General features: G+C 34.1%; 6 protein-coding genes and 2 non-coding genes across 8 annotated transcripts; 5 read left to right on the top strand and 3 right to left on the bottom strand.

Annotated features, from left to right (window-relative positions):
* The first annotated feature begins 19,379 nt into the window (after window positions 1-19,379).
* On the top strand, window positions 19,380-21,390 carry LOC136202242 (BURP domain protein RD22-like). The gene is made up of 3 exons (XM_065992746.1): window positions 19,380-19,418; window positions 19,511-19,619; window positions 20,549-21,390. Exons 1-3 carry the CDS (start codon window positions 19,380-19,382, stop codon window positions 21,388-21,390), a joined length of 990 nt encoding a protein of 329 aa, XP_065848818.1.
* Window positions 21,391-21,824: 434 nt separating this feature from the next.
* On the bottom strand, window positions 21,825-26,383 carry LOC136203061 (kinesin-like protein KIN-13B). The gene is made up of 12 exons (XM_065994106.1): window positions 26,000-26,383; window positions 25,724-25,903; window positions 25,186-25,359; window positions 24,949-25,056; window positions 24,549-24,626; window positions 24,390-24,475; window positions 24,143-24,298; window positions 23,757-24,059; window positions 23,325-23,543; window positions 22,751-23,243; window positions 22,599-22,664; window positions 21,825-22,518 (listed from the first exon to the last, which is right to left on the bottom strand). The coding sequence occupies exons 1-12, from the start codon at window positions 26,108-26,110 to the stop codon at window positions 22,339-22,341; spliced, it is 2,154 nt and encodes a 717-aa protein (XP_065850178.1). The 5' UTR covers window positions 26,111-26,383; the 3' UTR covers window positions 21,825-22,338.
* Window positions 26,384-35,256: 8,873 nt separating this feature from the next.
* LOC136203469 (protein CLP1 homolog) lies at window positions 35,257-42,213 on the top strand. Its single transcript, XM_065994628.1, has 12 exons — window positions 35,257-35,473; window positions 36,242-36,393; window positions 37,289-37,710; window positions 37,831-37,899; window positions 38,002-38,082; window positions 39,362-39,603; window positions 39,740-39,878; window positions 39,989-40,045; window positions 40,283-40,417; window positions 40,616-40,851; window positions 41,704-41,748; window positions 41,946-42,213. Exons 3-12 carry the CDS (start codon window positions 37,498-37,500, stop codon window positions 42,031-42,033), a joined length of 1,305 nt encoding a protein of 434 aa, XP_065850700.1. The 5' UTR covers window positions 35,257-35,473; window positions 36,242-36,393; window positions 37,289-37,497; the 3' UTR covers window positions 42,034-42,213.
* A 1,055-nt stretch (window positions 42,214-43,268) lies between these two features.
* TRNAL-AAG (transfer RNA leucine (anticodon AAG)) lies at window positions 43,269-43,349 on the top strand. The gene has a single exon. It is a non-coding gene; the product is annotated as a tRNA-Leu (tRNA).
* A 141-nt stretch (window positions 43,350-43,490) lies between these two features.
* On the top strand, window positions 43,491-46,220 carry LOC136203881 (probable ubiquitin-conjugating enzyme E2 37). Its single transcript, XM_065995099.1, has 7 exons — window positions 43,491-43,626; window positions 43,696-43,765; window positions 43,858-43,963; window positions 44,617-44,715; window positions 45,062-45,199; window positions 45,346-45,657; window positions 45,807-46,220. The coding sequence occupies exons 1-7, from the start codon at window positions 43,491-43,493 to the stop codon at window positions 46,218-46,220; spliced, it is 1,275 nt and encodes a 424-aa protein (XP_065851171.1).
* A 1,075-nt stretch (window positions 46,221-47,295) lies between these two features.
* Window positions 47,296-50,009, bottom strand: LOC136203880 (probable ubiquitin-conjugating enzyme E2 37). Its single transcript, XM_065995097.1, has 6 exons — window positions 49,874-50,009; window positions 49,735-49,804; window positions 49,559-49,664; window positions 48,825-48,923; window positions 48,333-48,470; window positions 47,296-48,183 (listed from the first exon to the last, which is right to left on the bottom strand). The coding sequence occupies exons 1-6, from the start codon at window positions 50,007-50,009 to the stop codon at window positions 47,296-47,298; spliced, it is 1,437 nt and encodes a 478-aa protein (XP_065851169.1).
* Window positions 50,010-50,153: 144 nt separating this feature from the next.
* TRNAL-AAG (transfer RNA leucine (anticodon AAG)) lies at window positions 50,154-50,234 on the bottom strand. The gene has a single exon. It is a non-coding gene; the product is annotated as a tRNA-Leu (tRNA).
* Window positions 50,235-54,385: 4,151 nt separating this feature from the next.
* On the top strand, window positions 54,386-57,035 carry LOC136202822 (uncharacterized). The gene is made up of 2 exons (XM_065993736.1): window positions 54,386-54,800; window positions 56,574-57,035. Exons 1-2 carry the CDS (start codon window positions 54,531-54,533, stop codon window positions 56,763-56,765), a joined length of 462 nt encoding a protein of 153 aa, XP_065849808.1. The 5' UTR covers window positions 54,386-54,530; the 3' UTR covers window positions 56,766-57,035.
* Window positions 57,036-71,573: the final 14,538 nt, after the last annotated feature.

Raw genomic sequence — 71,573 nt, 5'->3', positions numbered from 1 at the left:
TTTTAAATTTTTATAATTAAAAATATATAGTTTTTTAGGTGTGATTATCTAGGTTGGTTTTGGAATTTGATATTTAAACTTGAATCTAGCTCAGCTCGAACCTGCCTAAATTAATAGTAAAGAAAATTAGGCATTTTTTTAGCGAAAGTCTTTTGAGTCTAGTCCAGTCCAATCCATTAACATATCTAATTTGAAACGGATCGTTATATCTGGATAGGAGGTACATAGATCCCATGACCTCCTTCCTAACATTTTGAAATTCTAAATCTTTCTTGGATTTTTGTTAACTTCTTGATTTTTTTAATTTAATACATTAAGTTATTAATTAAATATAATTAAATATATTAAACATATGATAATTTGAAAGTTAATTTACATATAAAACTCGGTTAATAGTTAATTATTCATTTCATCTTTATACAAAAGAAAAATATTTATTAATAACAATTCGCAAATAGTTTTTTAAATATTAGTATTTATTTATATTGTGTTTCAGATTATATTTTATACCATTCGAAATAAGATTTTTATAGTTTTTTTATAATCAAGTTACATATATATAAAAAAAACTGCTTTCAAATTATGAAAAAATATAAATTTTAAATGGTAAAACATAAAAGATCAATCCGACTAAAAGATCAATGGTTAATCAACTATAAAAAAAAATGAAAAATAACGTGCTGAAGATTTTTAATTTTTTCCTACTTTATTGCAACATTGCATACAATATGTAGGGCATAAATAAGCATAGTTGGACACTTAGCTATTCACTTAATCACAAGTGGCAAAATAAGTATATATTGAGATGTCAAAATCAACCAAAACACAGCTACTTTCTATTAAAGAGTCAAAAGACAAACATTACACCCAATGATTTTTAAGGGCAATGAAACAATTCCACATTCATTTGTTTTCAAGATTGCCACCTATTTTATACACATGGTATCCCTTCTAGACCCTATGTATTTGTCATGAGATTTTTTTTTTTTTTTTTTGATAAATTGTCATGAGAAATTATAAGACGTTTTTTCCCTAATTTTTCAAAATTAAGTGTAAAAAATCACCTTTAAAATTGATAGAAAAAATCAATTTAATCCCAATTGAAATTTAAGTTAATAAGCCAAATGGCAAGACAACAAATAAGGACAGTGGTAAAATAGTAAATAAGAAAGTAGTAGAATTCTGACAGCGCTTGTCTCCTAGCTCAACCTCACACTTCCACACGGCATGTGACTCATGAGTCTGATTGCCACTGAATGTGTTGACGTGCTGAAATTGTTCCCCTCCACAAGATCACACGACGTGTGGCAATATTCACACGTCATGTGAATTGAACTAAAAGTTCCAGAGGCTCTAGAGATTCTCCACACGGCGTGTGCCCCTAGTGACACGCCGTGTGGGGCAGTTCCACACTTCGACTTGTATCTCACACGACATATGGCTGAGGGCATACGCCGTGTGACGTCTTTCTTCATCTTGTCTCGATATCTTAACGGAGATGTCTACGTTATTTTTAAATATTAAAATTAATTATATTTAGAATAATTTTACAAATATTACAAACTAAACTAATCATATTTCAACTTTAAATCATTTTTTCAAGAAGCTAACTTCCTATAAAATGAACCTTTTTTTTGCCTATTATTTCAACTAACATCTGGGTTTTTACTCACAATAATGGTTATTCTAACTTAAAGGTAATACTAAGAGCATCTCCAAGAGACTCTTAGTGAGCTCTCTAAAAATAATACAAAAAATTGACTCTTAGTGATTTAAGAGTGGCTAAGATATATCATCTCCAACAATACTCCTTATATTCACTCATTATTTATTATTGTATTATTAAGATTATTCTTTATTGTTACATTACCAATAGTGTGAGGAGAGAGACACGTCAATAATAATAAAAAATGAAGTTAGGAGGCACTAAGAGGTGCTGATAGGCTCTCTATTAATAGAGAGGATGAAGAGGCTCTTAGTGATTTGAGGAGCCACTAAGAGGTTGTTGGAGATGAATTTTCATTCTCTCTTCAAATTTTAACTTAAGAGGCTATTGGAGATGCTCTAAGTGCATGATTATAATTAATAACTGATGATTTAATATAACAAGTTCAAAAAAATGGATTAAATGCATTAAAAAGAAAGAGGTCTCATGTTGCTCTTTTTTTCCCATGGCATGATGTTATAATTAGGGGGCGTTTTGGTCAGGGCCGACCCTGGGCCTAGGTCAGGAGTGCCTAGGCCTAGGGCCCATGTCTGTAAGGGGGCCCAGAATTTTTTTTATCAGATGTATGTATGTATGTATGTATATATATATATGAGAAACCACAATTTATACTGAATTCAACAAGGGACCAACGGTTAAGACCAGAGTTGTCATTCAAAGGAATGAGGGATCGACTTCTTCAAAAAGCAAATTTTTTTCTACAAATTACACAAATATTCCGCTTTCTTTAAGGGTCTAGTTCACTCCCTCCAAAAGCAAATTTTTTTTCTATGAAATAAAAAATAAACAAATATTTGGCTTTCTAAATATATATATATATATATTAATATTAAGAAATATTAATATTAAGAAATTTATATAAGAATTCATTTTTAAATAATGTCAAATAATACTTTAAATTAAATCAAACTAATAAATCATTATTTTTAATATATTTTAAAGATTAAAATTTATAAATTAAGTGTCTAGAATATATTTATTAAGATTTAGACCATATGAATTACGATCTAAATTTTGTAATTAGAGTACAAAATCATACTTTATTTCTTATATATAAAAATACAATAACATATTGAAAAGTAATTTTAATGATACGATTTAATTGTAATTTTGTAACCAATTGTGATATTCATGTAACAAGCCCTAAAAAGTATTTGGTCTTTGTGATATGCATAATTTTATCATATCATTTGGTAACATTTTCCCCCGTAAAGTATTTTCAGAAGTGACATTTAACCCATTTTTGATGAAAAATTAATCGATTTGTTTTTTTTTTTTTTTGCCAAATGACACAATTTTTGACACGTGATATATACACGTGACAATTGATTAAATTTTTTACCAAATAGATTTAATATGTAGTTAAATAAGGAATTAATGAAATACTTTTTTATTTATCATGTATTGAAATATATTTTAAATTTTTTTTATGTAATTTTTTTTTATTAAAGGGGCCTCTATTTATTATTCTGCCTAGGGCCCATAGATTGTCAGGACCAGCCATGGTTTTGGTTGCTCCTTTTCATGCTCATGTTTGCTTTTTCATTTCAAAAAATAGAGTTTTAGGTGTTTAGTTAGTGATCTCATGTTTGCCTTTTACATCTGAAAAGCAGCATTAGGTGTTTGGTTAGTGATCTCCTGTTTGCCTTTTATATCTGAAAAATAGCATTAGGTGTTTAGTTAGTGACCTCCTGTTTGCCTTCTACACCCGAAAAGCAGCCTTTTACAAAAGCAGAAAATATCTGCTTTTTGAAAAAACAGATTTTTCCAACAGCAAATGACAAACCGTAACAGCAAACATCAACAGCAAACAGTAGGTAAAACAAACGGCCCTTAATAAATGTATTATATTTTAGTATTCATTCTTTTATTTTTTTATCATACCCAGCAAACAAAACAATAGTTTTAATTAATTTAGGAAGTCCTTTTTTCCAATTGGGGAAGAAGATTGGCAAATCACATATTCCTATAGCCATGGAGCTTGACCCTTACCTAGATTATAGACATAAAAAATGAAATAGACATTGGTAGTGAGAAACTTCACCTATTGCAAAATAAATAGCTTCTATGCTCAAGTTAATTTATCTCGAGTCCGTTCTGATTTTTCTTGATTGGTTGATTTTTTACCGTTTGGACGACGCCTAGACAACGATCGAAATAAAAAAATATTTATTTTTTTATAATAATTCACTTTTGAATATTATTGCATTAATATTGGTTAATTATGTTTATTATTTTCGTTTTATTTCGTTATCTACTTATTTTCATGATATGATTTAAGATTTTAAGGGTATTATTTCATATTTTTTTTTGCTGAATTGTATTACTTATGGACATTAGTTTTAGGACAAAGTACAACAAAATTTGTATGTTGTTTGCCCTATTTGCAAACAAAGGTCTATGGTTTAAAAGTTTGCAAACAGAAGTGTGTGTTATGTTATTTTTTTTACAAAACAAAGTATTTGAATTTACACAGTCAAGTTCCAATGACAATTACGAGCATTTTTTTTTATTTTAAATAACATTTGCATATTGACAAAACACAAACCTCAAAATCGAATTGCAGCTGTATAAAATGAATATTAATATCAATTTAGTTTATAAACTGTCAAATTAGTAAGAAGACGTAAATGTCCACTATAGATTTATGCTTTCAATTTAGGGAGCTGTGTTTTTGGAGCTGTATTATGTCGATATGTAAGAATAATGTTTTTTTTTTAGATAAAATGCAATTGGTTGTAATCAAAAATTAATATTGTAATTTGTAATATTTTGCTTTGTAAATAAAAATACCACATACATCTATTTGCAAACTTTTAAACCACATGCCTTTATTTGTAAATTGGGCAAACCACATGTATTTTTTTCATATTTTTTACATGTTTGAGTTGTTTCAATAGTATTATTGTTGAAATATTATGGTTGACACACTTTTAAGGATATATATTATAAATATATAAGACTGTAAATGAGTTGAGTTGCTCATGAGCGGTTCGTCGTTCAGTTCAATAAAAACTCGACCGTGTTCGGCTCGATTTATAAACGAGCCAAGATTGATTTAGATAAAGTCTACTCGAAAGCTCGTGAGCATGCTCGGTTATAGGTTTTGAATAAGTTCGATTATAATGTTCATGCACGGCCTTGTGAGCAAATTATTTTTTAATAATAATATTTCTATAAAAGAGAAAATATAAAACTATGTCGTTTGATATGAAACTTTTGTTTTGTTTCAAAACTATATAATTTTATGGGAATGATTTTTTTTTTATGAACCAAGTAATCGCTGATCGGTTACAAACAACAAAGAAAAAAAATAATAATGAAGAAATGAAAACATGAATTTTTTTATTTGAATTCTTTTTAGTGCTATGTTAATGAAATTTCAAATGAACATTAATTAATGACGTATTCAAGAGCAAATTTTATGAACAAAATCAACGAACTGCTTACAAATAAAGCTCGTGAACAAATAAACGAGTTGTTCGCGAGTAGTTGATGAACAAAATCTTGAGCTCAAGTTTATCAAATTTCTAATGAGCCGAGCATGAGCAGGTCAAAGCTCGACTCGGCTCGGCTCGATTATAGTCCTACAAATATATATATATTTCTATATTAAAATATTTTATATTATTATTTTTAGATAATGTTTTACATATTTTAATTATATTTACATAATAATTTTTTGTTAATAAATAAAGAATATAAATATACAAATCTCATTAATCTCCGAAGGATCTCGCATTTCTTACAATCTTGGTTATTCTTACACAATGTAGCATAAATGTATTTTGAGTAGGGATGGCAACGGGTAGGGTACCCGCGGGTAGTGCCAATCCCAAACCCTTACCTTTTTTATTTTTTAATTACCCGTACCCTTCCAATTACCCTAACAGGTATATGTTTTGCATCCCATACCCTTCCCATTTAATTCACGGGTACCCGCGGGTACCCTTACCCATTAAGAATCAATAAATAAAATAAAAAATATTACAAATTTAACAAAGTATAAATTTAATAAATCATCGATTTAAAAATTGAACAAATTGAACCTTAATCAATAAAAATAAAATAGTCTAGTGGTATCACTTAATGGTTAAAGAACAAAAGTTTAGTATTCAAATCTCACATCTTACATCCAAAACACAATAATATTTTTTAATATATAAAAAATTTAAGACGGGTACCGGGTACCCTAGGGGGTCTTCCCATACCCGTCCCATTACCCTAACGGTTAATGGTTTTGATCCCATACCCGTCCCATACCCTTTTATACAGGGTACGGGTATTCCCATTAAGGTCGGATAGTGTCTGGTACTCGCTGGTAGAGTACCCGTTGCCATCCCTAATTTTGAGGGTCTCAGACATTCACAATATAGGTGCCAAAATGATATAGATAGGGTTCATCATCAAGCAAATGGGATGAATTGACATTTTAATTTTACTCTTAATTAGGATCATTTATATCCAATATAAAGGCACGTAAGTCTTCAAAATACGCAAATTATCATTATTACTATTACAGTTATTATACAAAGTATTCATTACTTGTTCGGTTAAGTTTGTTATCTGACTTTAATATCGAAGTTTCCATGACTAAGTAGTTAGCACTTTTTAGGATCGGATCTAAGGGTCTTAATAGATCGAACTACGGATTGATACCCAAGTTTATCATTATTCATTCTTTTATTTTATCTTTTCCAACAAAACAAAACAAATAGGTTAATTGGAAAAGAAAAGCTACAAAAACATTTATATCCTATATAAAAACATACATAAGTCTTCAAGATACGCAAATTATCATTATTACTACTACAGTCTTTATACAAAGTGTCAGGGGCGGAGCTAGAGGAGACGGGGAGGGTCAACCGATCCTTCGGCTGATGCGGGGCATCTTTCCCTAGGATCGGGTCCGGACGAGGGAAGTCGGAGGAAGAATCTAGCACGAGCAACAAGCGAGCAAGGAGGCCAAACTGTGCCACACAACATGTGGGTTATTACACGCTCCGCGTACTCGAGGGTTTGATCCAAAGAGAAGTCCAGGAGGTCATCTACTCAGGGCTTGGATCGGGCACGCTCCACGTGGAGTTAAAACACGCTCCACGTATTGTTAAAACAAGCTCCGCGTGTAAGAAGAAATGATCCAGAGAAGAGTTCAGCAGCCAAGGCATGCCCCGCGTAGAATTCGGCACACCCCGCGTAAAATTCGGCACGCCCCGCGTGCCTTTAGTTTAAAAGCCTACGCTCCGCGTAGATTTGGGCACGCTCCGCGTAGAATGGGTACTGATCCGGAGAAGAGCTCAACAACCAACCCACGCCCCGCGTGGAATTAGGCACGCCTCGCGTGCCTTCAGCTTAAGGAACTTGCTCCTTACTCCAGCTTCCTTCTTATTTACAATCCTGCCACTCCCTATTTACACCTTTGCCACTCCTTTATTACAACTATGCCACTCCATATTTACCATCCATGCCACCCCTTTATATTTCACCCATTTACCCCTTATCTTTATGTTTTAATTGGCTATGTAATTTACCCTTTATGTAATTAGGCAATTAGGGTTTTTGAGATGATATAAATTCATCTCTTTCTCATTGTAATAGTTAACTTTTTATTAATCAAATATAATTCTTCTTCAAGAAGCTTTGTTAAGGTTCTACCTTCAATAATGGGGATTTTATTATTCCTATGGATTTAGTCCATGAAATTGGGATTCACTCCTTCTAGTTTAGCTAGAGAAGAACATCTTTGTTAGTTTACGATTAAAACTAACACGTCACGATTTCAGTGAAATCCACGCTGCATCAGTTGGTATCAGAGCCGATCGTTTTCCTTGAACGGAGACTTCTTTCGACAATGATTCAACCGAGTTATTCACAAGCCTTAAAGGAACGTCTTGAAGCCAAGACAATGGAGATGGAGCTCCAATATGTTGAGATGATAAGAAAGACAAGAGAGAACTTGGAGCAAGAAGAGATGGAAAGACTCCAAAGGAGAACCCGAAGTAGCCGGAGGCGACAACGTCGAGCCCAACAGAAAGGAGATGGAGAAACCACTATCTCGCCTCCTAAGGATTCATCCCAAATCTGTCCTCTATTGCACAAGGAAAAGGTAAATCCAAAGCTTTCAATTCTTGATATGGAAGTTGTGGGTATGCCTACTCTTAGTGAGGATTTGGTTGTTTGTGGTGTTGTTGGCAATTTAAATTCTCATTATGGAGTTGTTGATAATGAATGTATGAATGAGGATTTAAATGTATGTGTGGATAAGGAGGAAGGGATGCTTGTGTGTGAGAACATGGGGAAGGTTGAATTTGTGTGTGGTAATATTGAGGAAACCCATGTTGCAAGGGATACTCCCCAAGTGTTTGTTAAAATGCCCCTTAGGCCTAGCTATATAAGTATGCTTAAGGAAATGGATGGCATATGTCTTGAAGAGGGGAAGAAGGAGTTTGGGCTTGTTAATCTCTTTGGGAAGCATGATGAAATTAGTTTATGTGTGGAGATTGATGGCTATGGAGATGGGAGAGATGTTGGTGGTTCTACCATATTGGGTTGTAGCATGTCTTTTGAGTCGGGCGACTTGGCACGTGAATTAGTCGGTTCGAATTATGAAGAGGAGTGGAAGGAAACGAAAGGTCGTGGGAAAAGACGGATCGTGGATGAAGAGGGAAATGAATTTGAGCATGATCATGAAGAAGAGGAGTTAGTAGAGGAGATTGAAGAAGAGGAGAACCAATCCGAGAATGAGCTAGTAAGAAATGAGGAATGTGATTATTATGAAGGCGAATTCGAGGATGAGGTTGAAGAGAGAGAGCACGCTTCCGAAGATAAGATATGTGAGGATGGTGAACTTTGTCATAGTGCATATGAATTTGATTATGATGAAGATGGTAGAGTTTACCATGAGGAGGATGAATGTCAAAGAGTTGAGTGGAACCAATATGGGGCCGCTCATGAGGAAGACGAAGATGGGGTCTACTATGATGAAAATGGGCGTCGGTGCGTTGAGTTGGATCGACACGGGGCTCCTTATGAAGATAATGAAGGTAGATTCTATTGTGATGATGAGTTGGAGGATGTTGAACGGAACTACAACGAAGATATCTATGAGTATGATGGAGGTAGGTTCCATCATGATGATGAGTTGGGACATGTAAAATGGAGCCGAAACGAAGAGACTTATGAGCATGATGAAGGACGGTTCCGAGATGACTATGAGGCGGAAAATGTAGAGTGGGACCGAAATGAAGATGCTTATGATGAGGAAGAAAATCGGTTCCAAGATGAGGATGAGTCGGAAAGTGTTGAGTATGAAGACACCGATGAAGTTGATGATGATGGCAATGAGCACAATGTGTATTTGGTGACTAGGGTGCCTATGCCTAGTGAAGAGGAGCCTAGCCAACGTCATCGATTATTTAGAACTCGATGCTTAGTTCTTGGGAAGAAGTGTGAGATGGTGATCGACGGAGGAAGCCAAGTGAATATTATTAGTCGGTCCGCCATGAGCAAGTTTGGGTTGGTTCCCGAGCCACATCCTAGACCTTACCGCCTTGGTTGGGTCAACGAAGTGGAGAAGCTTCAAGTTACTCATTGGTGTAAAGTTCCTTTCACTATTGGAGCTTATGGGGATGAAGCTATGTGTGATGTTGTGGAGATGGGTGCTTGTGATGTGCTACTTGGTAGGCCATGGCAATTTGATTGTGATGCCTCACATGCGGGAAGAAGCAACACCTACACCATACGCAAAGGCGAAATCCGATATGTCCTTCCACCTTTGAAGAGTTCTCCTAGTAAGAAAATGGAGACCACTTTGGAAGATTGTCCAACTCGGGAGTTGAATGTGATTGGGTGCATTGGTGGAACAGTTGAGACATTAAATCATCTTGACTTGGGTTCCATGGATGAGCTAGCTAGCCACTCTCCTAGTAAAGTCAAATCCAAAGAGGAGAATGAGGTTGAGAAAGGGGGTAGCGAAGTTGGAAGTGGGGAAGTTGAGCCGATGTCCGAGGGTGACAAGCACATGTCTTCCAATGAGCCACCTAAAGGGCTTTTTAAAGGGCTTCCACATTTGAGAAGGCTACCATGAGACATAGCCTGGGATCTGGGAGATAGTGCACCTAGCTCTACATATGGTGAGTTGAGCTCTAGAGAGGAGGAGGAAGGTTGCTCTATGAAGCTTGTTGATAGCACCGAGATGCCTAGCACATGCCACATGCAAAAGAATCGAGTCACTCATTGGGTAAAATCTGAACTTATTCTTTTGTGCTTTGTTGAAATATATGTGTTGGAAGCTTGGTTGTGTATGTTGAGGGAGAACCTTTCCTATGATGAGCCCATGAGAGATGATCTTGTTGAGAGGAATGTAGACTCTATGTTGAGTGGGAGCCTTTCCTATGATAAGCCTATGAGAGGCAAGCTTGTTGTGAGGGATGTGAACTTTATGTTGAGAGAGAACATTTCCTATGATGGGACCATGAGGGTTGATCTTGTTGTGGGCTTTGGTGATTGTTTGTTGAGGGGGAATGGCTTCCCGGGGAATGTAGAGAAGATGGAAGGAAGTCAAGACTTGGTAAATCCGAAATTCACTATTGTGTGCCTTATTGACATGAATGTGTGCGGGTATATGTTGTGCTTGTTGAGGAAACATCAACCTTATGAGGAGTCAATGAGAAGCGATCTTGTGATGAAGAGAGTGGGGTTTATGAAGTCTTTGATGAATGGGGATAGCCGCCCGAGAGATGTTGAGAAGGTAGAAGAAATTCAAGACTTGGGGATTGAGGGCCAAGTTAGTAAAGTGGCTAGTCTTGAAGTTTCGGGATTGTTAACCCAAGGTGAGGGAGGAGCTACTATGTGTGTGCTTGGGTTCACTATGATGTGGGTTGACAAATGTCGCCGAGATATTCCGTTTGATGTGGGCTATGGGCAAGGAGAAATTGAGCATCGTAGCCGGGTTAATGGAATGAGTGATAGCAAAGTCCGGGCATATTCAAGTCAAAATCATGTTTGGGTTGTGAAGAGTACTCAAGGGATTGCTCCAATTTGGGTTGATATATGGCGTGAGGACATGTCACTTGAGGTTGGCTATGAGCGAGTGGAGGTTGAGCCTAGCATCCGGGTTGATGGCATGAGGTACATTGAGGTCCGGGCATATTCGACTCAAGATCATGTTGGGGTTTTGAAGAATATTTGTGAGATTGATTCTAATTGGGTTGATACGTGTCGTCGGGGCATTCAATTCGAGGTAGGCCAAGAGCGGAAGAAAATTGTGTTGATTCCTCAAGTTCGTGATGGGGAGATCAAGAGGGTCCATAAGTGGTCCGTGCAACCAAATGAGGGACGTTGGAAGATCACCCAAGCAGTTATGGGGAAGTGGTTTGACAAGCTTCGCCAAGACATACCATTCGATGTTGGTAGAGCATCCGAGATTGGTGTAGATTGGGAGATGAGTACCACGGAAAATGAAGTCCGGGGTGAGGCACTTGTGGAGATATAGGGAAAAGCTCGTGAGGAGAAGGTGAGTCCGGCAATATGTGGAGTGGACTTCTTAAATTCATCTCGAACAACACTTTGGTTCGATTTGAGGACTTGGGTTCATTCACAACGAACACGTCTCATCAATATGTGGCAAGCAACTTGGGGTCAAGTTCTTTTTAAGAGAGAGTGTATGATGCGGTGCATCTTTCCCTAGGATCGGGTCCGGACGAGGGAAGTCGGAGGAAGAATCTAGCACGAGCAACAAGCGAGCAAGGAGGCCAAACTGTGCCACACAACATGTGGGGCACGCTCCGCGTGGGTTATTACACGCTCCGCGTACTCGAGGGTTTGATCCAAAGAGAAGTCCAGGAGGTCATCTACGCAGGGCTTGGATCGGGCACACTCCGCGTAGAGTTAAAACACGCTCCGCGTATTGTTAAAACAAGCTCCGCGTGTAAGAAGAAATGATCCAGAGAAGAGTTCAGCAGCCAAGGCACGCCCCGCGTGCCTTCAATTTAAAAGCCTACGCTCCGCGTAGATTTGGGCACGCTCTGCGTAGAATGAGTACTGATCCGGAGAAGAGCTCAACAGCCAACCCATGCCCCGCGTGCCTTCAGCTTAAGGAACTTGCTCCTTACTCCAGCTTCCTCCTTATTTACAATCCTGCCACTCCCTATTTACACCTTTGCCACTCCCTTATTACAACCATGTCACTCCCTATTTACCATCCATGCCACCCCTTTATATTTCACTCATTTACCCCTTATCTTTATGTTTTAATTGGCTATGTAATTTACCCTTTATGTAATTAGGCAATTAGGGTTTTTGAGATGATATAAATTCATCTCTTTCTCATTGTAATAGTTAACTTTTTATCAATCAAATATAATTCTTCTTCAAGAAGCTTTGTTAAGGTTCTACCTTCAACAATGGGGATTTTATTATTCCTATGGATTTAGTCCATGAAATTGGGATTCACTCCTTCTAGTTTAGCTAGAGAAGAACATCTTTGTTAGTTTACGATTAAAACTAACACGTCACGATTTCAGTGAAATCCACGCTGCATCATCGGCCCCTTTGGAAAAGCCAACATTTATTTTTTTTACATGGTCTAGTCCCCTCGACGTTGAGGTCTTAGCTCCGCCACTGCAAGGTGTTCATTACTTGTTCTGTTAAATTCGTTATCTGACTTTAATATCAGAGTTTCTATAGCTAAATAATTGACACTCTTCTTATTTTACATGTAGGATCGGATCTAAGCGTCTTAATAGATCGAACTACGGATAAATATCCGAATTTATCATTATTTATTCTTTTGATTTATCTTTCCCAACAAAACAAAACAAATATATTAACTTGCCGTTTTTTCCAATTGGGAAAGAAGAGCTACAAAAGCAGTGAAAGTTGAAAATCAAAATGGACTTGAAATGGACAATAGCCATGGGAACTTGACCCCTAGAGAGATTACAGGGACAATATATTTTATTTAGATAGATAGGTATGAAATATGTGTGACGAATTAAATTATTAAAATGTGGAATATAACTTTATTACATTACATGGATAAAATCTATCTAATCTATGTCTATCTCCTACATATTTTTTTTATTGCAATCATACACATGGATGATGTTATAAACCCTAACAACTCATTCTCTTATTTCCTATCAAACCCTAACAACTAATCTAGTGCTAAAGAAGAAGTTTCATTTGCAGAAATGAAATATGGACTTTCTGGTTTTGTCATTGAAGAACAAACAGATTAAAGAAGAACCAATTAAAACTGCTGAAAAACTCTCTGATACCAAAAAAAAGAAACTAAATCCTGTGGAATGAAAATTGTTATGATTCACATTGAAAGACATAATACAGTGTCTGTTCTATTTATAGAAATTTATAGAAATCAAAAGCTAAAGTACAGTTAAACTTCTGGAAAAGTAGTAAAGATGGATACCTGTTTTCTCACTCCTTTCATTGCTTTTTCTGCAGGAATGATTAGCAGTATAATCTTTCATCTGATCTGATTGTTGTTGGCTGGTAGGATGCTTTAAGTTTGAATTGATGCTAACAGTTAGTTGAGACAGACTCTGTCTCCTGTGTATGATATTTTGATTTTCAATTTTCTGGACATTCTACTGATCTTTAGTGTTATACTTTGCTTTCTGTTTTCTGGAAATTCTGCTGATATAATATTGATTGTTATATTCATGAAAGTGTTGGATTAAAATTAGGAGTAAATGCATAAATAAAGTCTAATGTTGATCTTTTTTCCCTATGGCATGATGTTTCATGAATCATGTTATAATTAATACATGCATTATATTTTGGTATTCATTCTTTTATTTTATTTTTTATGATTCCCTGCAAAGAAAAACAATAGTTTTAATTAATTTGGGAACACCTCTTTTTCCAATTGGGGTAGAAGAATGGCAGATCAGATCACATAGGCCATTGGAACTTGACCCTTACAGATATTATAGGGACACTAACGGTGCTTTTAGTTAGAACTGAGGAAATAGACAGATAGCTACAAAATAATAGACATTGGTACTGAGAAATTTCATCTATTTAGATCTGAATCGGTTTTGAACGAAGATTCTGTTTGATTCTGCAAAATAAAGAGTTTCAAGATAGAATTTTCTAAACCGAAAAACCCTTTCGATTTTCCTCAATGAGTTCTCTTGGTGATTTTTAACTATGCGGATATGAATATGTTTTCAATGAAGATTCTGTTTAATTCTGTAGATGGACTTTTCCAACTAGTACAATCAATGTTTAATATAATTTTGAATAACTGAAAGAACGGTTTACGAAATGGTCATCTAGAGCATTTAAGCACTCGAAATCGGAATTTGTTTCGGTTTATCCTGATTAGTCCCTTGGTGGATTTTTGGCCCTTAAGTTTTTGACCGCTTGGATGGTGCCTAGGCAACAAACGGAATAAAAAAATATTTTTTTTCTTTATTATAATTCACTTTTAACATTGTTGTGAGATTATTAGTTAATTGTGTTTATTGTTTTTATGTATTATTTTTTAGTTGCATCATCTACTTGTTTCCATGATATGTTGTAAGATTTTAAGGACATTGTTTTATATTTTTTTGGTGAGTTATATTATTTATGGATATTAATTTTTACATGTTTGAATTGTTTCAATAGTATTATTGTTGAAATATTACGGTTGACACATATTATAAATATATAGGATTGTAAATGAGATGCGCCACTCATAAGTGGCTCGACGTTCGACTCGATAAAAACTCGACCATATTCGGCTCGATTTATAAATAAGTCGAGCTTGAGTACGAAGAAACTCGATCGAAAGCTCATGAGCGGGCTCGGTTATAGGTTCGTGAATAAGTTCGATTATAATGTTCATGAATTTACTCGTGAGCAAACTTGATTCGATTATTTTGTAATAATAATATTTTTATAAAAGGATAAATGTAAGACTCTGTAGTTTTATATGAAATTTTTGTTTTGTAAATTTCAAAACTATGTAGTTTTATGAGAATGATTTTTTTATGAACCAAGTATTCGTCCTGAAGTGACCGGTTACAAACAACAAAGAAAAAAAGAATGAAGATATGAAAGCAAGAATTTTTTTTAGAGGTATGTTAAACAAATTTGAAATCAACATTAATTAATCAGATGTTCAAGAGCAAATTTCATGAACAGAATCAACGAACTGCTCGGCAATAAAGCTCGTGAAAAAAAAACTTCTTTACGAGCAGCTCGTGAACAAAACTTTGAGTTCAAGCTCGAGTTTGTCAAATTTCTAATGAATCGAGCATGAGCAAGTTAAAACTCGACTCAGTTCGATTATAGTCCTAAAAATGTACGTGTTAATTTATATTATTATTTTTCGATAATATTAAAATGGGCTTGAAATGGACAATAGCCATAGGAACTTGATCCTTAGAGAGATCACAGGCACAGCAAAGAGATATTAAAATAAGGAATTAAATTACGAATTGAATTATTAAAATGTAGAATATAACTTTATTACATGGATAAAATCTATCTGATCTTATTCCTCATCAGACCCGAACAACTTATCGCGGGTACTGTCATCACTATCGTTCTCGTTTCTGACCATTCCATCAACAAGTCTAACTACAATGAGTATTGCTAAAGAAGTATAGTTTCATTCGCAGGAAGAAAATATGGATCTCCTGGTGTGATTACACTCATGTTTACCATTGAAGAACAAACAGATTAAAGAAGCACAAATTTTAACCTACAGAAAAAATTTCTGATACCATCATAAGAAATAAACTAGATCTTATGGAATGAAAATTGTCATGGTTCTCATTGAAAGAAATAACATAGTGTCTGTTCTGTTTATAGACATCAAAATCTAAAAGTAGGGGTATTTTGGTAAAGATAAAATAACTGATTTCTCACTCCTTTCATTGTTTTTTGTGCGGGAATGATTAGAGACAGTATAATCCTGCATTTGGTCGGATGGTTGTTGGCTGTTGAGATGCTTTGAGTTTGAATTGATGCTAAAAGCTAGCTGGGATATAATATTTTGCTTTTCAACTTTTATATTCATGAAAGTATCTTATTATAATTAATAAGTGATTATTTAACATTTTTTTTACTTAAAAATAATTAATATATATTTAATAATTAATATAATAGATCAAGACGATCTATTCAATTTTTATAAATTTCAAACTCGTTCTAGAGTAGATGGGTTTTAATGGTTTAGGTCGGACCGAACATTATATCAATTTTTATTTATATATACTCAGTTCATTGGACATGGATCTAGATGGACTAGATAGGTATCTGAACTCATAAATAAATCTACTTTGTCTCAGATGATAGAGGACGTACAAAATTAATGTGTTTTAAATATAAATAACTCAATAATTCAATCAATCAGAGGATCCCGTAAAAATGTTAAATGTCAAATCTAACATTTGTATCTAATCGAGTAATTAGATGATTATAAAAAAAATTACATTTAAACAAATGATTTCATGGATACTAAACAAAAGAATTATTACCCATAAACTTGTAGTCTTCTATTGGCCCTCTACGATACAGTTGAAGAAGTATATTATCATGTAATTACGTTAATATGTTTAATCTGTTTTTCAGCTGTTAGTTGATAGTTATTATTGTTGTTAATTGTTATATAGTTGTTGTTATTTAGTGTTTCGGATAACAAACATGCTATTGTTGATTAATAACTAATATTTGATAAAATTATGATAAACTATCGTTCTTAGTACGTAAAATGTCTAATATGGATATGTTTTTAAATTAATCAATCAAAATATAATAAAAATAACCTAAATGATTAAATAAAAATAATAACTTATAGAGCGGATAAAAACTTTGTTCACTAATGGTATTAAAAAGATTGGAACAATATTAAAGGAAAAACATAAGCATGATGACTTTATAAATATCAAATAAATACAAACAAATTTTTTTGAAAAAATCCAAAAAGTTTAGGTTCTATTTGTTTGCCAGAAAATATTATATTCTGAAAAATATTGGATAAAAGAATTTTTTTTGTTGGAAAATAAAATATTTTTCGTTATTTGGCTACAACACTGAAAAACGAAATGGTGGTAGTTGTTTTTAAAATGGTAAAAAGAAATAAAATAGGCAAAAGGTTTAGTAAATTCTTTTGAAAAAAATTACTGCACCAATTGATTTTCTTTTTTAACAGAAACAATTTGATTTCACATAAAGAATAGAACATTAAGACTCCGTTTGGTACGCTGTAATGGATGTCGTAATGGAATGACCATTACAATGGAGGTTCATTACCATGTTTGGTTAGTCATATAATTTTTGTCGTAATGGAATCACCATTACATCATTCAATTTTTCTTCACAAATTTATGTAATGGGCATTACAAACAAAATAGATATGAATCCTCATTACGATTAGCCCTTGTATTTTTATTACTAACGGCGAAATACGAAAAAACATGAAAACATAAAGACCGAAAAAATGTGAAAATGCAGAAAACGAGAAAAAATATGAAAAACACAAAATGGTAAAATGAGAAAAAACATGAAAAAATGTGAAAAAACCGAAAACGAGAAAAAAATGCAAAAACAGAAAAACGAGAAAAAATATGAAAAACACGAAAAAATGTGAAATGAAAAAAACAAAAATGAGAAAAACAACGAAAATGAAAAATAAATTAAAGAAAACATGAAAATCCGAAAAATGCAAAAAAAAAAAACAGGAAAATTGTATTTAACTAATATAAACCTACGTATTATGGATTTTATTAAAATTTGCCAACCAAACATGGTAATGTAATTATGATTTCATTCCATTACATTACACATTTGATTACATTACAACTTTGATTACATTACATTGCATTACAACGTACCAAACGGACCCTAAGTATTTCATAGGGCGGTAGTTATAAAATTATGATATAAGGGATAAATTTAACCCTAACATTTCAAGTAAAGTGTAGAGTTAGTCCTGACATGTGAAATTATGCAAATTTAATCTTAACATTTTCAAACAAGATCAATTTTAGTCTTGGCGCTATTGAAATTTTGAAAAGACCGGTTTTACTTTTATTTCATTGTCATTATGAACCTTCCAAGCAAGTTTGCCAATAAATTGAAGCAGTTTCGTGCATTTTTGTTAATTTTTTGTAACAATATTAATAACACAGTAAATATTTTAGACAATTTGACAAAAAAATTATGATTAACTTATACGTGGAAGATTTAATTTTTAGCATTTTAACAGAATTTTTGTAATTTTGTAATTTTTTTATCAGAAAATATTGTGTTCTGAAACACTCGATAACCCTTCACCTCTAATACACCCAACGTCTCACAATTCTCTTTTAGATAATATCTCTCAAATTAGTAATGTTGTAAGAATCAGACCAGAAATTGAACTGAATTTATAAATGGATGGGTCGCTTGGTTCAACCAAACGACTCGGATTGGTCGGATCAGATAACGTAATAAATAAATAATATATATAATTAAAATTATAAATCAATTATACATCACTTATAAATTGGAATTGTTTTTTTCAACCATAACCTAATAAGTCCTACGGATTCATCATCACCATGTTTCGATTTGATTACAAACAATATCCGCATCAAACTATTAGTATTTCAAAGTTATTTTTTTAGGTAGAAAGAAAAAAATTAATGCATTATGAAAATAATGGAATTTAAGATTCGAAGTTTTTTAAAAATATTTTTTTTTTACTTTTTTTTTCTTTAAATAAAAAACTAGGTTACTCCGGATCCCAGTTGAACCATCAGGTCTCGGGTTTACTCCAGTTCTTTTTGAGTTATTGAAGATCAATAAACTCAACATGACCTAAACTGGAGACTTAGCCGATTTCTAGTCCGGTTTGAATTTGACGGAGTGGGGAATCGAACCTCAAACCTATCAAGCAGATGTTCAACGCCTTACCACTCGGACCAATCCTCATGCTCCATTGGAAGTAGATGAGCTATTAGGTATAGAGCCGTCTACGGGTTTGATGGGTGTCCAGGATAATAGTAAAGAATGGGCTCCCACTTTGAAGCAAACAATAGTTTCACTTGAGCAAGTAAAAAAGGTATGGTCCTTCATTTACTCTAAAGGTAATCTCTAATCTTATCGGATCACAATAAGCCCATATGGATAACCATCCCATCACTAAGGATTTATCACAACTTGTTCGACATTACTTCTTTTTTCTTTACATTCGCCCTCAAAACTAGGGATCGCAATGGCATCTGGATTCTGGACAGGGGTTTGTGGATAACAAAGGATAAATTTTACACATAATTGAATTTTAAAAGGTCTAGTATGATAACACAACAAAATCTATATCACTTCAAAACAAAAAAAAACAAAAAAAACTTTAATAAATCTGATATTGAAGAAGTTACTGTATTTTAATAAACCTTAAAAAATTCTTATGTTAATAAAATGCAGAATTTCAGGAATTATAATATTCGATTTTTTAGTTTTAATTTTACCCAAGAAAACCCATGAGTTCGATCGGCCATCACTCTTCTCGTAACAAGTTTAATTTCAACATGCAAAAATTCAATACTAGATTGATTCATTTAATGATAGCCTCGTTTATAATGCCTCTATATATACGAGTTACAATTGGCCTTCATTTTGTGCAAGACAAGCTCTAAAATCTTCTTGAAGTGTTTCAATGGAGTTTCATTATGTCGTGCTTCTTTTTGTAACCTCAGTAAGTAATATTACGAAAAGCAGTTTCTTTATGCAAGTTTAGTTTTGGTTTACAGACACCTAACTAACTTATATTAGTATCTCTCTTTGCAGCTAACACTCACCATAATAACTAGTGCCATTCTACCACAAGAGCTCTACTGGCAATCTATGTTGCCTACAACTCCCATGCCTAATGCTCTTCGTCATCTATTGCCTTCCGGTGCATATCCTACCTCTGAATCATCATGGCTAAAATGTCTATTGTGTTACTAATATAAAAAGGGCGGCCCCCGGTGCATTACGCATCCCTGCTAAGCGAGGGCCCGGGGAGGGTCCCACCACAAGGGTGTACTGGGGCAAGCCTTCCCTTGCCAATTTTTTGGCAAGAGGCCGCTCCTAAAACTCGAACCCGTGACCTTCGGTCACACGACAACAACGTTTTACCGTTGCGCCAAGGCTCGCCCTCTATTGTGTTACTAATATAATTAGGAAAAAAAAAAAAACTTAGCAAAATATCAAAAATGAAGTTTGCCACATAAAAGTTAATCACAGAACAAAATATCTAAAATATTTACTATGTTATTAACACAGTTACAAACTGGTGGCCAGAATGCACGAAAATGCTCTAGTTTATCCATAGACTTGTTTGGAATGTCTGATGTGTCAATCAAATAATGTTTAAGCCAATCCATTCAAATTTTTCGTTAGGTAGAGTTAAAATTGATCTTGCTTGGAAAAGCTATTTTATTGGTAAGATTTTATCATTTTGTAATTTTAGGAGTAAATTTGCACTTCTCCAAAAACAATAGGGACGAATTTGGACCTTATCCCATTGATCTATGAAAAAACTGAAAAACCCTTATTTTGAGCAAAAATAAATGATTAGAGATTTGATATGTTGAAATAAAAAAATGAGGGCTCAATCCACCAAAATTGGAATGATTAGGGGCTGATGATGGTTTTTGCCTTTATCAAACATTATAATTTCAAGCTGATAATTTTCCACTTCTAGTATTTTGCAAGAAAGCAGTGAATTCATAATTAAAATCTAAAAACTTCCCCAACCTACCAGTTTGGGAGCATGCTCTAATAATTCTACAAACTTTAAGAAAGATTTGCAACTAATCTTATGCTTACCTTGACTCACAGGGCAGAAAAGCAGTACCAAGGATACGAGCAAACAAGCCAACGGCATGAGTTTCAAAGATAATGCCATGGTCATAGATATTGGTGGCATAGACATAGATATAGGAGATGGAGTATCTGTGGATGTCCCAGCAATTTTGGGGAGCTTAAACCCATTTTCATACAAGTATGGTCCCTCTAAGTATGAACTCAGACACAACAAAAACACAACACTTTTCTTCCTAAGTAAGGACTTGCACCCTGGCACATATATGAACCTCAATTTGGTCAGAATTTCAGTTGAAGGTAAGTTTTTACCTCGCCGAGTTGCTGACATGATCCCCTTCTCATCAACCAACTTCTCACAAATTCTACACAAATTTTCTATCAAGCCTAATTCAACGATGTCTAAGATAATGAAGAAGACAATAAAAGAATGTGAGGAGGAGCCGACGTTAGAGGGTGAGGAGAAGTACTGTGCTACATCATTGGAAGGGATGGTAGATTTTATTACTTCAAAGCTTGGAAAGAAGAACATTCAAGCTTTATCAACAGATCGTATAGAGCAGCAACGATTTAGCATCAAGCAGGATGTGAGAATGGTAGGAGTTAAGATGGTGGCTTGTCATCCAGAGATTTATGCTTACCCTGTTTTCTACTGCCATAAAATGCATAATGCTAAGGCTTATGTGGTTCCGTTGGTTGGGACCGACGGAATGAAAGTTAAGGCTGTTGTTGTTTGCCATGCTGATACATCTAAATGGAATCCAAGGCATCTAGCTTTTCAAGTTCTTAAGGTTAAGCCCGGGACTGTTCCTATTTGTCACTTTCTAACAGCAAACCATATCTTATTTGTTGCAGATTAGATGCTGAAGTTTCAAAACTACATTTCTAAAGAGCTACAATAAAATTAAAGCTGAAGTTCCTAAGAATTTATAGACACGAGTTTCACAGTATGCGTGATACTAAATGTTTTTCCTTCATTGTACTGCCTATGTTATTTCAATAAAAAAACAGAAGCCTATTGACTATTGTTGCCCATTCATTGGACCTTCAGTGCATATGGTTTTCAAGAACATCTATACAGAAGTTGTAGCCTATAGATTTAGTAATATATCACAGAATGGCTAATAATCTCGTAAATCTGAGATAATAATTAAAAGTAATGGCAACGAAAAGTTAACGAACGGAGCACTTACAAGTTAGAAGTCCAATATATTAAATTTCCCCTCAGAGGCTCAGACTGAAACTGTGCCCTGCCAAGATATAACTTATTGATCTCTACAAGTGCATACCGCAATGAGAAACGAAGTTAAAATATATTTCATTCATCATATGGACCAACCAGTATACATTATACAACCACTCAAGGGGAAATAGTGGCATTACAGACACCCAACCTCGTGTAAAAGCAACCAAAACCAATTAGCAGCAGTCAATAGCTTATATACTCTAACTTGGAAACCGTATTTGGGAGTTTTTCACTTTCAACACAATAAATTGCAAGCTATTAACAGCATAGCATTAGAAACCCAAATGGATACATTTAACATATATAGATTATAATACCACATAGATCTTGCAAGAACAAACCAATGAGATATTGGGCTGCTTTTAACTCGAGTCAGAAAGGCTACTGACTTGATATAGCAGTCATCATATGCAATGAACACATGTCTTTCAATTCAACCACGCACCACAAAGAGCAGTAATTCTCCGCAACTAGGTGTACTTGCAGTCAATTGATGTCAAACTTACCGTCACAGAGAAATTTGAGTCATTACATCCAATGCCAGCAAAAATTCATGCTTTCGTCAGCTACCATATGAAGAAACCAAAACGTTATGCTCTTTCAAACGCCTCTGAAATTGAGATAAGCGATTCTGCAGTTGCAAAATTCCAGCAGATTTCTGCGAAAGAATGGCATTCAACTTGAAGATATAACCATCCAACAGATTGCCTGGTTTGTCAGCTTCAACTAGCAAGTTCATCTCCTACATTAATACTATATAAGGTTACCAAAACTAGCAGCCGCAGAAAAATATAATTAAATAGAGAAGAGATTGCCTCTAACCTCCCTCACGATGTCTATAGTCTCCTCAACTTGCTTACGGTGGGCAGACACAAGATCTTCTTCTTCCTAAATAAATCATAGCAACATATTACTGCCACCTGAATAATCCTATTACCAAAACTAATAAGAATGAGTTTGAAAAAAGTGATTACCTTCAGCAGGGCATTAAGATCATCGTCTGAATGGGAATCATTTTCTTTAAAGTGTGAAACATCTATGGATCTTACTACAGCATCTTTTCTTTTCTTACCGTCCAAAGCTGAAATTTCATAGTTTTCTACTGTCTTGTTATTCATCCAGGATGGTTTTTGTTCAGAACTTCGGTTGGCATAATCAAAAGCATCCTCAACGATGCCATTTTGACCACTCATCTGATTTCTGTATTGATCTGAATAAACAGATCCAGCAAAATTTCCTTCTGCCCTACCTCTTCCAATGCGATCAGCAATAAAGGCTGGAGATGGTTCTTTTTCAATCTGTTTTGCCCACCCAAAACTGTTCTTGTCCGGAACATCATTTATGTTATCATCAAACGATGCTTCGTTAGGTAAAACTGAAGACGAAAGCAACACAGTTGAGTCTCTAAGGTTGGAAAAACTCAGTGAATCTCGTTTAGAGTTGTTCCCCTTAGAAAGACTCTTCACCCTGGAATATGAATATCGATCAGAAACTAATTGAATTAATGTTTAGATTCACACTCCTACTTTTCTTTGAAAAAACTCATACCTGTCTGCATATCTTAGCGTATTTAGAGTATGTTCACATGATCCTGAGCTCGGTGAAATGCAGGATATCATAACAGTGCGAGAGTCTCCAACAAACGAATCTCTAAGAACTTCAGTCAGTTTACTCCCTCTGAAGGGAATGTGGCCCTGATCACTATCGAGAGCTCTAATGCACTCCTTCAGAGCCAGTAAGCTCTTATTAATTTCAGCACCTTCCATTCTGTGTAATAGCAAAAGCAATTAATTGTTTCTGTTAAAGCTAAAAGATTTCAAGCATCAGCATAGACAAGTAAAATCCACATACTAAGAATTTAATCAATGGGGAGCAATAATCGCTCCCAAACTTTTCACTTGCAATGTGCAATGTGCAATGCTGATGAGGGAGCACTATAAGATGGTTTTAGAAAAAGAATATAGCTTAAATGAACCCCACCTTGTTTGTTTATCGTTGTCAGTAGTATCTGCACCACGCTCACTTCCAGCCAGATCTATGAACGAAAGCTTTCCTACTACTCGGGGAGGCTTTGATTCAGAACCATCAACTGATCTTTTGATGCTTAGCTGAAGTATAGCATGTGACCGGGAGGATTCCTCATTTGCGCCAGTTGTACCAGTGCTTCTAGTTGCATTTCCTTTCTCAATTAATTCGCTGATAACCTCAACATCTGACACTCTGTACTCCTGCAAACCCACAATGCAAACTTGCTGTTTCCCATCCTCCCTCATGCATAGCTTTCTGCAAAAATAGAACTTCATTTAGATTAATGACCACAATATTTAGCTAAGATAACAAAAAAAAAATCAGCTTAAGTCACTCACTTCCGATCATTGAGAAGGTCAAAAAGCTTCCCTCCATATATCTCAAAAAAACTGACAAACAATTGAAAACCTTGATTTCTGTATGTGTGGTTCATTAGTCTTAATATATCATGAGATGCTTTGAGGGGCAGTGGTTGCATGGTATAAGTCTTTCCACTCCCTGCACGGGGAATAGGGTAAACCAATGATTATTGACATAATGTAATAAGTCCATACTAAAATACTATTGACATCCAGACTGAGTCACTTGCCTGTTTGCCCATAGGCAAAGCAGGTTGCTTTTGTCTTATTGAAAATTAGAGGAACAATAGGCTCCACAGTCTCAGAGTACACCTATATGAAATGAATCTGGTTAAAACAAATGAATGGCATTACTATTACGGATCAAGTCTCATTGAATACTCACTTCATCATTTGAAACACCTTCAGGTAGCACCGTATCGAAAACAAATTCATGTTTCTCAACATATTCTGTTAGGTCCACCTGCAGAAGGTCATAGTTCAGATATTTGAAAGATGGGTAGAGTAGAATGAGGATGCAGCTGATTAATTGCTGTCATCTTTATCAGCATAACTTTAGATTAGAAAGTCCTAATATCGTAATTTATGATTTGATAGTCAAAATGTCACCTACCAAACTGATTCAGGATTTAAGGTAGAAAAACACCTTTTAGTCATATACAATGAAACATAGCTATCATTTTGATTTTCTGTGCACGGAATTTTATATTTTTCAAGCAAGGAATTGGGAAAACATTGGAATTCTTTCTGTAATAAATAGTAAGATTCATTTACCAGGCACTCACTTTGAGTTTGGTTTCATACACCGTCAGAAAATTAGAATTTGGATCTATGCTAATGATATCTTGCTCTTTCTTCACTATTTCCTTTTTGTTTAATGGTCTCTTGCGCACCTACGTAAAAATCACACTGGCATTTCATCAATTACGAAGGACAAAAGGAAAGAGCTTATATTATAATAGAAATATTAAAATAAAACCAGATTCAACATTTAAAAGAGGCAAGAGAGAGAGAGACTATACCACAACTTTAATCTTAGCAACATTGCAGGCCCTGTCTTTGTCCCCTGGGAAACTTTTTAGAAGATTATTCTCAGTCAAACCTCGGGCTATGTTGGTCGGCTTGTTCGCTGAAAGATAAGGATCGGTCTCAATATCTAAACCTTTTCTGCGAACAGATTGATTACGCATATACCCCTACATGTGAAGGATAAAGGACTGCAATTTGAGATCTTAAAGGTAGTATAACCAACAAAATAATATGGAAACAATCTTTAATTTGAGTAGCATTTCAATTTTCTGTTCAAGACTAGAGTACCCATATCAAAGTACAGTGAATTAAAAAGAATTTTACAAACCATTTGTCCATGTTCAAGTTCACCTGAGAATTGATTAGTTTCAATGAGCTATGAAAAGGTTATAGAGATGGCAGTAACATTAAATTCTAATAATTATAGCTAGCTAATGTACTTCACATCGGGAATTTCCTCAATTGGAATGTAATTTCCAAAACAAGCCATGATAAATTAATGCAGCTCAATTTAAAGAAATATATTTGTACCTCTGGTAATAGCTCAGTATCAAAAGAATGAAGATCGAGCAAACCAGGACTGAGCACACTCGATGACACATAATCTTCTCCGAGCTTCCGTAGACTCGACGATCGTGAAGAAATCTGTGGTGTCGACGCGTCCAATGATGACTGCATACTCCGGTTCATCCTCGAACCGTATCCGAATTCCTGCAAAAAAAAACCCGGCAAAATGAAAGGTTGATTCCACGTTTAGGAAAACCGGAAAACTGCAACTATGAGTACGAAATAACATCATCTGCTCACCTGAGAAGACAATTGGGACCATCTGCCATTATCAAAGAAGTTATCAGAATACTGACGCTGGTGGTGCACCTTCGAATTGGATCTCGACACTTGCCTCCCTACCGTATTCATCTCCGAAGCAAAATCTTTCTCTTCGTAACAATTCAATTCAATTTCAATCTCTATATGTTAATCCAAAACAATAAAAGAACATACCGCCGGCGGTACAGTGATCAAGCTGTAGATAGAAAAAAACAAAAGAAAGAGATATGGAGAGATCAATTTTATGTATCCTTCTTGAGAGACAACTATAATGGCGAAGCTTAACCAGAGGTAGTTAAGCTTGAGTATATTCAGAGAAGCGCGTGTTTTCACCGTAGCAGCAGAGAATGGTTGGCGAGTGACGGTGGCGGGTTCCAGCATCCAGGCTTTGTGTTTTGAATGAGTGAAGAAGATGGGCAACGTTTGGCTCCCTCCTTTTTTACCTTAGACGATTCAAAAAATGTAAAGGGTAAACCACGCGCAAAGGTAAAAGGATATTGTCACGCGCGCATGGGTCGTTGGTCACCTTTGGCGTATTGACTTGGTAAAATAAAAGTTCGTTAAATTATAGTCTGTTCACTTAATTTTATCTTTAATATTATAATTATTCAACTTTCAAAATTTGATATAAAAATCATTGGAGTTTACTTTTTTATTATCATTAAATTCAAATTTAATATAAATGATATTTTAATATAAATTTTATCTTTAATTTTTTTTAACTTTTTTCTGTTAAACTTAGGTGTTATTTAGGTATTATTTAATTATTAGAAGAAGAAAAAATTACTATTTACAAGAAAAAATTTAAAAAATAGTGATTTGAAAAATTAAAATATGTAGTTATATTAAAAAAAACTAGTTTTTAACCCCGCGCGCGAATATATATATATATAAAATTTTCATTATCTTATTTATCTTATTTATTATTGAAAATAAATAAATAAATCAAGCATATTTATATGTTAATTTTGTTAATTAAATTTTATTTTACATGAGTTCCAATTGATGTATCATGTACAATATTTAACAATTTAAAATAAAAATATTAAATTTTAAAATTAATTCTAAGAACAAAATATTATTGCAAGACAATAGTTGACTGCGCACAATGATATAAATTGCTATTCACAGTACTTGACAAAATAAATATCTGGTAAAAAAATAAAGAAAAGTAAAATATATGCAATTTAAAATATTAAGTATTAGCAATTAGTAATGAATTTAAATTTATAAATTATGTTTTTTATAGTTTTCAGTTTGAAACTTGTCATACACCTTTTAAATGAATAATCTCTTAACTAAAACTTTTTGCAATGTTTTGATTAGAAAAAAAATTTGTAAAAAAATAAAAATTATTATATTAAAACATGCACTTTAAGCATAATAGAATAGAATAGAATAGCATTAAATTAATTTAACTATATATTTTTAAACCAACTTAACTATATCTTTTCAGAAAAAAAACAACTTAACTATATATTTAGTATCAGCACAATTTAATTTTACTAACAACAAAGCTTAATTTTTAATAACTCTGTATAAGTAACAAATTATACTTTTTTATTATATTTATTTATAATCATTTGAACCGAATAAGGATCATTTGGGAAAAAATATCATATAAAATTTGACTATTTTAAGAGAACTTAATTGTTAATAATGTACAAAACAAATATACGAACTAAATTAAATAAAAATAATGGAAAATTAACTTTTTTTAATAACTTTATTGTCATTCACCAACAGAAAAAATGCAGCAAATCCAAGAAAAAATAAAATTATTAACGTGCTCTCAACAAAACAACCTGGCATCCGAGAAAAAAGAATCGATTAAATATCATTATCTTACTATTAAAAAATTCACTACTTTTGCAAAGTGAAAAGGCAAACAACCTAAATAGTATATCTTAAATGTGTGAAAATTAAATATTAAGGTTCTTTGAGCTTCCATATCCGGATTATCCATGTGAGTTTCCTTCTCGATTAACTGCCATTGGAGTGCCATATACCTGAACATATTCATAACCAATATTAGGATTATAAACACCCTGGTAAAAGAACAATAGAAAAAAGCAGCTTTGAGATCTCAGACATAAAGATAAAAAGAATACTGAAATTTAAAATATTGAGCTTTGGATAAACAAATTCGAACCAATAAGTTGCATACCTGCAAAGAACGAAACTGAATTTCCTGAAATAAACATGCAACCCAATATCAAACATAGGCCGATGTTTGACTTCATCCTGAAATTTCCAGTTCAATTAAATGCATAAAATTATTTTGACAAACAGAAATTGCCACTCACACAGACTTTGAAACAATTCCACTTGGCTACACTACAATTGGAAAAAAAAAATGTAATTTTGATCTTAAAATAGGAAAAACAAATACTCCTATTACAACAAATATGAAATAAAAATGATCTAATACCACCAATAAAGAAATACTAACCAGCAAAATAAAAGGATGCAATGGCCTTGAAGAGTCAATTCTGTATATCAAACAAAGAACAAAAACCTATCCTTATTTCTTTTTCTTTATGTGTATTGTGATCAACCAAGGTGCGGCCATTTTCCGGTGGAATAACTATTCAAACATCAGATTAATTGATTGACAACTTAACTAAGCTAATATTGAAACTAATTACAATCAGGAACCAAACATATCATAAGAGATAAAATAGACAGTAAAATCTCTGCAAGAAAAATAATACATTCTTTGTCATTGTCGATGGTATGATATCACTGCTCTTCCTTGTTAGGGTTTTAACAAAGATCTAACAAGTTGTAGAGATTGATTGCAACTATACTTCTTTTCATTGCTTAATTTATTTGTTTTTCATACTTATCCTTTTACTCTTTCATTTCTATGTATTTTCTTTATAGCTATCTTCCAATATTTTATAAATTATTCTTTTCATTAATTATCTAATGAGTGTGTGATAACTAGTTATGATTGAAATTTGAAAACTGAATTTATCCGGATTGATTATAATTTATATTTAAATAGTTCTTGAATACTATCAATGATGATAATCATCCAAATTAAAAAAAGGAAATAAACATCCGGATAAGCAGGTAAAATATTCTAATAAATAATATTAAATAAAATATTATAAATATTTTTTTGGTTAGAAAATATTATAAATATTAGATTCTGAAATATAAATTATGGATCATGTACCCTAATTTATATGGCCCACAATCTATATAAAAGTTTTGATTTCTTGTACAGGAGCAATAACAATTTTTTATTTTATTACAATAATAACAATTCTATATAAATCTATATATAATAGATAGGCACGGTTTTTGATTCCTTATCATTAGGATGTGTATATCCCATGGAAATATTGTTATCCAAAATGGTAGAAAATCGAAATTCAAAATGATTTAATTAATATTTTTTTATTAATGTTAACAAAAATAAAAGAAAAGAATAAATAAATGATATTATTTTTAATCAACAAAAAATGAGGTGATGACACCTCAGCTCCATCGTTACTGTTTTATATTATATATAGATATATAGTTTTATATAATAAAAAATATATAGTTTTAGAAAATTCTAATAACTTTTAGATTTTTTCATTTTGAAATCGTTAATTTTGAGAGTTTTTATTTTCATAAGGGGGCGTAATGTTAATAAAGAATAAAACTGAATAACTTTCATGATAGATTTTAAAATTAAGGGACTATAATATCAATAACGATAAAGTTTTATTAAAAGCAATTTTATCAGAACCAGATTGATCTGACATCAAATCGGATTTTTAGTTAGATCATGGATCACTTGGTTCAATCAAATGACTCGAATTGATCGGACTGGATGATGTAATAAATAAATAAACAATTTATTTTTAGTTATCTAAAAGAATAAATAAACAATTTATTTTTATTTATCTAAAAGAATAAATAAACAATTTATATGTAATTAATTGAAAATCATTTTTATAAAAATTATATGTATAAAATTACAAAAAAAATAAAAATTAAAAACATAAATGATCTGAGAAACATCAACTCTATTTTGACTTACTCATTTGATATCGGGTCAAAAAATAATTTATTTAATGAACATAAATTCCTCTTAAATCGTTTCTGATTTTATTTGTTTTATATTTTATTTTTTAATGTTTTTTTAAAAAATCGAGGTTATTTTGGTTCCCGATTGTACCGCTAGATCTCGAATCGATCCGGTTCAAATCAGATGATTGAAAATTCATAAATTCTTGAAGAATTGAATCCAAAACCTAGAAATTCTCAATTCGACCGGTCCTGTTAGATCACATTAGATAGAAGTTGGAGGACTCCCTAATTTTGTTGAATTGGCCTCATTTTCTTAATCCTATGATTCAAGAGTTTTTTACCATACGGAAAAAGAAAAATCAGAAAACTCTTCTTTGTGGTTATAATATCAAAACATCAAGTCGGTTCATTCCTTTCTTAGTGTTCATTGTTATGGACCTCTGTTATGGACTTCTTGAATCGTTGAATATAATATATAATTAATTAAATAATATTTTATTAATCAAATTTTATGTAAAATGTAATTTTTTCTCATTAAGAATTTAATTTAATTTGATCAAAAATAAAAATAAATAATTAGAGTTTTAATGTCTTTGAAAAAAAAAATAGAGTTTGAATGAACTAAAAATGAATAATGTTTCCATTTGGTAAGGGTCAAAGGAGACAAAGTAGAAGAGGGCAAAGTTGCTGCTTCTCACGTCTTAGAGTGAGGTGAGTGGCCCACTTGAGTGAATTGCGGACACGATTATTATTAATGATATGTAAGATCTGGGCCGTTGGATGGCCCTCTGCCGGTGATTTTGGGTTGCTGCCGCTATCAAAAGGTGCCAAAGGTTCACGAACTCGTTAATATATGGTTGGGTGGTGAGTATATAGCATAAAAAATAAAAATGGTTATGGTCCCATAGAATATGCGTGATTTGATTAGACAAATCAAGGTCACGTTTTGGTACGTCCCATAGAATATGCGTGATTTGATTAGACAAATCAAGGTCACGTTTTGGTACATCACATAAATAAAACAACTTCATTTATGTTTATAATAAAAGCGAGGGAATTTCAATTTATATCGAAAATTTTGATTTTAAATTTAGTATTTGAAATTAACATATTCAAATTATATCAATAAGAATAACATATCCAGATTTATTTTTAACAAACAGATCAATTTTACTATTATTTGATAGAAATTTTGAAGAAGCTAGTTTACCGTTGAGCAGCAAGAAGAATATAGGGAATATATCACTTTGGGAATTCCAACCATTTGTTTAATTGATACAAACTGTGATCCAGATCTCGTAAATATTTCGATTCTAGCGTTATCCAGATTTATTTTTAACGTTTCCAAAAAGTGTTTATTAACACAACTAAATAACTTGCCAAACTACCAACAATTAAGCATGTCACATATAAATTAATTAAAAAAATTGCTTAAAATGTATATTAGGTTGTTAATATAGTTACAAATAACATGCTAAAATGTAAAAAATTAGTTACAAATAACATGCTAAAATGCAGTTTTTGAATAATAACCAAGCTGAGGTTCCATGAAAAATCAAAAGAGAATGGCAACGTTGCAAAAACCTACTGTCGGCAATGAATTGGAGGGCTACTCATATTTTTAGGGAAGGGAATCAGGATGCGGATAGGCTTGCGAACCACGGGCAATCGGCAACCTCTCCTTGCTGGTGGCACTCATCACCTTACTTCTGTCAGGCTCTAGTGTTTGACGATTTATGCAATGTAGCGCATATTCGTTTTATGTAATCTTTTTCATTCTTCTTTCTTATTCTTTTTCCTTTCTCTCCCTCCTTCTGTAATTTTTCTTTTTTTATCAATAAAAGGGTTGTTGGCTGTGCTGGGGTGCCAACCTAGTTGGGATGCCCGGCCTTCCTTCGCGTCCCAACCTTCATTAAAAAAAAAGATGCTAAAATGCAAGAAATTAGTTAAAATTGATCTTGTTTTAAAACATTAGGTAATGCCATTTCGTAAATTAACAACATCAGTACTTCTCTAAAAATTCAAGAGATAAATAAGGTATATTAGGAAAGGAATTAGAGAGAGAGACAAAGAGAAAGAGAGAGAGAGAATGTGTGTCACTTACCAATAATGTTGGTTTGCCTTTATATACGACTTTGTGTGGTTATGGGTGCCTATGTGTCTGCTTTAGGTAATGGATATGCCTTGTTGTGATGGACCCTGTTTTGTTGTGATGAGTTCTCTTGGGCTCGGCCCATATACCTCATGAACTAGTCCCCCACGTCACTGGACTGAGAGTTCTAAACCATATTATGTGGAGGTGTGGGGCAGGGGTGCTCAGTTGTCGGAGCTCTGCTTGTGTTGCCGAAATCATGAATTTTGATGGAAGTTTTGGTGTTAACTATCTGAAAACTTCTAGATGCTTTATCAGTTGATGCCGGTTGTCTAATTTTGAAGTGGCTTTTGATCATGTGCACTCTTCATTAATTGTAGCTAGGTTTTAACGGTGTTTTATGGACATATGTCGTGGTTTGCAAAAGATGTCTCTTTTTTTACTAGTGACCCTTGGTATGCACATATGGTGATTATAAATAAGGAGCATTTGTTATGTTCCAAAAAAACTTTTTGGCAAAGTTTTTTTTCTTTCTTATTGTGAAAAATGATTTGCTCAACTCAAAAAGATTACCTTGTGTTGTTTGTCTGGGCTACATGTTGGCCATTGGTGGTTGGTGGACATGCCAAGTTCATCGGGGTTCTACTTGGATGTATTCGCAAACAGAGAGGTTAGTTCCCTTTCATTTCTGGTTTTTTGAGGATTACCTTTACATTTTGTTTCTTGAGGCTTTCTTTCAGAGTAGCTTGAGTTATTATGCCGCCAATTATGTATGATGAGACCATTCGTGGGGAAGTGGTAGGTCTGTCAGGTGTAGTTCTTAAGGACCCAACCTTGGTGGATACTAGTCGAGTGAGGTAAAGGAAACTAAAAGTGGTTGCGAATGAGGGTGAGTGTGGTACTGATGGAGGGTTAAACCGCTCGTATGAAAGTCGTTGATGGTTAAGCGAGAACCATTTTTTGCCTCGACCGGTGTCAAGTGTGAGACCGGGCAATATTGAGGTAGAGATGAACTTTTCGACAGAGTTGTTACGTGACAGTTTAACACTAGTAGATTTATACAAGAGGATACGAAAAAAGTTCTGATGGCGCGAGGTCTATGTATCGGGGTCAGATGGTGTGAAGTTTGACATGGTCGATAGACCAAAAGCGTCAGAGTCTCAAAGGTTGGAAGAGGTGTGGTTTATCATTGTTCCGAAGGATTTGGGTAGGATAACGACTACTTATAGGATCGAGCAGCCGTATGAACAGACTACATTGAGGTCAATGATATTAGGATCAACCGAATGATTAGGAACGGGCGTGAATAGGAGTATGTGTATAACATACAAGATAGCCATGGAGACCACATCACTATTTTCTTAAAGGCTCCAATCTTTGCTTTCAAAGGTAACGTATATTTGTCTATGTGTTAAGACCCGACTACCTTCGAAGTACAGATTTCTTAATCTGTTTACGTTTTTTAAGTTACTCACTCACTTCACAATTGGTGTCAGATCACTAAATCCCAATCCGATTATGAGTCCAAATTCAAAATCGCCTTTATTTCAGTTCAATTATTTTGACGTTGAACCACATCTTCCTATGTTTTGGATTTGGTGGAGCAATCTCTCTAGTAATGACCCCATGGCATAGAGAAGTCGATAACATACACACCTCCATATCCACCAAATGCCCAAAACAAGATTTCCTAATCATCTCCATTTGCTCTTTAGTTAATTTAGTCTTCATCATCTTCATCACATACCAATCACCCCTCACTATAATTGATGTATTTGTATTCAAGCTATGAGGATACTTGAAATTGATGTCTTTCATGCTATCATCAACTGATACCTTCTTCCTATTCTTTGAATCATTCATATATTAATCAAGCTTCAACAAAATGTAGCTCATTTTATGTAAATAATGAAATAAAACAACTTCGCATATTACTTGGTGAGTTCGTGGTTGATCAAAACCGCGAAGTCAAACATGCGCATTTCCCTTCGTCGTTGATCAAAACCGCAAAGCTATGAGTCAACTGCGAAGTCACAGTTCACTCATAGCTTTGCGGTTAACTCAGCCGCGAAGGGAAAAACTACTTCACGGTTATGAGTTTTCTTCGCGATTTTGCCTCAAATCGCGAAGAGTTGAGAAAACTCATAACCGCGAAGTAGTTTTTTTTTTGGACAAAATAAACTCTTCACTATCATTTTTGAATTATTTCTAAGTCCCATTTCGTAAAATATATCTATAAATTAACAAAAAACACAATGATACCTAACCCTATACCAAAATCGCAAAAACAGGAAAACAGGAACACAGAACCCTAAACCTAATCTAAATCGCATAAATATAGTAGATACGTGCCTTCTTGTCGTCTTTTTCTATTGAAATCGAAGAGAAGAAACACAAAAAAGAAGAAACACAAAGATTGAAAGCACTTCGAGTTCGCAGATAAAGAGAGGAAAAAAGATGAAGAATTTTCTAAGTGTTATATATATATATGAAGGCATTGAATGTCCTATTTACCTCATTAACTCCATAAAAGTCTCACCGCTTATGATCCTACGTGGCAGTAACTTTTTGGGTATGTGTGTGCAACAAAGGCATGAAGCGCATGATGTAGAAAATTGGACACTAACGGTAACAATTTTTTTTATAAAAATCCCTAAAATCTAACATCCAAATCCCTAATTCTTATTTCCTTCCCAATTCCTCTTCTTTCTTCTTGATAGTTAATCTAATTGAAACATTTATAAGGTGAAGATTTATGTTGTTAATCTGTAATTGATAGTTATGCAATCTCTAATTGCAGTGTGACGATTTCTATAAAAGTCTCAATAATAAGGTCATTTTTCAAATATAACTGAGTTGTTAAAAATTGAATTTGACACGTGATATTTGAGAAGTCAGACTTCAAGCGCATCCCTTACACCGGTCAATTTTAACCTTCGAGAATGAGAATGGAGGGGTGAGAAATACTACTTTTATGAAGTTAATGGAGTAAATAGGATATTCAATGAGTTGAGATAAAATGACCAATTTCGATAAATCAACGGGTTTGGGGGTAGCATTAGGCCATAATGAGTTTAAATATTTAAACGAGACCCATTTATACAATTTTCGCTTTTGAAATTATCCCAAAAATTAATCCTTTCCCTTTCCTACTAAAATCGTTTCCTTCTCGTTCTTTTAAAACCCCTCTTAAAACCTTTGGTTATCTCCTTGATTTGTTTGTATACTCTCACTCCAGCTCACTTTCTTTCACTTGGTTTTACTATCGTCGATCGCCGCCCTGCCTCCGCCGTCCTGACTCCCGCCCCCTTCTCCGGTGGTGAAGACTGAAGGTAGGCAATCTCATCGTTTTGAATTTTTTTAGCTATCAATATTATTTAGGTTAGGTGTATTGTTAATTGAAATTTAAAAAACTATTTGATGAAATTGAATTGGGGATTGTTGATATTTAGGTTTTGAGCACAAATTTAGTAAAACAAAGACCTAAATTTAAAGTTGAGATTGAATTTTGGTACATTTCAAAGTTTTTATCTGGTTTTTAAGGAGAGGGGAAAAAGGATACACTACTGCTCTTCTTGTAATTGGCATTTTGGCACGGTGGGTTTTTGGTTTATGTGGTTCTGATTCTTAAAGGTTCAGCTAAGAATAAAGAAGAGGGGAAAGAGGATACTCTACTGTATACAAACAATTGTTTTTCTCCGACTCCTAACAATTAAAAGAAAAGAAAAGAATTTTGCATTCTTGTCTACCATGTTGCCATTTGGTGTCAAATGGCAATATGTTAGACAAGAATTAAGGAATATCAGACACCAAATGGACAGGAAACAATTGTTTAATTTGATCATATGGACTGTCTATTCCTTTGAGATAATTTGATCAATACCAAATTGCCTTAAAAAACGAATTCCTCAGTATGCATATTTGGAGTATCTTAACAAAAGTATTTTTCCAACTAGATTAGTTGAATTTTAATTTAAGATGTCATATAATTATAATATCAAGCAACTGTGCTAATAAATTATTTATGTATATGTTCAATTTGACCTAAAATACTTCAGATAGAATTTGGCTTTCTAACTTAGCATTTGTGCTCAAATTAGTCCACAAGTGCTGCCAACCGCTGCCTTTGCCGGTTCTTGGCATCCTCGGGCACTGGTCAAGGTTAGCTCCACAGACCGCAAGTCCTGTCTCCGACATTGGCCGTTGGTTCAGACATTTGTCATTAGTTGCTACTGGCTCAGAAAAGCTTGAGGTAAGTCTTCTTTCTGTTCTTGTAATTTCTGATTTTGTGGGTGGGCTTCTTATCTGTCTATGTGATTTATGAATGAAAATTTTATTGATTTTTTTTTTCTTATATTTTGGTATTGGATTTTTTAAAATTTCAAATTTACTTCATGACATGAACCGAAATACTGTAAGACCTTTAGCTTATTTGATAAATTTGAAATGGCATGTGATTGAATATTTTATATAATTAACTACCATTACTTTCACCTGCCTCTGCCTATTGCTCATATTAGTTAAACTATTAGCTGTTTGTTGGTTAACGCCTCAGTTAATTATTCTAATTGGTTAGCTCTACGAAATCTATGAATTTAATATTCCCACAAGAAACATTTCCCTTAACGTTAAACAGATTAGAAATGAGGAGGATTTTTTGTTATGTAGTATACAAAATTGGATTTGGATCCTCTCAAGTTAAGTTTCAACTTGAGAGGTCTTGTTTAATACATTCCAACCATCAATTACAAAATTAATGGTCGAGATTTAAGTATTTTCCTCTAAAAAGATTTAATTATTCAATAAATAATTTATTTATGGAATTTATCAATAATTAATTAATTAATTTGTGGAATTTATCAATTAAATTTCAACCATTGATTTTATAATTAATGGTTGAGATTACAACTTGGAAGGATCCTAATCCAAAAAAAATACCCTTTCTCGAAATTTCTTCCCTATACTACTTTTAGTTTATTTGAGAGGTATTAAGATATACAAAGTATTTCTACATTATACAAACATGGACTTGTAGAATGCAAATTTCCATTCAACTTCTTTGTTCCTTTCATATTTTCTTTGAGTTTTTTCATCTAAGTTAAGCTATTACGCTGCTGCCTGTCCATAATTCGTAATTCTATCTACAGGTCACAGGCAACGAAAGGCTCTTGAAACTGCAAAACCCAAACGCCACTTTTTCTGTTTGCCCAAAACCCTAAACCTTTTCCTCCATTCCCCATTTCATTTCCATTCCTTACTCCAATACCCACTGTAGTTTATCAAATACAAATTCCTTGATCCTGCTTCTCTATTTTAATCTCCAAAAAGCAACAAAGTAAAGCAGGTGAAGATTCATATGGCCTATGGTGGTGCAGCCACTGGAATGTTGGGAGCTCCAGCAGCTCCCAACATTAAGCAGGTGAAATTGGAGAGAGAGAGTGAGCTCAGAATCGAAGTAGCATACGACACACCTCTTCGCCTAAGGTTATTAAATGGCACTGCTGAGATCTTTGGGACCGAGTTGCCTCCTGAGATGTGGCTAACTTTCCCTCCCCGCTTAAAATTTGCAGTAAATTCCTATTCTCTCGATTTTTCTTTTTAATATTGTTGGCTGTTTAATATATTGAGAGCTGAAAGTCAGTATGTTTGGTATTAATTTTTTCTATTCTTTCCGGTATTTGGATGGCAGGTGTTTACTTGGTATGGAGCTACAATTGAGATGGATGGCCCTACTGAAACAGATTATACTGCGGATGAGGTGAGCTTCATCCTTTCTGTTTCCACTTTTCTTAGTAATACTAATATCATAATATGTGTCTTCAATGGCTTATTTGACCTGTAATAATTGGCTTTTTTTTAGACTCCCATGGTTAGTTATGTAAATGTTCATGCTGTGCTGGAAGGACGAAGAAGTCGGGCCAAAGGCTCTGAATCTTCTCAGGTAGTTTTTAATGCTTTACTAGATCCATGCTCTTTGTTTTTATCTCACAATGGTGGTACTTTTCTAACTCAAGTACAAAACAACTATTGCTTTTGCCATTGTATGGAACGATTAACAACTCGATTATTCTGGTTAGTGGTGAATAAAAAAAAGACAGCACTTGTAGCCTAGCGAGGCCTTGAAAATACATTCTTTTTGTTGATAGTCTGGTTAGCTTGTGCAATTTGGATCTTGCTCGGACAATTTATTAGGTGTTCAATAAGACTTTCACCTTCACTGCACAGATGACCAATTATACAGGATTTTCATGCATGTAGAAATACTAAGTTTATAGCTGCTTCATTTGTAAATAGGTTGGTATTTCTTGATCTCCATCTATGGGCATTACATCTTTACAACTTTTATAATGCTAGTATGTTACATTTATTAGTTTAACAACTTAGATATTTGTTGGAATCTGGTGTTAGTTTACTGCTTCTTGCAAGTAAATGGCAATAATGTGGTATAATGGATGTTGAAATAAACACAGTGGCTATTAAAGATTTTGCTATTTAGAAATATTGACATGGCATGCAATATTGCCTCAGCATATGTAATTGAATATTAACTATTTCAGAATATTCTTTTAAGTTACATTACAAATTACAACAACTGATTCAGTCCTAATCCTGATTATAGATAACAATATCCTGAGCAGTCTTCAATTAAATAGACATTGTAGTTCCTACAGAGCTAAACTTATGGAATTTGTTTATTTCGTTCTACTTCAGTGTATAAGCCAGTGGAAAAAATGAACCCACGTGAGGGGTGATGAAAGTGAGTATTCAATGAGCATTTATACTTATTGTGCATCCGAATTGTGGGTATTCTATCTGTCAAGGAACCGTTTAAACCAAAAGCTTAAACTGATAGTTAAGGTCCAAGAATATCTACCATGTGTTGAAATCCCATCATTAAATGGGGTTGCTAGGATTTGAATCCTCAACCACTTGGTTTAAGGGCTCGCCATGCCAAGAAACCAATTGAACTAAAAGCTTAAGCTGATAGTTAAGGCGCAAGAATAGCTTTTATTATTATCTCAAACAATATCCATTGATTGCGTCATATTTGTGTAGTTCCTGCAGTTCAATTGATCTTTAATATTGTTAACTTTTGCATTTTACCATTTGGACTCTGGTGGTATGATTCTAGGAAATTTAAATTATTGTTATTTTTCATTTTGAAATTTATAAGATTCAATTGGTGGCTATACCAAAATACCAACTTATGGTACCCCCAGGGTCCTCGGGTGATTGTTGTTGGACCTACAGATTCTGGAAAGAGCACCTTGTGCAGAATGCTTCTTAGTTGGGCGGCTAAACAAGGTTGGAAACCTACATTTGTGGACTTGGATATTGGCCAAGGGTCTATAACAACGCCTGGATGCATCGGTGCGACCCCCATTGAGTTGCCAATTGATTCCGTGGAAGGCATTTCTCTTGAAATGCCACTTGTTTACTTCTATGGCCACACAACTCCTAGGTAACTAATTCTTCATACTCAGACGTCTTTTTATGGTTGTTCTTCAATCATTTGGAAAACTAGGCATCTTCTTGTCATCTCTGGTGCTACGCACTAATTTTACAAGGTTGACGGAAATTTATGTTTTTTTTTTCAGTCAAAATGTGGATCTGTATAGAGCACTTGTAAAGGAACTTTCCCAAATATTGGAGAAACAATTTACTGGAAGTGCTGAATCTCGTGCGGCAGGTATGGTGATCAACACCATGGGATGGATAGAAGGTGTTGGCTATGAGGTAATCAAGTTTTTTTGAAGGTTCTATAAAACGAATTTGATACTTCAATTTATTATGTTAAGGCATTACCAGTTGCTTAACTTTATCCAATGTCTTTTGTTTAATTTCAGCTAATTCTGCATGCAATTGATACATTTAGTGCCAATGTTGTCTTGGTTTTGGGACAGGTATATTACTAACACTTTTCATCTTTTAACTATTTAAATTAGTGAACATTTATGTGCGTCTCTGTAACTTTATGGGATCAAACATTAGAAACTCCACTCGGTTGTCAATGCTATCTGCTACCAGTATATGTGTGGATTTATGAACCTGTCATGTGATATTAATTAGTCGACGATCAACATCTACTCTCCTTCCATCATGGACTTCGTTTAAGAGTGACTGTTTTGAACTTTTTGCAGGAAAAGCTTTTTAGCATGCTTAGGGATGTGTTAAAGAACAAGCCCAATGTTGATGTTGTGAAACTTCAGAAGTCGGGTGGTGTAGTATCCAGGACCTCAAAAGTCCGCCAAAAGACCAGGAGTTTTAGGATCCGGGTAATTCTCATATGCTAAATATATTTCAGAACTTTTATTCCAGGTTTCACCTTCATTTTCTCTACATTAATTCCTATGTTGCAGAGTTTAAATGTTTCCTATTTTATTGAAATAGTGTAAAGTATCATTTGAGACATATTCTGTTTGGTATTTCGAATTCCTTCAAATAGCAATGCTGGCTTCCTTTCTGTCTCTCAGGAATATTTTTATGGCATCGCTAATGATCTCTCACCACATTCAAATATTGCAAATTTTAGTGACTTGTTTGTATACCGAATTGGCGGTGGGCCACAAGCCCCTAGATCAGCTTTGCCAATTGGTGCAGATCCTGTTGCCAACCCTCTGAGAGTTACTGCTGTTAATATTGACCGAGATTTGCTCCATGTTGTTCTTGCTGTTTCATACGCCCAAGAACCAGAACAAATTGTTTCAAGGTAACTTTCTATATTTGAAGTTGTTATTTTTGGAACAAGAAGGTTCTCCATAGTCAATTCATTTCAAGTTGTGGTCTTACGTAGGGTAAAATACATCCATGGCCCCTGAACTCTTACATTATTAACATTATGACCCCTATACTTCATTTTGTGAAATAAAAGTCCTTGAACTTTACATTATACTAACATTGAAGTCCAAATCAAAGAAAATCCATTAAAAAATTAATAAAATGATGACCTAGAAATAGGTATTTAACTAGAGTTTATGGTGGCATGGATAAAAAAGAATCAATGTTGTCAAACTTGTCCAGGTCTATCATTCTGTTAAATTTTAAACGGATTTTTTTATTTGGACTTCAATGTTAGTGTATCATGTAAGTTCAACGGATTTTTATATCACGAAATGAGCCGGTCATAATGTTAGTAGTGTTATAGTTCAAGGGTCATATTTTACCTGACTGGTGTACTAGCAACATAATCATTTGCATTTTACAACAAAATCTGAGGTTTAATATGTAATTACACTTAAACTTGTTACTTTTTTCCGTTTAGCACACTGAGCTTATACTTGGACATATCACGCTTAAATTTGTCAATTTTGGAACTCTATATCTGCTGATTTGACGGACTTTAAAATTGACATGACTGTCAAGTCAAACTTTAACTTAAACACGTTCCATACCATGTCATCAAATAACGGCGGCGGAGGTTCAAAATTGACAAGTTTAGGTGTGTGATAGGTCTAATTATAAAAAGTGTATCTCTGTAATTATCTATTAAGCCAACATCTGACTTTAGGATTTAAATTTCCTCAGTTTCACTCATGACACTCTATATCCTTGTTTGGTGCAGTAATGTTGCTGGGTTCATATATGTCACAGATATTGACCTTCAAAGGTTTGGTTCTCTAGATGGACTACTTATTATTCTACTTTACGATAGGGGTGACAATTCGGTTTATCGTGTCAAAATCGTTATATGTTTATCGTGTCAAAATTCAGGTTGTTTCTGTAATGCCTGTTATTATATGAGAATTGTCACCTCTGACATTAGGTTATAATGGTGAAAATACTAACTGAAACAAAATTTGACAGGAGGAAAATTACATACCTTGCACCAACAGCAGGAGACCTTCCTAGCAAATATTTGATTATGGGTACCTTGACTTGGCTTGAAACATGATTCAATAACACATTCAGGATTTGTGGACTGTGGTAGGGTTAACTTGATAGAATTATAAATCTCTTCTAAAAAAGTGTTTTAGTTTTAGTTATTTCCTTACCTTTTATAAACTATGACAGTTACTATGTACAATGTACAGCTACGAGAAAGGTAAAAAAGTATTTTTCAGTTTTACCTTAATTTCGAATTTTGGATTTCGGGTTAATTTTTTTGTACTAATCTGAGAATTATTTTCTTAGCCGTTAACACAATAAAATTAAAAATTGCTTTTTGTTTAGTATGTATATGGGCATATGAGTTTCAATTTGATTGAAAATCCATGTATTGATCAAAAGTAAAAACAACAAAATAAAATGTCACAATAACACAAGGAATTTCCATGTTAGTTATAGCCTGAATTTGGAGATTTTATATGGGGCTTGGGAGTTTCATGTCTAATTAAACTCTTTTTATTTGCATTAATGTGTTCTGCGTATGGGCCCTTTAGAGATGCATACTTATTTCATTGATATAAAGAAATCGATGTAATTATATGTAAAAAAATGAAATTGATAAATATTCAATTAATTAAAATGGAGATTCATTTTTTTTTAAGAAACAAATTTTATTAACTTAAATCAGCAACAAGAACATCGATAAGAAAAGGAGATAAGAAAAGGAGGTGGAGAGTGAATAGATAAAGAACTAACCGTTCATGTTAAGCAATGAGCCACAGAGTTCGTTGAACGCTTGACAAAAGAGATCAAACAACCATCTAAATCTCCAAGTAAATTAACACAATCATTTGTTACATCAAAAAAGATAAGATAAATTCGGAGAAGGATTCAGAATAGCTTGAACAATGTATAACCAGTCTGAGAGCACAACTACGTTTCTAAAGCTTGAGTACTGAATTCACGAGAGAGCCTCCTTAATTGCAATAGCTTCAATGAGCAGGTTCAAAACTCCTTTAAGCGGAGCATGAAAAGTGAAAACACAAAAATCACGATGATCTTGAAGGATAAAGCCGACCAAGCATTGCCTCTCTTCTTGAAAAATTCCAGTATCTACATTGCCTGTAAATTGCTTTTACTCAAATAATTATACTTGAAATTGTTTTTATTGTTGACAATATTTGCATGATGTTTTATTGTTTCTTGTAAATCTATATTTAGATCAAAATATACCACCCTTTGTGGGACTAAGGTAGTAAATATTATTGATAAATAAATAAAGTGGGTTTTATCTAACAACTTGTTGAGATGGCCGAGTTGGTCTAAGGCGCCAGATTAAGGTTCTGGTCCGAAAGGGCGTGGGTTCAAATCCCACTCTCAACAATCTAATATTTTTTGTTTCTTTTTTTTTGTTAATTTAGACCACGTTACCCGACCCGCTTTACAAGTTACGCTGTGCCTCCATCTGCGGCCTTTCAACAAAACCCCTTTCCCCCGCCTAAGTTCAAAATTTGCAGTGAGAAAATGGCACAAGCAGCGAGACTCAGTATTCGAATGCAGAAGGAGCTTAAGCTTCTCCTTATCGATCCTCCTCCCGGCGCATCTTTTCCCTTTCTCTTCTCAGACTCCAATATCTCCTCCCTTTCGTCAATTGACGCACGTAAGTTCATTAAACTCAATAACTGTGTTGAAAAAGACAAACTCAATTCATTTGAATTTTGTTTGCCAGAAATTGAAGGCCCGGAAGGAACTGTATATTCCAAAGGGATTTTTCACGTCAAGATTCAAATTCCCGAAAGGTATTGCTGAATTTTGTTCATCATAATTATCAATTCGGAATTTAAGCTAATTGATTCTGGCCTTTTCTTATATAAATACTGTGGACTTTTAGGTATCCCTTTCAGCCTCCAAATGTTACATTTGCTACGCCTATCTACCACCCTAATATCGATAATGGAGGCCGAATTTGTCTCGACATTCTCAATCTTCCCCCGAAGGTGAAGCGTTTGAGCTTTTTTTTTTCTTTTTTGCTGTTGTTAATTAGTTATCACGCGGAATGTTTATACCCTTGGAAATCTATGATTGTTTTGTTGAAATCTCTTTGTAGCTTCATAAGAGAGCAAACTTGTCAATGGTTAATAATGCCTTTGTGCAATTTCGAAATTTTGATGGACTAAACTGCGATTTAGAAGGCAGGCACACTCCCTTGAGCCAACTTTACCGTGTCTACAATTAAAATAAATATTTCACACTGTTCTTTAGTTGATTTTTTAAACTATCATTTGCCATTTTCTGGTTAGAACTACTCTGACAGATGAATATTTATGTGGTGCCTTTGCCTCTTATGATTTGTCCAAATGGGCTAAGTACTTAATTTCCAAAAGTAAGTTATCCATTGTTCCATTAATTAAAATTCTTGTAACTTCAACCTTGTTTTGGTTCTTTCCTTTTTTTCTTTTTCTTATTCCTGCCAAAAGGTTGGATTTTATGTTCCCTGAAGGGTAAAAGTTGATCAATGATGAACTGTGTGATGAAACGATATTCATACACGGGCTTGATAACATTTTTGTGTCAATTTGCAAACATAAGCTTCTTTTTCTTTCAAATATGCTGTTTATAAGTAATGAACTTCATACTCTTATTCAAGCAGGGTGCATGGCAACCATCATTGAATATTTCAACTGTGATGACAAGTATAGGATTGTTGTTAAGTGAACCAAATCCGGATGATGGCCTGATGTGTGAAATGGTTAGTGGCTATATTCACACAAGTCAAGCAGTACTATTGAGGGATATTGATACATTTGTGGTAAAAGTTAGAACTATTTCCAATTTTGTGTTTCTTTTGAAACTATTTCGGTGATTGTGATATTGTTTTGTCCAGTATGGTTGTTTGACACGCGTATAAATACCACTGCCGGTTACATAGGCGGACGGGAGAATACACGCACATTGGACTAAAAATACCATAACCACAACAATAGTTCAAAAAAACACAAAAATGGAAAATAGTTTCGACTTTTACCACAAATGTGTCAATATCCGGTACTATTGAATCGAGATCTATTTTCTGATATACTTAGCTGAGTCTGCAGAGCCGAGAATACAAATACAATAGATGTATTTTTGATCAAAAAGCACGTGCTATGACTGAAAAATATGCCAAGGCTGGAGCTTGTGGTCATAGTTCGAAGAATCAAAGTGTTCAAACTAATGCAGATCTAAGCACATCGGTATTGTTAGTTGGCTTTTCCTTTTGTCTTTCTAAATATTCTATATCACACTGGTTTGCTTTCTATATTTTATCTGTTATTTTTTTATGTTATTTTGTTAACAATGCTGGTCTTTCTTAATTGTTAATATACTGTATCTTCCTCAGGTGGATGGTAAACATCCAGACAAAGAATCAGAAGATGTAGTTTATCCCAGTAATAGTAAACCTTGGGGGATTAGCAGGAAGCTGTCATTGGCACCTTCCAAATCAACTCATAATGGGGCTAGTGATAGAGAGGCAAATGTACAAATAGACCTCACAAATATGGGAGCAAAAGAGAGAGAAAAGAAATTATGTGGTAGTGGCACGACGAAGAACTCATCTCTTGAGTCCTCTGTTCATAAGGATAGCAATGCACGGCCGGATAGTGAATTGTCATTTGACAATATAGTCACAACTTCAAATAAGCTTTGTCAGGTCAGTGAGAACATGCTGCAGGAATCTTTGGTTGCATGTCAAATGAGTGATTGTAATGATGAGAAAACGCTCAAGCCTCTTGCAATGTTGTCTAATTCATCTCCTGGGACCTTCAGTGTGTGCTCATCTGTTAACGATATCAACAACAGAATTTTCAGTATTCTTTGGATGAATTGCCAGATGTTGCTGCTACCAATTCAAAATGTAAGAGAACATGTTCACTTGGAAAGAAGCTCTCATTGGGTTTTAGAGGTTTGCCAGAGGCACAGAGAAAGGATGAGAAGGAGAACATTTTGCGGATACATTCAAATCCCAAGAGTCAAATGAGGACTGAAATCATGCAAAAACAATATCTTAACTATCCGAATCGATTGCAGGGTAGCAATGTGGACAGTGACCCAGTGAAACTGGATGAAACTCAGAATCAGGACCGGAGTGGCATAGTTGCTGAATCAGTAATAGTGTTGGATAGTGAAGACAGCGAGGAAGAAAGCGATAGAGGCATAAGAAGTAAGCTGTCATTAGTGCGGAAGCGCATTAGGAAGAGAAAATCTGAAGCTTGATATCTGAAGAGTTATGTAAAACTATTATGTTATGTTATTCAGTGATGTTGCACAAGTCTAAGTTTGGAGAATGTAAACTAAAAAAGTTAGTCTTGTAAAGTGTTCAAGTATCAATGAAACATCAGTAGACGTAATTATGTTTTACTGTCGTTAAACTCAGAATCAGAATGGGACTGGCATAGTTGCTGAATCATTGAACACCATATTCAAACAATAATTGAATCAGGCAGCAATTGTTAGCAGTAAACTTGTAATTCATAAGTAGAAGTGCAAATTTGCTCAACCACTAGACTACTACCCAACTAATGATATTTATTAAGAATTAATGAATATATAATAATATTTACAACTTAAATATTTGAAATATCATTTAATACTTTTTTTCTATTTTATGTTTTGATAATTATTAGACAAATATTATTTTATTTTTCTAATATTAATAAAGTTTGTAAACTATACATATTTATATAAAATAAAATTTAAAATTCTAATAAATTATATAATTTAAGTTGAATTATAAAATATATACTCTACTATTTTACTATATATTTACATGTAAATAATATTGATAATAATAACTATTTAGTTTAAGAAGTATATATTTTATAAGTATATATTTTATATTTTTAAATTGTTATGTGTATTGAATTGGATTATATTTTTAATTTATAAATTTGATATCTCTAATTAATAATATTAATTGATATTAAAGAAATATTTTAATTAATATACTTATTATTTACTTAAAAATAAAATATTTTATTATATTATAAGGTTAAATATGAATAAATATATTGTATTTTACAGGATTTTGTGAACCTCATTGAATCTTTAAACCTTAACCCTTTGTCTTTTCCGGTTCTGACTACCGGTCCGGTTTTGACAACCATGGTGTTTATGCAGTGAGTGAACTATAATAAGTCAAGTACTTTTGGGTTTAGTGACACTAAAATATAATTAGATCTACTGATGTTGGATTGATACTTGAACACTTCAGAAGAGTAACTTCTTGTGCAACATTAGTGAATAACATAACATAATTGCTTTACAAAACTCAATATGCACTCTTCAGATCTCAAGCTTGAGATTTTCTCTTCCTAACACGCTTCCGCACTATTGACAGTTTACTTCTTATGCCTCTATCGCTTTCTTCCTCGCTGTCTTCGCTATCCAACACTATTACTGATTCAGCAACAATGCCACTCCGGTCCTGATTCTGAGTTTCATCCAATTTCACTGGCTCACTGTCCTCATTGCTACCCTGCAATCGATTCGGATGGTTAAGATATTGCTTTTGCATGATTTCAGTCCGCAAAATGTTCTCCTTCTCATCCTTTCTCTGTGCCTCTGGCAAACGTCTAAAACCCAATGACAGCTTCTTGCCAACTGAACATGTTCTCTTGCATTTTGAATCGGTAGCAGTAACATCTGGCAATTCATCTAAACAATACTGAAAATTCTGTTGTTGATATCGGTTAATAGATGAGTACACACCGAAGGTCCCAGAAGATGAATTAGACAACACTGCAGGAGGCTTGAGCATTTTCTCATTATTACCATCACTCATTTGACATGCAACCAATGATTCCTGCATCATGTTCTCACTGACCTGACAAAGCTTATTTGAAGTTGTGACTTTAATGTCAAATGGCAATTCACTATCCTGCCGCGCATTGCTATTATTGTGAACAGAGGACTCAAGAGATGAGTTCCTCGTTGTGCCACTACCACATAATTTCTTCTCACAACTAAGATTGTGGTTATCGGAATTATGGCTCAACTTTTCCCTCTCTTTTGCTCCCATATTTGTGAAGTCTATTTGTACATTTGCCTCTCTATCACTAGCCCCATTATGAGTTGATTTGGAAGGTGCCAATGACAACTTCCTGCTAATCCCCCAAGGTTTACTATTACTGGGATAAACTACATTTTCTGATTCTTTGTCTGGCTGTTTACGATCCACCTGGGGAAGATACAGTATATTAAACATTAAGAAATACCAACGTTTGTTAAAAAAAATAACATAAAAAAGTAACAGATAAAATATAGAAAAGCAAACAAGTGTGATATAGAATATTAAGAAAGACAAAAGGAAAAGCCAACTAACAATACCGATGTGCTTAGATCTGCATTAGTTTGAACACTTTGATTCTTCGAACTAGGACCACAAGCTCCAGTCTTGGCATATTTTTCAGTCATAGCACGTGCTTTTTGATCAAAAATACATCTACTGTATTTGTATTCTCGGCTCTGCAGATTCAGCTAAGCATATCAGAAAATAGATCTCGATTCAATAGTCCCAGATATTGACACATTGTGGTAAAAGTCGAAACTATTTTCCATTTTTTGTGTTTTTTTGAACTATTTTCGTGGTTATGGTATTTTTGGTCCAATGTGCACGTATTCTCCCGCCTGCCTATGTAACCAGCAGTGGTATTCATACGCTTGTCAAACAACCAACTGGACAAAACAATACCACAATCACAGAAATAGTTTTAAAAGAAACACAATATGGGAAATAGTTCTGACTTTTACCACAAATGTATCAATATCCCTCAATATTACTGTTCCATTGTTGTGACTTGTGTGAATATAGCCACTAACCATTTCACACATCAGGCCATCATCTGGATTTGGTTCACTTAACAACAATCCTATACTTGTCAGCACAGTTGAAATATTCAATGATGGTTGCCATGCACCCTACTTGAATAAGAGTATGAAGTTCATTACTTATAAACATCATATTTGAAAGGAAAAGAAGCTTATGATTTCAAATTGATATAAAAATGTTATCAAGCCCGTGTATGAATAACCGTTTCGTCACACAGTTCATCATTGACCAACTTTTACCCTTCAGGAAACATAAAACTCAACCTTTTGGGCACGAATACGAAAAAGAAAAGAAAAAAAGAGAACCAAAACACAAGGTTCAAATTACAAGATTTTTAATTAATGGAACAATGGATAAGACCCTACTTTTGGAAATGAAGTACTTATCCCATTTGGACAAACCGTAAGAGGCCAAGGCAGCACATAAATGTCAATCTGTCAGAGTAGTTCTAACCAGAGAATGGCAAATCAGAGTTTAAAAAATCAACTGAAGGACAGTGTGAAATATAATTAAAATAAATCCCAGCATAGTCCATCATAGGTTTGAAATTGCAGAAAGCCATTAACCATTTACAAGTATGCTCTCTTATGAAGCTAGAAAGAGATTTACTATGTTTCCATTTCCAAAGGCATTCCAACAAAACAATCATAGATTTCCATGGTTATAAACATTCCTCGAGATAATTAATTAACAAACCAAAAAAAGAAAATCTTAAATGCTTCACCTTCGGGGGAAGATTGAGAATGTCGAGACAAATTCGGCCTCCGTTATCTATATTAGGGTGGTAGATAGGCGTAGCAAATGTCACATTTGGAGGCTGAAAGGGATACCTAAAACTCCGAAGAATCAATTAGCTTAAATTCCGAATTGATAATTATGATGAACAAAATTCAGCAATACCTTTCGGGAATTTGAATCTTGACGTGAAATAACCCTTTGGAATATACAGTCCCTTCCGGGCCTTCAATTTCTGGCAAACAAAATTCAAATCAATTGAGTTTGTCTTTTTGAACACTGTTATTGAGTTTAATGAACTTACGTGCGTCAATTGATGAAAGGGAGGAGTTTTTGGAGTCTGAGGAGAGAAAGGGAAAAGATACGCCGGGAGGAGGATCGATAAGGAGAAGCTTGAGCTCCTTCTGCATTCGAATACTGAGTCTCGCTGCTTGTGCCATTTTCTCACTGCAAATTTTGAACTTAGGCGGGGGAAAGGGGTTTTGTTGAAAGGCCGCAGATGTAAGGCACAGCACAACTGGTAAAGCGGGTCGGGTCGGATCACGTTGTTTAAATTAGCAAAAAAGAAACAAAAAATATTGAATTGTTGAGAGTGGGATTTGAACCCACGCCCTTTCGGACCAGAACCTTAATCTGGCGCCTTAGACCAACTCGGCCATCTCAACGAGTTGATAGATTGAATCCACTTTATATCTATAAATCAACAAAACGATTTACAACCTTACTCCCCAAAATAGTTGGTACACTTTGACCTAAATATAAGTTTACAAGAAATAATCAAACATTAAAATACAATCAAAATTTTATTTTGTATATCCTTATTTAATAAATTTATTTAATGAATAAAGTAATTAATTTATTTTAAATAGAATATAATAAAAAAAGCATAAATCATATATAGTCTTCTGAACTTGTCAATTTTGGTAATTTTGCACCAAAAACTTACGGGGCGATCTATTTGCCCTCTCAACTATTTAAAAGTGGTATTAGCAACCCTCTATTTTCATTATAACGGAAACAAAATGAAGTTCCAACATTAATACAAGTGTTCATGGAAATATTGGAACCAACGTGCATATATGTAACCTCATTTGCATCTTATTTTATTAATGCACAACCCTATATGAAATTTTTACAAAAAAAAAAACTTGTGTACTATCTATATTAATCTTATTTGCAGTTTGTTTTAGTATTATACATCCCTTTTTTCTTATGACATTGGTGCTTGGAATGAGAACAAGTCATGATTGTTTCCGTTATAATGAAAACAATGGGTTGCTAATACTATTATTAAATAATTGAAGAGCCAAATGGATCGTCTCGTAAGTTCAGAGGACAAAATGATTAAAAGTAACAAGTTCAGAGAGCTGCGTATGATCTAAGCCTAAAAAACATTAATGGTTATTTGTAGTTAAATAAGGTGTTATACTATTTATTTAAAAAAGTGTTATATCTCTTTCATTGGACTTTGAAGGAGTAAATTTATGTGTTTATATATGTATATCGTACGTGTTATATCTATTTCATTAGATTAAATGAGTAAATTTATGTGTTTATATTTGTACATCGGACTTGTTATATCTATTTCATTAGATTTTAAAGGAGTAAATTTATGTGTTTATATTTGTACACCGTCTTATTAAAAAAGTGCTACATCTATTTCATTAACCTTTAAAAGAGTAAGAGGGTGTTTGTTTTAGTTTTTCGGGAGAGCGTTTAGCGTTTCGCTCCAAACCGCAGGGAAAATAGCGTTTGGTTAGGTTTATATAACCGCAGCGTTTAGCATTTTTTCTGAAATCTGCAGCATTTTGGAGCGTTTCACGAAAAGTTTCTATTTGGAGCTTTTCATAAACAACTGTTTGTATTTATTTGTTATTGACAAAATTATCCTTTTTATTTCCACAAAATATGTTTATTCTTTAATATTATTTATATTTCTCCAGAATAATTACCGGAAGAACAATGTTTTGTTGCGTTCAATAAATTTTTTTATTTTTTATATAGATTATTTTTATTAATTTGTGTAACACATTTTTTATTTTATAATAGGATAAGGTGTAAAAATACCCCTAACATTTATAGCTAGGAGCAGTTTTACCTTTAACGTCTAAAATGGTACAATTATATTCCTATTGTTGGCAGCCAAAATCAATTTTACCCCTAAAATTGCTCTTAGCTGCTAGCGTTATGGGTAAAATTGCATCATTTTATACGTTAAGAGTAAATTATTCGTAGTTGTAAACATTATAGGTATTTTTTCACATTTTTCCTTTTATAATTTCATCGTTGATTAATTTAAAACATGTACATTTTAGACATTTTTAATCCGAACAGCAGCAGTTCAATATAATTTTACCAAACACTAATAATTAAACAGCTAACAGCTTACTGCAACTGCAAACAGCTAACAGCAACCGCAACAGCTATTAGCTAACAGCTAAATCAAACGGGTCCTAAATTTGTTTGTCTATATTTATATATTGGAGGTGTTATATTGTTTATTAAATTCAATGGTATGATCAACTTAAAAAGAAACATGCCCTTATTGACTTGTATGCTAAAGGTTTAATTGCCATCGATTATATGGATAACTTTCGCCTTGAATCGCCCTCGGCTCAAAGAGCAGCTTGCTTAACCATGGAAGGACGCGCTTATTGTTAAGTTATTGGGTCGGAATATTGGTTATATAGGCTATAGCTCTTAGAAATCGGGCGATATGACTATGGAATCTGAAATAGAATATTACTATGATGGATGCTCATGGATTTCACATAGTAAAATTTAAAAATATTGCTAACAAGGACAGGGTGAGGAATGAGGCTTTATGGACTGTTCAAGGGCACTACCTGACAATTCGAACATGAACATATGATTTTCGACCGACGAAGGCCAAAGTTAACTCGAGTATGATATCTATACATTTCCCTAACCTTCATATGTTGTACTTTAAGGAGAGTTTCCTGATGGCAATAGCAAACACTTTAGTAAGGCGATTTGGATTGATAAAATTATAGCTGATGGTCAAGAGGTCGTTTTGAAAGAGTTTGTGTGAAAATTGATCCCCCCGCCCAAGTGCTCAGTTTTGGATTGAGGATGAGTTGTAACGAATTGTTAAATGAAGAGTTGTATATTTGAGCAAAGAGTTGTATGATTTTATTAAAGAGTCGTGTGTTTTATTGAAGAGTAATATAATTTAACGAAGAGTTGTTTTAAATTATAAATAATTTTCCTATTTTCATTATAATTGAGTTAAGTTGAGTGAAAAAAAACTAATTATAAAGCAATTCGTTTTTCTTTGTTTATTCTTCAACTTTTAATTTATCTTCAACAAATTGATATCAGAGTTCAATTAGAATGAACAACTTCGTTACTCTCCCTTATGTCCCTCAATAAATCAAAGAAAGGATTATGGTAAATGGAGTATCCAAATGAAGACTCTTCTTAAATCTCAAAAAGAATGGAAAATGGTTGAAAAATGGTATATTGAAGTTGAAGTTGAAAATGAGGAAAGATTAACACAAGTTCCAAATGAGAGTCTAAGAAAAATCTTGTTTTGGATATACCAAGGAGTACAATCGTATGAAACAACTCGGAAGAAAATTGCTTGTGCCACTTTGGTAAAGAAAGCATGATAGATTTTGGAGAAGATAAAAAGAGTTCGGTTGAAAACTCTTTGAGGGGAGTTTGAAAGTTTCCATAGAATAGATTTCAATTTTTTTTTTTTTTTTATTGTTCGCGCGTATCGTCTATAGTCAACCTGTTAAAAAGGAATGGTGAAACTAATTTTGGGGTTTTAAATGTGACTACATTATGATAGCTAAACGTGGCAAAAGTACACACGATTCGATAACACGACCCGCAATTTTAGTGTTTGGTTTAGCTTAGTACGTAATGTGTCATTTTTTGATCGACATGGAATTGACACACAAAGTTTTGAGTTGGGTTAGGATTGACTTACTAACCCAAAAATGACATCAATATTTTAAATTATTGTTATATTTTTCACGTTTTTATGTCATATTTATTAATAAAGGTAATAAAATTACAATTGTTACTTTCAAACAAAACTCGAACCTCTTATATTGCTATAAACATATTACACGACCCCTCAACATGATGTTAGAAGATTCTTTTTTTTGAAGCAAAATGTTAGAAGACTTTTGGATGGTTAGTGTTAGTATATTAATTCAAAAATGACATAAAATATTTAAATATGGTACAATATCTTCATATATTTTCAAAATCCACCATTAATATACGTATATAGTAAAATTAATGTGATCCAAAGACACGAGACATAATCAATACTAATCCAATTGGGTTAACATGATTATGACACGAAAGTTGCACTTTTCATGATAAAAAAAAACAATTGTATTTTTTCCAAAGAAAATTTAAGAATTTTTTTTTGGTGTATTGGACAATGGTAAATAGTTAATCTATAACAAGGGTGAATTACATAAAAATCATAAATAATATTTACAATTACTTTATACTTAAAAAAAAAAAAAGAAATTCTTATTATGTCAAATTTATCAGTTTTTTTTAAGTCATATTTTTCTTTTCAAAATTATGTTTTTTTAATACTAAAACAATAACTGAATTTGACAAAATAAAAATAAAAGTATGGAGTGATAAAACACAAATATAAAAATTACTTAAATGTAAAATACTTGAATTTTGATGTAATTTCCTCAATGAATAATATGGAACTTACTCAAATTTTATTGGGTTGGGCCTTATTGGGTTTCAGCCCAGCCCACTTAAGAGATCCACATGGAGAAGAGCCACCAAAAAACCGATGGGGATAGAAATGCGGTTGTGGAGAGCGTAGACTCTAGAGAGTGGAGGTTGGTGTTTGTCTGCTGTTTCGATTTCGGAGAATCGGTGAAGGGGGTGAAAGAGCAGCAGCAGTCAAAAGGAAGAAGACGACCACAATCCGATATAGTTGAACATAAACTATGGCTTCAATTGGCCTTTCAATTTGCTCTACTTCGAAACCCTTGATGGTGCCTCCTACATCTGCAGCTACAGTTTCATCTTCTTATTATTCTTTGTCATCCGGCGGCCATAGCTGTTGCCGCTGCTATAACGTTCTCTCAACGCCGATGTTCGGTTTTCGCCGCCTTACTTCTTCTATTGATATTCGGAGCAGGCGTCAAACTCATGGGGTTTGTATGGCACCTGATGAAGAAAAATTGACTCGCCGCAATCCTCTCGATTTCCCTCTCGTATGTTTTTCTCTTCTCTATCTTCTGAGTTGTGTTTTCTGATTTCTTTGTTTGTACTTTCTAGTGTATTATTTCGGTGCTTGGCTCTGGACGAAATGCTTTAAGGTAGACAATTTCGAGTTTTCGTTTTCTCCGTTACTTTTATTATTAGGTTCTTATTCTTTTTGATGGTTTATTTACTGTTGAATTGCTTTGTTTCAATTGGAAATCAGATGTATTGCATTGTACTAATGGAATTGTTACTGGCTAAAAAGACATAGTATCCAGCGTTAGGAAGATAGTAATGTTTTTGCTTACTGAAGTTCTCTCTGGTATAGTTACTTTGTTTTTCCTTAAATTTTAGAAAACTAAACCTAGGAAGATTGATCTTATGCTTTTGCTGAGCACGAGTTGATTAGTTGTTTTTTTTTTTTTTTTTTTTTTTTGAAGCCTTATGAACTTCTTAGCTTTTGTTCAATGATCATTATGAAGCTGCAGTAGAAAATAGCAAAGAAACAACTTCTAAAATTATTAAATTGAATCTGTGTGTTTTAAATGAGCGTTCTACTTACTTTTCCTATATGCCCATGGTAGATATGGGCTTATTTTTTAAGGACTCAAAATGGATGAAGGTACTAATACTCTATTTGCTGGTGCTACTGATAAAGTGGGAGTCAAGGGGACCACTGAGATGTGATTGCGAGTGCATCAATTGATTGTTTAAGGATTAAGCTTGGGTTGCATAGAGTAGGTTGACCTGAACAAACCAGAAGCACATTGATAGATGTACTCATTGTCATGGGGACAAACTTGGGCTACACCAAAGTTCCCGTGTGGCGCCGATTGGCTTACAGGCCAACTGCCTCCCCTTTGCACTCATCACTTGGGTGGAATGACATCATGCTGTTTTTCCCTCTATCTGAACAAATTTTGTTTCAAATTATTTGGAAGGCAGATGATTAGTATTTTTGCCTTGGAATTTGTCTACATTAAATCTGACTGGTACAAGTGCTTGTATAGTCTTAATTGAATTAGGTCTATATCTTGGATCATGGTTTCCTCATATTTAACTGATGTATTCTGCAGACAGAAGTTTGGTATTTGGGGTCTAGATGAAATTGCTAGAAACTCAAGCTAATAATTTTGGCTTGTAGTTTTACTAGTGGATGGCTATCTAGAATGTATTTAATTGTCCCTTGTGATGTTGGGTGAAGCGTAATATAATTATTCTGGGATAAATTGTATAAAGAGTTAAATACAATGTTGTGTTATTTTACTTTGAAAATTTTGAAATAATTTTTTGCCAAGCTCGCAGAAGTCTTTTGATGATGCTTGTATGGCATCAATCAACTGCTGAATTAAGTGGTTTATTTTGCAAGTGAAATTTTGAATTGATTGTTTGAAGTTGTCATGTGAATGCATCTTGATAATGGTCACCCGGGTGGCATCAACTTCAGATTGGTAATTGGCTAAATGTTGTATTGCCATTGTCAGGAAGAATCAACTTACAGAACGCACTTGTTGCTTTGGAATGTTTCCTTCTTTGAACAAAAGGCTATATTTGTTGTAGTTTTACAACATCTGCGGATATCCATTTAAATGGCATTTTCTGAGTCCCTTTGGTGAAATTGGTAGTTTTTTTTATCATCATGAAAACATAGTATCAGCTCAAATACAATAAGTTTCCCAGAGAGTCATATTTTTGAGAGTCGGATATCGTGATGTCTTCCTTAATCCTTATTTAAAACTGTTTCATTCAGTCTGGTAATTTGTGTATTATGATTTGCTTGTTAGGAGTGGGAGAGGCCCAAACCTGGGCGCAGACCTGATATATTTCCCCAATTTAGCCCTATGAAAACACCGATACCACCACCGTTGCCATATGATCCGCCTGAAGAAGATGAAGAAGAAGAAGAGAAAAAGAAAGAGGAAGAGGAGGAGGATCCTGACAAGGAAGAGGAAACAGATAAGCCTGATAAGGAATAGTACACGCCATAATGAAAGAGTCTAGATTTATTTTTTCTTCATGTATCCACCTAGTTCCTGATCAATTAGTTGTATCTGTTATAGCCTGTGGCGGTTAAAAAGCGGATGATATACAATAATCATCATCCAGGTAGAGTTTTTTCATGGCTGTTCCTTGCCAGTTTGAGCTGAAAGTAAGTTGCAAAATTTTTGAGGACTTGCTAAGTGTTATGATGCCATAGGTGTTTTAGTTGGAAATTTGAAGTAGTTTATGATGTTTTTGACTAGTAATTTTCATTTTTGATGCCTCCTTTTATCAGAATTTAGTTTTCAATTCAGTTAGATTCCTTTCCAAAATTTTGATTGAGGTGTTGCAGGATGCTCATCTCAATAACATGGGTGTTGATTTTCTACCTTATTTATAGTGAGAATGCCTACCAAAAGAAATTTATTGAGGAGGTTTGTCAAGTACTTTGCAATTGCTATCTTCTCAAGTTGGGCAAGTTTGTTCTTGTTTGTAATTTGAAGGAGATTTCACTTAAATGACAAAAATGAGAATATATTCTAATTTGCTAAACACAACAACTTTCATTCCTATAATATCATGAAACAAATGGTGAGCCCTCCTTTGATTAGAAACAAAGTTTACATGAGTTTTATATAAAAAAGTGAAACTGGTTGAAATTTATATGCATGATGAAAATTTAATATGTGATGTTTCAAAATAATTTCTTATGAGCTTCACGACTCTGAATCATTTCAGTACTAAGGATGATTCAGTACTAAGGTTTTGTTGTTGTGTTGTTGTATAGTTTGATTTTACTAAGGTTTTGTTGTTGTATAGTTTGTTTTTAATGAATGCCATGACTGAATATGAAATTTCTTCTAACTTTTTCAATTTTTGGTTGCATCCATATGTTATTTTATGATAAAACCCCACTAACATCGATTATAATGCAAATTCAAATACTGACCTGGGAAATAATTCAGCTAACATTTTCACATGGTAATTCCATGTTGGACCTAATGTATATAAACACATCAGATTAGAAGAAAACTCTCATTTTGGCAGTTTTCAGAATAAAGCAGTGGTAGCAAGGTTGACAAATAAATAACCAAAATCACCACAAACAACCAAAATCTTGAATGCTTTACTTAATTTAGGAGAAATAAATATGTATTAATTAACTTGTCTCAAAAAGAACTTTTGTATGGCTACCTGTCAAAGAACCTTGACTTTCTAGTTCATTAGAAAAAAATGTGTTTGTTGTGAAAATCTATATATTACTAAAGGTCAAGTTTGACTTCTTGTTGCTGACTGGAAGCTCAGATGTATTAAAAAAAATCAAATGTTTACAAAATCCTCTAAACTAAATTCCATCTTCAATTTTGGGTCTTCTTCCTCACACAAAACCATGGTAGGTATCATATTCTTCATTGCTCAATTTTGATTCCACTCTCTTTTTGTTTTCTTTAACTTCTCATTTTATTGTTTTCTCTGGCAGTCTGTGATGGCTACTGTGATGCTCCGGTCAGCGGTGAGGCTAATAACGTCGCTGATAAGTCAGCCTACTATTTCAGTTACAACGATATTGTTTTACAGTGAACTTCTGCCTCAGAATAGCGTTTTGGAAAGATTAGTTCGACATGATATGCTGGATGATGACAATCATTTTTTCCATTTCCTCATCAGTTTCTTGAGATGCTTTTGGTAGATTTTGTCATTAAGATACGAGCATCACGGTTTTAAAAGCAGTCATACAAAAAAAGATATCATATTAATATGATACAATCATTTTACGTGTTTTCGGATGTGAGATTCAATTTATTGTTACTACTATCGTCATCATTTAGGCGGGCAATTTCTTGATTAGACCGTCTACTGACACTGCCGTCTCGGAGTTGAGTCCTTACACAAACAACTCCATTATTAAGGTTTCGTAATTCTTTTATTTATTTTCCCTTTTCCTTTTTTTTTTGTTAATTACAAATTGGTTATCATGTGTTCTTTTGATTTCATGAAGAAAAAAAAAACTTATCGTTTTCCTGTTTAGTGATTAATTTCTGAATGAGACATATTGAGAAATAACTATAATAAAAAATGTTAATGGTCTGTTTGATATGTTGTATTGCAATGTAATATAATCTAGATTGTAATGTAATTAAATGTGTAATGTAATGAAATAGAATCATGATTACATTACCATGTTTGGTTGGCAAATTTTAATAAAATTGATAAACATACAATTATTATTACAATGCGTATGTTTATATTAGTTAAATACAATTCTCATGTTTTTTTTTTTTTTTTGCATTTTCATGTTTTTTCAATTTCTCTTTCATTTTTTCGTTGTTTTTCTTATTTTTGTTTTTTTTCGTTTTTTTCATTTTGCATTTTTTTGTGTTTTTTCTCATTTTACCATTTTCGTATTTTTTCTCGTTTTCATGTTTTTTGCATTTTTTTCTCGCTTTCGGTTTTTTCACTTTTTCAGTTTTTCGGTTTTTATGTTTTCATGTTTTTTTTCGTATTTCGCCATTAGTAATAAAAAATATAAAGGCTAATCATAATGGGGATTCATGTCTATTTTGTTTGTAATGTCCATTACATAAATTTGTGAAGAAAAATTGAATGATGTAATGTTGATTCCATCACGACAAAAATGATATGATTAACCAAATATGACAATGACCCTCCATTATAATGGTCATTCCATTACAGCGTACCAAAATGGCCTAAGTTTTTATTAGCAATACAAGTTTCAAATTCAATTAGGAGTGAGTGGTTTATTTCATTTGTGTTGTGATTGACATTATAGAAGTATATTTTTGGGTTTAGTCCAAGTTTGAGACTTAAAAATTGATTAAATGAATAATGTCCCATCCAATTGCGTTCACATGGACCCTGATGACCACGTAAATTTGGTCATTCACCGTTAGATCTAGACGGATTAAATATAAGCCTTAGGATGTTTTGAATCCCTATCTTAAGATTTTAATCCGTCTAGATTTAACAGTGAATGACTAAATTTACTTGATCATCAGGGTTCATGTGAACGCAACTGATGTCCCATATATACTATTAGAGTCTAGCATGAGATAAGAGAATTATTAAGAATCTCTTATAAAAAAAATTTATAATTTGGCGCATGCTTTACTTCTGAACACCACACACGTAGCATCGCTATCGGTTGGGTTGGACACTTATATTTTTAGAATTTTTTTTGTTTAAATAATTGATTTTCTATTAATTTATTGAGTGTTATTTAATTATTTTGAATCAATTTTCAACACTATTTTAATGAGTCTTCAAACTAAAATAAGAACTCTTCTATCTACCAAAAAAAATCCAATTTTGAAAATTCTAAGCAGTTTTTTCGTTTTCTTTGAGTGTAGCTATTAGAACAATTATGAAACGTGCATAATCAGAACAATTATGAAACGTGCATATCAGCAGGGGCGGATGTAGGGGGTCAAAGGGCATCTCCCCCCAATTAAAAAAAAAAAAAATTTAATCCAAAAATAAGGGTTAAAGTGCAAAAAATACCCCTAATATTTTGGGTCAGTAGCAATTTTATCCCTAACGCCTAAAATGATACAATTTTATCCCTAATGTTAGAAGCCAAGAGCAATTTTACCCCTAACGTTGATAAATTGGGTCAATTTAAGAAATAATTTATCAAACTGTCTTTTCGGTTATGAATAATAGTGTCTGAAATTGATCCAATTTATCAACCTTAGGGGTAAAATTGGTGCAAAATTACAAAATTGATATGCAATTGGTGCAAAATAAAGAAAAAAATTGACTGTATTTTATAATAGTTCTGAAATTGATCCAATTTATCAACGTTAGAGATAAAATTGCTCTTGGCTACAAACATTAAGGGTAAAATTGCACCATTTTAGATGTTAGAGGTAAAATTGCACCTGACCCAAAACGTTAGGGATATTTGATGCGTAACAACCCGAGAATCCCGGAAATGGATGATTACGAGTCGAAAACATTATAATTTACGTTTTTTTATCAAAAGAAATCATGAAAATAATGCATGACAATTGAACGATTTTGCATTTTTCGTCACCAAAAATTGAACAATTTTGCATTTTTTGCCATAAAAAATTGAACAATTTTACATTTTTTGTCTAAATTTTTTTTACGTAGATTTTTTACTCCCCCTCTTTCAAATCCTGGATTCGCCACTGCATATCAGAATCAGATTACAGTGTTCAACTGTGCTATTTTATTTTGGAGACGATCAATTGATTGTTTGCTTGCACAATTTTAAGGCAGTGTCAAGAGAGTGACCTCGTCCGCGACTTACTCCAAGGTTCTCAATCGATTTTTTCATTATTTTACTTATTATGCTTCAACAATTTTAAGACGATTCACACTGTTAAGCTAAATGATATAAATAAACGGTTTTGGTTTGATGGGGATCACTTTAAGAGACGGAAACAAAAGATGATGTTCTATCTTACCACCAAAAGGTTGCTTCGGTTTTGAACTGTGAGAAAATTGTGGTTGCTGAAACTGCCACTAAGTTTGAGAAATATGTTGTTGATAAATGGATCGATATTGATTTTTTTGCGAAGCTATATATTGAATGGATTGATTGGTTATCTATATGATTAGTACAATGTTTAGAAAAAATCCGCCAAAGATGTTTGGAATGTGTTGCAGTCGAGGAATGACATTGAGAAGGCTGGAACAAAGAAGTATGATGCTAATAACTACCTGAAATTCCAAATGATCGACAACAAACTCTCTGGAAACATAGTCGCATGAAACTCTAGAAAATTGTGATCTACAAATTGTCTGTTTGCACAATTTTGAGGCGAAATGCCTTAAAGAGAGTGATCTCCACGGCTCAGTCCAAAATTTTGAATCGATATTTTCGTCTTTCTACTTACTATGATTCAACAGCTTGTTTTTGGCGATACATATAAATTTAATAGATATTATTCATATTTAGAAAAATAAAGATTTTGTTAATCTTTATCTTATAGTTAGGGCTGTAAATGAGTCGAGCTGCTCATGAGCGGCTCGATGTTCGGTTCAATAGCAGCTCGATCGTATTAGGCTCGATTTATAAACAAGACGATTCTGAGCACCATGAAGCTCGGCTCGAAAGCTCGATCATAGGTTCATGAATAAGCTCACAAGCAAGTTCGATTATAATGCTCATGAACACACTCGTGAGCAAGCTTGGATCAATTATTATGTTAATGATAATATTTTTTATAAAAGGGAGAAATAGAAAACAACGTAGTTTTGTTTAAAATTTAGTTTTGTAGGTTCCAAAACTATGTAGTTTTGTGTTAAAGAAATTTCAAATCAATATAATTAATAAACATAATTAATGAGTTTCGCGAACGAAGTTCATGAGCTGAATTAATGAGCTCCTCGCGAGCAAAGCTCGTGAACAAACTCCTTAACAAGCTCGCGAATAGCTCGTGAGCAGCTCACAACTCGAGCTCGAGCTTGTCAATTTTTTGATGAGCTGAGCCTGAGCAGGTCAAAGCTCGTCTCGTCTCAGCTCAATTATAGTCCTACTTATAGTTACTCTTATCGATATTATGTGAATAAAGGCTAATTTTCAATTTTGGCTCGTGTGAGATGTATACGGACATGCCAAAGAATTGGATTCTCAAAATATGCTTATGAAAATGAATGAAATATTCGCCAAATAACTTGATTTCTTAATGATCACGGCGAATGTATGGAAAATACAATTATTGAGAAAATAATTTTCCTTAGATTCTAAGTTGCACTAAACACAAGCTTAATCAGAAAAATCATTTGTTGGATTGAGAATTAAAAGCGACACACACAAAGAAATTCTTTAATCTTTATATGTATAATGTTTTTTTTTTGTTACAATTAGAAAGAAATGGAAGCGATTACAAATCGAAATAATTTATCAGCAAGATAAAAGTTTTATCTCAAACCTTGTAAATAAATATGAAATTGAATGAGATAAAATATAAACATAAATTATAAGCAAATCTAAACAAACTCAGTGTTGTCGTTTCAACGTTGAACGGTCAATGTTGAGGCTGTCTGCTAGGGTGGGACTACAGGCCGAGATTGAGAAATACGTAATGTGTAAGTTGTCGAGTTCGTAAATTGACTAAAATGGAATTAATCGTGGAATCGAGAACGGGGAAGCAACTATATAGATGAGTAAAAGGGTTGTTGGAATTGTTGAGTAAGAACGGAGGTTCTAAATCTTAAAAATGATGGATTTTTGGGTAATTATGAATGAGTAAATAAAGGGAATAATTCAAGAATTATTTGAGAAACGAGAATTTGAAGCTCAGGTATTTGAAAATGGCACGAAAATGGCTGCTGGAATTGGGAGGGAGTTCAGTTATGTTGGCTGTCTAAGATGTATTGTTTTAATTGAGCATTGTTGATTTTTGTTGATTAGTTTTTGTTTGTATTGTTTTTTTAATGAAGACAAAAACTTTATTTATAGGTAAAATAGTGAGCTAAAAACTAATTCCTTGATCATTTTTACTAAATTTATGGTGTGAGTGAGCTAAAAAGTAGTTGTTGTTTGACTAAATAAGTTTCGGTCCCGTTTTGCACATATGCCTTTTCATTTATCTTCAACGAATTGTTCATATCTTGTTAACTCTGATGAAGCTCCAAAGGTTTTAAAATTGTTAATTAAATATAAATAGAACACATAGATTTTAAATTAAATCCGTAGATTTGTATGGCGAAAGAGAGAGAGCAAGAGAGAGAGCGGGTTAGGGTTAGGGACCGATCGTTGGAGAGGGCGGTGCAAGGCGGACTAGGGGGCCGTTTTTAGGCGGACAGGACGGATCTGTTGGCAGGGAATTGGATCGGTGGGAATATAGGGTCTGAGGGGGAGAAAGGGGGAGGAGGAAGGAGAGCGGCGGACTCTAGGTGGGGGGGATCGGCGGATCGGGAGGGGAAGGGGAGATCCGGTGATCGGATCTGGCGGGGGGCGAAAGTCGGCATGGGTTTTCTGGCAGTGGGGCGGTTGGCGGAGAGGAGATCCATGCGGCAGGGGAAGGTGGCGAAGGCGGAGGGTGTCGCGTTAGGCCAGGGGGGAGATTTTGCTGTCCAGGGGGTTTCTGCGGCAGCGGCCACGACTTGTAAGATTTCTAATTCGGCCTTGTCCGATGGGGGAAATCATGATGTGGGGGATGCGGTGGACGTCGAGACCATGTCTGCTGTGAATTTGATTTCTAGGCCTGTTGATGATGCGATAAACAAAAAAACTTACGAGCAATGTGTGGGGAAAAACTCGTGGAGAGATACAGTGATGAGAGTGGTCGAGGAGGAACCTGTGTTAAATGAAGAATTTATAGAGGATGATTCGGAGGAGGTCTATTCTGATTTTGATGAAGAGGATGGAGAACAGGATGATCCGTTATGTCTTGTGATTTGGCTTTCCTTGGATGATAAGCGTGCCCTCAGGTCTAAATGGAAGTTATCTTTAATAGTGACAGTGCTCGGGAAAAGGATTAGTTTTAATTATTTCGCTCAGAGAATCCAGGCGCAGTTGGCTAAAAAAGGGGAAGTCACCATTACTGACTTAGAAAATGACCATTATGTTATTAAATTTACTAGGGCGGAGGACTATAATGCTGTTATTAATGGTGGTCCATATATTATTTCTAATCATGTTCTGGCATTAAGGCCATGGGTCCCTAACTTTAATCCACATGATTGTTCAGTAAATAGGATTCTAACTTGGGTGAGATTCCCGGACCTACCTATTGAATATTATAATGAAAGCTTTCTTAATAAAATTGGTGGGCTCGTTGGTAAAGTTCACCATTGGGGCAGTTAGAGGTAAGTTTGCCAGAGTTTGTATTGATATCGATCTAGCTAAGCCCCTTTTGTCTAAATTCTGTGTTCAGAATACGGTTTACTTTATTGAGTATGAAGGTATTCATAATATTTGTTATGAGTGTGGTATGTTTGGTCATACTTATGACGGTTGTCCTAAGAGGGAAAAGCTGGTTGAAGAGGTTGTTGAGGCCGATAAAGTGAGGGAATAGGGGTTTCAAGGTGATGGGAGGAACTTTGGCCCCTGGATGGTGGCTAAGAGGTCGGGTAGACGAAGGACTCGTGCGACTATTGTTCAGAATCGTCCTCCTAACATTAGTAATGAGATAAATCTTCTCCAGATCATTCCTGAAATTAAGGAGAGGCCCCCAAATAAGAAAGTAGGTTCTGGTGATGATACGGTCATCGGTTCAGGGTCTAGATTTGGGGTTCTTTCTATTGAGGATGCTCAATAATCTGACCATTCAAACGAGCAATTGGAGCTAAGCATGCCAGGGTTAGAATCTGCTGAGCCGGTGGCTAATAAAGTGGAGGCTGTTAACCCTCTGTTTGAGTCCAAAGTTGAGGCCCTGGGTGGCTCCCAGAATCATGCCCCAATTGGGAAAAAGAAGCATAATGAGGTTAGTATCCCAAAAACTATGTTGAGAATTTAAATGGGAAGGCTATGGGTGTCAATAAAATGAGTATGAAAAAACCTAAGGGTAATCAGAAAAATAACCAAAGTTCCTTGGATTTTTTTGGATAAAAGGGGGCCTGTTGGTACCTCTTCAAGGCTCTCAGGAGCCCCTAATAAGTATCTGGGTTAGGGTGTTGGGCCTGTGGTCAGTAGTCTTCCTTTTTTATGAATTTGTTTGTGTGGAATGTTAGAGGAGCGGCTAGTAAGGCTACCCGTATCCATGTTAAAGATTTAGTTAAACAATTTAACCCTTCGTGTTTTGCTTTGATGGAAACCAAGATCAGTGGTAGTAAAGCTGATGAGGTGGTTAGAAAGTTTAGAAATTGAAATTGTGTCAGATCGGAAGCTACTGGCCGGGCTGGTGGGATTTGGCTCTTCTGGAAGCCAGGTCGTGTTCAGATTGACATTGTTAGTGTGGATAAACAATTTATTCACAGTAAGGTTATTTATCCTGGTAATAAACCCTTGTTTATGTTGATCCTATTATGGCCAATCGTAAAAGGTTGTGGGAGGTTCTGTATACTATGAGTACAAGTCTGGAGGATGCTTGGCTTGTGGCTGGGGATTTTAATGATATTGCCCTTATGAGCGATCAAAGAGGGGGTGGGAACCACTATGTGAACCGGTCTATGGGGTGGGAATGGTTCCCACCCCCTCTTTGATTGCTCATAAGGGCAATATCATTAAAATCCCCAGCCACAAACCAAGCATCCTCCATACTTGTACTCATAGTATAACGAACCTCCCACAACCTTTTATGATTGGCCATAATAGGATCAGCATAAACAAAGGTGATAAACAAGGGTTTATTACCAGGATAAATAACCTTACTGTGAATAAATTGTTTATCCACACTAACAATGTCAATCTGAACACGACCTGGCTTCCAGAAGAGCCAAATCCCACCAGCCCGGCCAGTAGCCTCCGATCTGACACAATTCCAATTTCTAAACTTTCTAACCACCTCATCAGCTTTACTACCACTGATCTTGGTTTCCATCAAAGCAAAACAAGAAGGGTTAAATTGTTTAACTAAATCTTTAACATGGATACGGGTAGCCTTACTAGCCGCTCCTCTAACATTCCACACAAACAAATCCATCAAAAAGGAAGACTAATGACCACAGGCCCAACATCCTAAACCAGATGCTTATTAGGGGCTCTAGAGAGCCTTGAAGAGGTAACAGTAGGCCCCCTTTTATCCAAAACAAATCCAATGAACTTTGGTTATTTTTCTGATTACCCTTAGGTTTTTTCATACTCATTTTATTGACACCCATAGCCTTCCCATTTAAATTCTCAACATAGTTTTTCGGGATACTAACCTCATTATGCTTCTTTTTCCCAATTGGGGCATGATTCTGGGAGCCACCCAGGGCCTCAACTTTGGACTCAAACAGAGGGTTAACAGCCTCGACTTTATTAGCCGTCGGCTCAGCAGATTCTAACACTGGCATGCTTAGCTCCAATTGCTCGTTTGAATGGTCAGATTCTTGAGCATCCTCAATAGATAGAACCCCAAATCTAGACCCTGAACCGAGGATCGTATCATCACCATAACCTACTTTCTTATTTGGGGGCCTCTCCTTAATTTCAGGAATGATATGGAGAAGATTCATCTCCTTACTAATGTCAGGAGGACGATTCTGAACAATAGTCGCACGAGTCCTTCGTCTACCCGGCCTCTTAACCACCATCCAGGGGCCAAAGTTCCTCCCATCACCTTGAAACCCCTCTTCCCTCACTTTATGGCCTCAACAACCTCTTCAATCAGCTTCTCCCTCTTAGGACAACCTTCATAAGTATGACCAAACATACCACACTCATAGCAAATATTATGAATACCTTCATACTCAATAAAGTAAACCGTATTCTGAACACAGAATTTAGACAAAAGGGGCTTAGCTAGATCGATATCAATACAAACTCTGGCAAACTTACCTCTAACTGCCCCAATGGTGGTTTTATCCACATGGTGAACTTTACCAACGAGCCCACCAATTTTATTAAGAAAGCTTTCATTATAATATTCAATAGGTAGGTCCGGAAATCTCACCCAAGTTAGAATCCTATTTACTGAACAATCATGTGGATTAAAGTTAGGGACCCATGGCCTTAATGCCAGAACATGATTAGAAATAATATATGGATCACCATTAATAACAGCATTATAGTCCTCCGCCCTAGTAAATTTAATAACATAATGGTCATTTTCTAAGTCAGTAATGGTGACTTCCCCTTTTTTAGCCAACTGCGCCTGGATTCTCTGAGCGAAATAATTAAAACTAATCCTTTTCCCGAGCACTGTCACTATTAAAGATAACTTCCATTTAGACCTGAGGGCATGCTTATCAGCCGAGGAAAGCCGAATCACAGGACATAATGGATCATCCTGTTCTCCATCCTCTTCATCAGAATCAGAATAGACCTCCTCCGAATCATCCTCTATAAATTATTCATTTAACACAGGTTCCTCCTCGACCACTCCCATTACTGTATCTCTCCACGAGTTTTTCCCCACACCTTGCTCGTAAGTTTTTTTGTTTATCGCATCATCAATAGGCCCAGAAATCAAATTCACAGCAGACATGGTCTCGACGTCCACCGCATCCCCCACAACCTGATTTCCCCCATCGGACAAGGCCGAATCCGAAATCTTACAAGCCGTGGCCGCTGCCGCAGAAACCCAATGGACAGCAAAATCTCCCCCCTGCCCTAACTCTACTCCCTCCGCCTTCGCCACCTTCCCCTGTCGCATGGATCTCCTCTTCGCCAACCGCCCTACTGCCAGAAAACCCATGCCGACCCTCGCCCCCCGTCAGATCCGATCACCGGATCTCCCCTTCCCCTCCCGATCCGCCGATCCCCCCCCCCCCCCATCTAGAGTCCGCCGCTCTCCTTCCTCCTCCCTCTTTCTCCCCCTCCGACCCTATATTCCCACTGATCCCCTTCCCTGCCAATAGATCCACCCTGTCCGCCCAAAAACGGCCCCGTAGTCCGCCTTGCGCTGCCCGCTCCAACGACCGGTCCCTAACCCTAACCCGCTCTCTCTCTTTCGCCATACAAATCTACGGATTTAATTTAAAATCTATGTGTTCTATTTATATTTTATTAACAATTTTAAAACCTTTGGAGCTCCAATCAAAACAATTTAAAATTGGCGATTAATTGGTGATTAATCAATTTTGAATTTTTTAATTTTTTTAAATAAATTATTATATAAATACAATTAAAATATAAATTATACTATCTAAAAAATAATAATAATAAATATTTAAGATAAAAAAATAAATATTGTAATATTTTGTTATATTAATATCTTTAGAAATAAAAATAACACATAGATAATATTTTAGTATATTTCTTTTTTACTTTTATTTTAGGGTTCAACTTTTTAACTCAATGGAGTGTTTTGATTGGCTACGCAATTAGGAAAAAAAACTGTTTAAATAGCTAGGCGGACATAGATAATATTTTAGTATATTTCTTTTTTACTTTTGTTTTAGAGTTCAACTTTTAGGGAGAAAATCTGTTGTTCCCATTTTAGTGTCCCCTTCTATGTCCCTCTTACAAAAAGTGGTCCCTTTTAATTATTCCCTCCGTTCCACAATACATGTCTTTCTAGAGAAATTTTTTTATTCCACAATACATTACATTTTGCTTCAATCTATGCACATTAATTTACTTTTACCAAATATACCATTATTTAAGTTGACCTTTTGGTTTGGGAATAGATAAAGTTACTAGTAGATACAATTAATACAAGGATAACAAAGTCTTTTACTTAAAATTAATTGCATTTCTTAATTAGTGTGCACTAATCTTAAAAGACATGTATTTTAGAACAGATGGAGTATATGGGATGTGGGTCCTCTTGGCTCATAAAATATATTATTTTAATTAAAAGAGAACACTTTTTGTGAGAGGGACATGGAAGGGGATACCGAAATGGGGACATTAGATTTTCTCCCCAACTTTTAACTCAATAAATTGCTTTGATTGGCTAGGCAATTAGGAAAAAAATAAAAAAAAAATACAAAACTGTTTAAAAAGCTAGGCGACGGTTTGCGATTTGCACCGCCTCACTCCGCCTAAACGGTAATAAAGTGGCCAGCCAATTTGATCCGCCCTATTAATGAAAATCGGATCGGTGTTATGGAAATCTCCGTCTAGGCGGCCACCTGACCCGATTTTTAGAACACTGGTAATTGGTGAACCGGATTGCTAAAGAACAAATGGGTAACTTAGTTTCAAGATTAACAATTTTAATATCTTAACACATGCAAATTTTAAGAAATGCACAACTTAAGCTAAACAACAACAAATTAAAGTACAATAGAAGAAAAAACTTGACGAGATTCTAACGAGTTAAAATTCAATAACAGAAATCAAAATTTGACTAAAGTCAAACACTACTAAATTAATTGATCTATTTTGATTGTCATATCATATGTACACAAATTTTAGGATTTAACCAACAACCAAAAGAAATAGTAGGAGAAACAATATCTGAAATTGAAATTGCAAATAATTAGATTTCACTTTAGAAATGAAATTGAAGAGATGATGTCAGAACTAGGATTCTGATGAGCTAGGATTCTCATAAATTAGAATTTTAGAATATGAAGAAAAAAATGAGAATAGAGAGAAGAATATAGAAGAAGGAAAAAAAAGATTTCATTAACCAATTGCATAATCAATTAGTACCAGCTGATTCTCTTAAATAGGAAACGGGACAAGAAAATTACAGTTGGTCTAACAAATCATCGCCCTAATAATTCTAACATGCCTTAAATAAGAATAGGAAAGATAACCTACCTTAAATCACCCTAATAATTCTAACCTACTTTAGATAAGAATAGGAAATACAACTTACCTTAAATAAAAATAGGAAAACACAACACTTTACTAAATAGGAAAAAATAAAACTTCATATAAAATAAATTTAATATGATAAATCTTCAGTTCTTTCAATCCAGTTCGGTCCAGTCCAATCCAATTCGGTTATCGGTCCAATTCTGGATAATTTCGGTCCAGTTCGATCCAGTTCTTTGATAATAAAAAGTCAATAGTCCAATTCGGTCCAGTTCTTTGAAAAAAGTCAACAGTTCGGTCCAATTCTGGATCTTTTTACTCGGATATTCAATCCAATCCAGTTTATCCAAGATCCGCGCCTAGCCTCATCAGCATAAGTCAACTCAAATCTCTGATCGACACGACACATGAAATCCATATATTCGCCACCTGGCAAATTTTATGAAAAAAAATAAAACTTTAGATTTTTCATAAATATAACTCAAACGTGGTTGTCCTGTGTCGTTTCGGTCAGAAATATAAATTGACTAAGGATGTTGTATCAACCATGGCATCATTCTGATGCTTTTTAACCACTGAAAATACCGGAATGATATAATTGAGATAAAATTAATAATTGAGTGATTTTATCGAAACAAATTAAAATTGACTCATCATTTTAATATAATCACCGTGCATTTAACCCCTTATTTAACTATGGGATTTTTGCCTTTAAAAATAAAAGTTAAGCAATTCAAAAAAATAATAAAAAAAGAGTTAAGAAGAGTTGGTAGATGAGTCAAGAGGTAGATGTATACTATATAGGTTTGTTAATTAAGTAGTTTCCTTTTCAAATCAAAACTATCTAATAATATCCAATTGCTTTCTTATTCAATCTTCCATGAAAACGACAAATCTCAACTCAACTCTATATTTTTTTTATCATTTCTTTATATTAATTAATGATGCTAAGTATCGTATGTTTCTGTCTGTTGTTTGATGCTGATGTTATCTGTTTGTTGTTTGCTGTTATTGATAAGTAATATATATTAATTGTTTTTTTCTGTTAAAATCAGTGTTTTTAATTTTATCAACCACTTTTTTTTTATCTTTCTTTTAGAATTAAAAGATCGAAAAATGAAAACAAACGGACACTAAATATATATTTGTTTCATTTTTCAGAGTTATTTTTTATGTTTTAATTCTAAACAAGAGATAAAAGGTGTTTATTAAAATTTTTTAACAACTGTTTTTAATATAAAAAAACTATTATCTATTATTTATCAGTAACAACAAAAAACAACAGTAAATAATAACAGGAACGAGTGAATCAAATCAAACTGTTACAATAACTTAAAAGACATGAAATATATTTACATAATTGCACGCACTTTATCTGTTGGGTGGTGGTGGGTGTTGTTCTCTAAACAGACTCTAGCAAGTGCACTAGATACAAGTAATAAAGTGATAAATAGAGTATCGTCTCCACCGGGATTGATGACCAAATTTTACTAGAAAACCCTTGCAGAACAGG

The sequence above is a fragment of the Euphorbia lathyris genome, chromosome 8, assembly GCF_963576675.1.
Source record: "Euphorbia lathyris chromosome 8, ddEupLath1.1, whole genome shotgun sequence".
NCBI classification, from domain to species: Eukaryota; Viridiplantae; Streptophyta; class Magnoliopsida; order Malpighiales; family Euphorbiaceae; genus Euphorbia; species Euphorbia lathyris.
This window is presented reverse-complemented; position numbering and strand designations above follow the sequence as displayed.

Coding starts and splice junctions, on each gene's coding strand:
- LOC136203061 (XM_065994106.1), bottom strand. CDS start 26,110: ATGAATACGGTAGGGAGGCAAGTGTCGAGATCCAATTCGAAGGTGCAC. Junction 23,544..23,756: donor GACAACGATAAACAAACAAG/GTGGGGTTCATT, acceptor GCTATTACACAG/AATGGAAGGTGCTGAAATTA. Junction 22,665..22,750: donor ATCTTAATGCCCTGCTGAAG/GTAATCACTTTT, acceptor TGATTTATTTAG/GAAGAAGAAGATCTTGTGTC.
- LOC136202822 (XM_065993736.1), top strand. CDS start 54,531: ATGGCTTCAATTGGCCTTTCAATTTGCTCTACTTCGAAACCCTTGATG. Junction 54,801..56,573: donor ATCCTCTCGATTTCCCTCTC/GTATGTTTTTCT, acceptor TTTGCTTGTTAG/GAGTGGGAGAGGCCCAAACC.
- LOC136202242 (XM_065992746.1), top strand. CDS start 19,380: ATGGAGTTTCATTATGTCGTGCTTCTTTTTGTAACCTCA. Junction 19,419..19,510: donor TGCTTCTTTTTGTAACCTCA/GTAAGTAATATT, acceptor CTCTCTTTGCAG/CTAACACTCACCATAATAAC. Junction 19,620..20,548: donor TCGTCATCTATTGCCTTCCG/GTGCATATCCTA, acceptor CTTGACTCACAG/GGCAGAAAAGCAGTACCAAG.
- LOC136203881 (XM_065995099.1), top strand. CDS start 43,491: ATGGCACAAGCAGCGAGACTCAGTATTCGAATGCAGAAGGAGCTTAAG. Junction 43,627..43,695: donor CCTTTCGTCAATTGACGCAC/GTAAGTTCATTA, acceptor TTTGTTTGCCAG/AAATTGAAGGCCCGGAAGGA. Junction 43,964..44,616: donor TTCTCAATCTTCCCCCGAAG/GTGAAGCGTTTG, acceptor TTATTCAAGCAG/GGTGCATGGCAACCATCATT.
- LOC136203880 (XM_065995097.1), bottom strand. CDS start 50,009: ATGGCACAAGCAGCGAGACTCAGTATTCGAATGCAGAAGGAGCTCAAG. Junction 49,665..49,734: donor AAGATTCAAATTCCCGAAAG/GTATTGCTGAAT, acceptor TCGGAGTTTTAG/GTATCCCTTTCAGCCTCCAA. Junction 48,924..49,558: donor TTCTCAATCTTCCCCCGAAG/GTGAAGCATTTA, acceptor TTATTCAAGTAG/GGTGCATGGCAACCATCATT.
- LOC136203469 (XM_065994628.1), top strand. CDS start 37,498: ATGGCCTATGGTGGTGCAGCCACTGGAATGTTGGGAGCTCCAGCAGCT. Junction 40,046..40,282: donor TTGTCTTGGTTTTGGGACAG/GTATATTACTAA, acceptor AACTTTTTGCAG/GAAAAGCTTTTTAGCATGCT. Junction 40,418..40,615: donor CCAGGAGTTTTAGGATCCGG/GTAATTCTCATA, acceptor TCTGTCTCTCAG/GAATATTTTTATGGCATCGC.